This window comes from Mangifera indica, chromosome 17, assembly GCF_011075055.1.
Source record: "Mangifera indica cultivar Alphonso chromosome 17, CATAS_Mindica_2.1, whole genome shotgun sequence".
Taxonomy (NCBI): domain Eukaryota; kingdom Viridiplantae; phylum Streptophyta; class Magnoliopsida; order Sapindales; family Anacardiaceae; genus Mangifera; species Mangifera indica.
In genome coordinates this window covers 7,717,693-7,789,781 of record NC_058153.1, presented here as the reverse complement: position 1 = coordinate 7,789,781, position 72,089 = coordinate 7,717,693, and the positions used below count along the sequence as shown (strand labels likewise).

General features: G+C 32.3%; 3 protein-coding genes across 4 annotated transcripts; 2 read left to right on the top strand and 1 right to left on the bottom strand.

Moving 5' to 3' along the window:
• The first annotated feature begins 9,085 nt into the window (after positions 1-9,085).
• On the top strand, positions 9,086-11,338 carry LOC123200033. Of its 2 annotated transcripts, none has more exons than XM_044615116.1 (3): positions 9,086-9,566; positions 10,493-10,647; positions 11,012-11,338. In XM_044615116.1, exons 1-2 carry the CDS (start codon positions 9,137-9,139, stop codon positions 10,609-10,611), a joined length of 549 nt encoding a protein of 182 aa, XP_044471051.1. In that variant the 5' UTR covers positions 9,086-9,136; the 3' UTR covers positions 10,612-10,647; positions 11,012-11,338. The 2 variants fall into 2 exon arrangements, with proteins under 2 accessions (XP_044471051.1, XP_044471052.1); XM_044615117.1 differs by having other exon boundaries at positions 9,089-9,536.
• Positions 11,339-40,988: 29,650 nt separating this feature from the next.
• LOC123200536 lies at positions 40,989-45,881 on the top strand. Its single transcript, XM_044615739.1, has 5 exons — positions 40,989-41,143; positions 41,669-41,874; positions 43,794-44,033; positions 44,488-44,639; positions 45,556-45,881. Exons 1-5 carry the CDS (start codon positions 41,030-41,032, stop codon positions 45,714-45,716), a joined length of 873 nt encoding a protein of 290 aa, XP_044471674.1. The 5' UTR covers positions 40,989-41,029; the 3' UTR covers positions 45,717-45,881.
• A 3,867-nt stretch (positions 45,882-49,748) lies between these two features.
• LOC123200535 lies at positions 49,749-54,953 on the bottom strand. Its single transcript, XM_044615738.1, has 5 exons — positions 54,468-54,953; positions 53,807-53,910; positions 53,153-53,329; positions 50,216-52,086; positions 49,749-49,997 (listed from the first exon to the last, which is right to left on the bottom strand). Exons 1-5 carry the CDS (start codon positions 54,653-54,655, stop codon positions 49,848-49,850), a joined length of 2,490 nt encoding a protein of 829 aa, XP_044471673.1. The 5' UTR covers positions 54,656-54,953; the 3' UTR covers positions 49,749-49,847.
• Positions 54,954-72,089: the final 17,136 nt, after the last annotated feature.

Genomic DNA, 72,089 nt, shown 5'->3' with positions numbered 1-72,089 from the left:
GTTTCCCCCTAGGGTTTCATTTTCAAATCTTTGACACCATCTCCAACTCCATTATCGGTGGCCTCTCCCTCTCAAAGCTTTTTTTCCCTTCAGTGGTCTCTTTCCTCCTATTTGGATGTCCGATTGACGTCGGAGGAGTCATAGAAGACGAAAAGCTTTGTTCGAGAAGATGAAACTTTTCATTTTCCCCAACGAAGACGAAGCTCTTTGTTTTTTATCTAGGAGGACGAAGAGCTTCGTCTTTCTCGATGAATTTTTTCATCTTTCACAACTCTTTCGACGTCGATCGGACATCCAAATGGGTAGAGAAAGATAGTTGAAGGGAGAGAAAGCTTCAAGAGGGAGAAGCCACTGGTAATAGAGCCGGAGATCTGAAAACGAAATCCTAGGGGGAAACTATTATTTTTTAAAACTTAGGTTGGGGAAAACTTTTAGTTTTTAAAGTTTAGGAGGGCAAAAAGAGATAAAATTTTAAGGGGTTAGAATTTCGTTAATTTTAACTACTCATTGGTGGGTATTTGGGATTTTCAAAGTTAAAAGGGGGAAATTGGGAATGCAACATACCTTGGGTGGGAAATAATCATTTGGCCTTTGTAAAATTTAGAAACCTTGAGTTACCTTTGAGGGGAGTTAGGTGATAAAAGAAATGCACCAAAATAATATAGGAGGTAGGACACACAGGTCATAATTTACATAAATATAAACATGTTTTTCCCCAAAAGAAATAATAACGTCCATAGGTCTTTTGTTGTATACTGGACACCATGCATATACATCCATACATATATTTATAATCAAACTTAAATTAAAGTAATTTTAATTATTCTCCAAAGTCAAATTACATTTTACCTCTTCAAATTTTAAATAATTGCAATTTAACCCAAATTTCAAAAATTACAATTTGGTCCCTATATGAGTGACTAGGTTAAAATTGTAATTTTTGTCTTAAGTAGACATGTAAGGTGTCTGGACTAATCATTCATTGCTTAGTATATGAAATTTAATGAAATTTTAGATTTTTCAATGAGAAGACAAACAAAGAAATGCACGAGGGCATTTTCGACTAATGGATGGGTGTTCATCGAGGATGAATGAGCGTCCATCTACAAATAAGCTGATGGATAAGAGATTTCATGGCTATCACAACTGTGGAATGTATTGATGAATGATCATTCACCATTATGTAAACGCTTGTTCAGAAAGCCTTTTCCAAATTTTGTTGTCAAATAGTCACAAAAAAACCTTTCCAAATCTAGCATGCCTTCACTGAGATGAGAAAACACGATATGTAAACCTGTCTCACACTAGTAATAACTCTCGAAATGTGCAACAACACGAATGGTAGCCAATTTCATGTAACAACTCAAAATCATTGGTAATTGACCGAATTATAAGCCTATACTTTCAACTATTTTTACAAGTAAAATCAAAGAGATAAAAATCAACAATTGAACACTCAATTTACACTACCATAATTATAACAATCATGCTTCAACATGCTGCAAATATTAATTATACAATTAATAACAATTTAATCAAAATACATATATCAACTTATACAATTCATCAATCGAAAACAGGTATAATTTTCATGAAAATATCCCTAAATCTCATTCTGATACCATTGTAAGGAATTTTCAAGTCATCAAAAACCGATAAAAGCAATGGAATACAACAAAAATTATAGAACGACCTAAAAATCCCTTTTCTTGGATCACGTTTAAGAAGATATTTTACATGAATCATGACAAACCAAGCATAGGGTGTTTCAAAACATAATACCTATGTTTGATGACTCCTTTAGTCTTTTCGTGGCAATAGGCTTGCTATCCAAGCCATGGTAGAGAGGCACCTTGGTGTCCATACAGAACAGGATGGAAGGAGCTTGAAACATGTGCAAAAGTCTTCTAAAACTCAATGCATGAGGAGAAAGTGTAAGTTGAACAGATGTTTAACTATATAATATTTGCAAAAGATACAAAATTATGAAATCGCATATTTATTTATAGGATGTCATGAAACCATTCATCTTCGATCTTTATCCTATACGATCTAAGATTTATTCGAATCTTTGGGTTGGATTTTGTTAAAGTTTATACTAATTTATCTCACCGTGTGCGACCATTCATGGCATGAATGGTCGTTCACGGTAAAAAAAAAGTCAAACTAGGCTTATTCAATCTTATTGGACAAGCCCAGTCCATTTTCATTTTTGCCTAAACTCAAACACTTTAAGATTATCTTCAAATAACCCTATATCTCTACAGTCTAAATTGACTCTTGTATGTGTGTGACCCATAAACTCTCTATTGGACTAGTAGTATCATAATTTAGGTTGAATCCAAATACATAACAAGATTTGCCTCTAGTAAGTCATCATGGCTACTCAGTCAACAAAGTGTCAATAAACAACTTTTTAGCCTTGTCAACTTCATAGTTACATACAATTCAATCCCTTCATCAATTAATATCTCTTGAGGTCGAGACACAAATAAACATTTATCTCAATAACTCTTTGATATGAACTATGTATTTCAATGATCAAATGATTCAAATCGAGCTCTAATCGATCCATTGTGGCCACATATTTGAGTGGTCATCAATGTCTTTCAATATTCTCATTTGAGATATTTTCTATCATGCTTAAAAGTGATGAATCCTCTATTCATCCATCATAACTTCTATATAGATTTTGGTATGGTTACTCACCACTTTTATGGTTACCACTATTATGGTGGCATGTTAGGTGACATCAAACCATATCGATTCTTGTATAAGATATTTAGTGAAAATCCTTAGGTTAGGTCAATCTGGTGAACAAATTTACAACGTATACTTACGTGTTGAACCAAGCTATCAACTAACAACTTTGACAACTGAGAATTGCACCACCTTTCGGTGTTATCACTAACACTATAGTAATCTCATCTTCATTACTTATGCTTTTATCGAGATTATGAATGTTTCTAGAATAGCTACTAAATGTGTTCATAAGGTTCTTATGATAAATCATCTGATCCCTCATCATAGTTCTACCATTTTGAAGACATATTATTTTTTTAATGAATATATTAGATATACATTAATGTGAATAAATAATACAAACATTTTATTAATAAATGAGTTAATTATAATATTCTCAAGTAAAAATTGATTTATTCTAGGACACTTCGCTAACACGTTCATTAGTCACCATGTCAGTATATTGGAGATAAAAGTCACATAAAAAATTTGTAAACGAGGTTCATGGTCATGCACAAGGATAGTGCATGCTTATGCAACCTGTTGTGGGAAATGCCTTTATATTAGGTATGATTATATGCAAATAGGATCAATATCTCATAAGTTAAGTTCCTATTGGTACAAAAAAGAGAAAAGAATGAGGAAAATAATATTAAATAGTCCAACTCTGACGACCAAATAAGTAGGATGTGTAACACTCGTCTTTAGATATATATATATATATATATATATATATATATATATATATATATATATATATATATATATATAGATACCCTTAGACGAAATATGATCCGAAAAGACATATACAACTTAACTTCTTAAATAGTACAACATAAATAATGAGCATGTAATAAGACGCTTAACTTATACGCGTGCAAAAGATGTAACAAATAAAAGTCCTCGATTTATAAATAGTCATAATAAAACCTCATAAATGTAAATCCATCATTAATAAAAAATGATATGTCTAAAGAATATATAAATCCCCAAAATAAGTGCATAACATAAGCAATTGTCTAAAATAAAATTTGTAATCCATAAAACATGAAAATCACAATCTTACCTCTTTACCTCATGCAAGGAACTGAGTTGGACCATTAGTTCCCCCACGTGTCTCACTACTTACCTCTACTTATAAAATTATAAAAAAAGAATGTATGAGTGAAAACACTCAGAAGTAAATGACCTTTCGACACTTAGCAAAAGTGTAACTAAAACTAGTGTTCTATTGCTAAAGAATATATGTGGTCACAACTTGACACCCTAATGCCTTAACATAGGGTATCTCTTGCAATCTAATAAGGCCTAAGATGAACTCAACATATCTGATGCCTTGTGAAAATAATTAACACCTCATGTCTACTAATTATGTATTGTGCCTCATGCATATACTGGCTAGATTGTCGAGTGAACTAACTATGATGATACCCTAATCACACATAAAACTAATTATAGTCTATCCCTTACCACATACACATAGCTACATAACCGTTAACTAAAAACCACCTTTCGGTTGGCCCCTACCTTGGGCATGTATGTGATACATCTTACTAATCATGTGAGGAACTAAGTATAAGGCCACTCTTTTACCATGCACCCTTGAACTAAACTATATGGTTAATACGCCTTGGCATTAAGTGTATAATGAATCTCATGGGTATCTATCCCTCACATAACCCTATTGCTTTCACAAAATTGTCCACTTATGCACACAATCGGTTGCCATCTAGGTATATCTCTCTTTTCTAAACTTTTACTATTTTTTACTTGAATTTGACTCAAACAAGGTCTAGTGTTGTCTTTTGCATAATCCAACACTTTTAATTGGCTAATTATCCCTTTTCTTTCTTTCATAGACTTTTAAAGCTTTTTCTAGTTTAAATCCCCATAACGCATTTCGCTTAAGGTAAAAGGGCAATTTTGTTTACCTCAAATGACACTAGGTGCCTTGCCTCGTTTGCTACCACAAGCAAATGCTCGTCCCATATCAAATATTCGCTCACTTTAAAAATTTAAGTGAATATCTCATATTTAAAACTGATGAAGTCGTCTCACGACGTACCCTATGAGAGCTTGTTGGAGTCCCCAAGAAATGAAATTTCACACCCTAAACTTAGCTCATGCTTATTGGAATTTTACAGTCAAAAGAACAGTACTTACCATCTCACATAACTCTCGGCTCCACCATGCAAATTTCCCAATAAAAAAGAGATCTCACAACATGCATCTACGAATTCCTTTATGCAAACCACCCTAAACCTTTATCACATGCATGGAAATCTTGGTGCTTCGATAAAAGATTTTCAAGAATTTCTTTCTTGGTTGGTTGTTAGACTGAAAGTGGAGAAAAAATAGGTTGTAATGGTCCCTCACAACAAGTTTAATGTCCGTCAATCTCAATCTAAGCCATTCCTATTGCATTAGCAACTTTATAGGTTCAATAATGCAATTCCTTGAACATAGGAATTTTACAAGTTTCCAACCATAAAGAAAATGATTAAAACAGTCTAAAAACCATTCAAGAACACATACAAGATTCAAAAATAACAAATTAACAATAATCTTATAACAAATATTTAAAAAAAAAAAAATCTATCAAGTTGCAATAACTTGAGGGAAGAAGTCTCCTCCACTTACCTAAATTTTCAGCCACATTTCAACACAGATAAAAGGTTACTAGAGAAACAAAACAAGATCTCTACTATTTAGAATGACAAAAACTGAGCCTTTTACTAACAATCCATAAATTAGAGTGATCCAATGATGGAACTGAGAGAACATAAAAATCTCTTACGGATACACATTGAAAATCTAGGCATAACATTTTTCTCCTTTCTTCCTTTGTTTCTTTTTTTCTTTGGCTACTGATTCTTGCTTCTTTTGAGTGGCAGTTTTGCATCTTTTTTTCTCTCTGCTTTATCTTTTCTTTTCTCTCTTAATGTGACTGGCAAAAGAACCTTGAAGTTTGGGTTAAAAGTGGCTTATATAAGCCACTAACCTTAGGGTATTTAGGACTCCTAACTAATGAAGTCTCTAATGCCTTTTAATTAAAGAAAAAAATCCATCACTTGTGATTAATTTATATGGACCAACCATTAGGCCTAAACAGGACTTCCATATTTAATTTTAGCCCAATAAAAAAAATAATCCCTGAGTTTAACCTAGTTCAGAGTTTAAACTTTTAGAAAAATATAATAATACTCCTATGGTTTACTTGTGAGAATTATAGGATGATTCTCTTTGATGATTCTTATAGAATTCTATTTAGATATTTTCGTAATGTGTTTTGTCCCTTTGTAGTTTTTGGTGGGATATGATGATTGTTGTGGTGTTGCTTTATAAAATGAGACTAAGGTTACTTTATTATGTTTTGCTTGTTATGGTTTTGATTGAGCAATTGTAGGCATTTGAGTTGTGTTAAATGAATATATGAATGCTTATTGCATTGGTGGTGACAATATTTGAATGAAATTTTGATGTAATGAGGTTATGTTATGAGTAGAAGAACATTGAATCATATTTTCATGATCTATGATGTCTTAAGACTTATTTTTATTGCACTTAATTAGGGTGTAAACAGTTGTAGATTAGGTGTATAAAATAATAAAAAGTAGTAAATGTGAGAAATATGAATTTCACTCAAAACTTAGGTTTCTAGACAAGTATGCATGATTGTTCCTAAAACAGACACAACTATGACATGTCTAGAATCCATGATTTGTACATCATAAATGGTTGTGCGCATGACCATGCACACTTGTGCATGGTTTAGCTTTAGGTTTTATCGTGATCAATGGAAGAAAGTGCAAAGCTCACATACAACCATTTGTATTCCATATATCAGGATATGGTGAATGATCATGCATCAAGTTGTACAACCATTCATAGGCCAAAATTACAAGATTACTCTTAGGTCTCAAGTACAATTGTGAAAAAAGAAGAATGGTTATGTATAAGAGAGGATGTATGCTTATGCACATGATCGTGTGTGCCTACACATGGTGCAATAAACATGTATGAATGTAAAAATAGAAGTCATGCATAGAGAAAAACATGTACGACCATGCACCTCATAGTGTATGACTATACATTGAAGAAAATAAAGTTTAAGATAAGTTTCCTATTTATTAAGTAATTATCACTCCACCTCTATCTTCTTGTCTTGCAAGTGACAAGTGATTATGATGTTGTAACACCTGAAGGTCAGCTAGCTTGAATAGTTGTAAGGGGCATTATTGTCATTTGCTGTAATTCATTTTTTATTATGCATTTGGACATTCAACTTTGTATTTATGGTTTTGTTACTTTTATGGATTTGGGATTGTAATTTTATTATTATAATGACATCCTTTGGCATGCTTTTGTTAGTTTATTATCTATAAAGTTATGACTAAGTTTCATTAATTCAAATATTGTATGTATATGTGAGAATTCTTAAGTGAATGCAAGCTCAAATAGTCAAAGTAATGGCACTTCCCTACAAAGGGAAACATTATGGAGGGAGTGTTACAAATTTGTATAAGAGCATGATTTTGATACCCAAAGAATATATTAAAAAGTGTGTAGTTAAGGAAGTTAGGCTATTTTAAACCCTTCATGCTACGCTAACCGCACACATGACTGATCAGTATAAGTTATAAGTTTAAATTTAAAATTCCCCTGCTAAAGTAGGATTTGTGAGTCATAAATATGGGTTTTTCAATATTCAAATTGAGTAGATTCAAATGTTTGAAAATGTTCAGGTATGCCCTTACAAATTCTTGAGCCTTTTTATCCTTTATTCTTTATTTTATCGTTATTGCTTGTGTGATTTCAATTTGTATTAAGTTTTAAATAATTATATTTACCGTATAATAGCCATTAGGGTGATTTCAGTTATAAAAAGAATTTTATAAATGAGACACTTTATCACAATTTTAAGGGATTTTTCATTAAAATTTATTTAATTAGTCTTTATCTTCATTTGTGATATTTGAGAGAGAGACTCTTATCTATCGAGAGTCATTTTCAATGATTGGTAAGTTTTCTGATGACCATCAAGTTTATTAAAGTCACCACAAACTCCTTAGCGGTGACCAAGTAGGTAGAGAGATTCCATATCAAAGTTTATGTTATATTTATGATGATTATATTTAGTTGTTTTTGGTGTTTTTTTGATGATGCAGTTGTATGGCTATGCGGTTATGTTTATGCACACACACACCCCTTAATGATACCTCTCTCTTTCTCTCTCTCTCATGCTTGATCTACTGTGTGGACTTTTATTTTCATACACTTAGAGTGTAGAGACATGTTAAAATAGGTATGAAAATGTTAGAGACACCTAGGTGCGAATTCAAATGTCATATAGACAGAAAATAGGGTTCCAGACATATATGCACAATTGTACCAAGAATAGTATGATCATGGTATGCCTAAAACATTACAAAATTTATATCATGTATGATTTTATATGCCCGTACGCATGACACTTCAAGTTTCTTCGATGACTAACGAACAATTGTGTAGAAGACAGTCCATTACCCATAGATTAGATTGTGGTGAGCACCCGTATAGAAGAGATGTATGATTAATTCAAGTTTTAATTTCTCTGGTTGATTAATTTGGGTAATTTGGGTTTTAATGATTATAATTATTACTTAGGACAATAATGAATGAAGTAACTACAAGGCCAAATTTGGTCAAAAAAAACAATTTGTAAGGACAAAGTCTTTAAGTTGCATGAAAAATTATTAGTTTTTTAAAAATAAAGATGAGAAATTATACATTTCTCATTTGGGTGGAAAAATTTTTTCTACCCACAAAATTTTACAAATGTATTTAAAACTCCTAAAAGTATTATAGTTAACTTTGAAGTTTAATTAATTATTTTGTTTTTCATCTATTAGTTTGGAAAAAAATAGTGCTAAACAAAGAATATATTGGGATCAAATTTTCATCTCTATTCATGCATTGTCAATATCTTCTGAATTATATGTTGATACTTGAATCAGTTAATTAAATAATATTACTTTTTTAATTTACAAATGTTATTTTCTTATCAATTTTAAAAAATTGTTTTATTTTCTCTTTTGTAACACATTATTTATTTTGAAATTATGAAAACATATAATTAAATATATTTACTTTACAAAAATTTAAAAAAGAAAAAGGTGTGTGTTTTTTATTTTTTCCAATTTTCTAAATAACATAGACCTATCAACTAACAATAGAACATAAATCGCCTTCAGTTGCTCCAACAATCACGTGACACTGTTGTCACCGCCCTTCAGACCACGTGCTCCGTCATCCATACAGTACAGAATTTCATTTCAAACACTATAAATACGAACACGCGAACTCTCCAACGCTTGGTTAAAATTAAATCTAATCGTTTAACTTATTAAGAGCAATGGCTAGGATTATTTCTCAGTCTGTACAGCGACATCTATACGTCAAATCGCCGCCGTTAATTCTTCTCCCCCATACTCGCCACCGTTCATTCAAGGCCCAGGTCATCGAAATTGACCTCGAATCATCCTCGTCGTCCCCCACCTCGTCTGGCGGCGATAGCGAAGCAGATAGATTGGCTATCAAGAAGCTAGAGGAGATAGTCCAGAGTATAATCGTGCAGAAGGCTACGCCAGATTGGCTTCCGTTTATGCCAGGATGGTCGTTTTGGGTGCCGCCGCCGCGGCGGCCGAATACGATAGTTGATTGGATGAGTAAGTTATCGAATCAGTTGACTGAAGAAGAGATGCTTTCGCTCACGACTGTTCGTGGCTGGCCGTGCTCCTCCTTTTTGCTCGAAGGTATAAATGACATTTTGATTAAAAGAGTAGGTATGTTTGAAAAATTCTCTTTATATTTGGATTGAATTTGAATTGTGATAATGGTGTGTTATTATAAAACTTGTGATCTAATGGATTGAAGAATCATGGACGATTCACAATAATTGCACCCAGCACCCGTTATGATTTTATGTATTTGTTCACATTTGTAATGCGGCACTAAATCCATATTTTGTTTTACAGAAGTTCAGAGTTTTATAAGCTGAAAATACCCATGATTTAATCATAAAATCGGGATAATAATGTGTAAATGGATGGAAACTGCTGAAAAACAAAATATTTATATTATGTGTCCTAAAAAAAAAAAAAACCAATTTTTAGGGGTTTGCTTTTTTTTTTTTTTTAAGTTAAGGGATTTGATTTTCGTTACTTTTGTTTCAAAATTTGTTTTTGGGTTTTGATAAGCATGATGGAAATTAGGATTTCCTTCAATTTTGTGTGGGATAAGTGTCATTTGGGCAGTAAAAATTCAATCAAAATATTGCATTAGCTTTCTTGGTGACTTTATGAACGGTTCATTTTTTAACCCTTAGCAATTTCCTATCTGATTGCTCATTTTTATTGGATATTGGTGCTTAACAGAGTCTTGCAATTTAATGGGCCACCCCTATGGTGAGGTGATTATCTGCTTAACCTAAAGCATTAGGTCTCAGTCCTGAATAACGTAGCATGTTATATCCCATCTACTTCAAGGAAACCAGTTCTGGTGATTAGGAATATTACATTAAGTATATATTAATCTTCAGAATTCTTAACAGAAGAACAATTTGTACACTTCTTTGCGGTACCAAATAGTTAGTAATTTGCATTGATACGTCTCAAGGTTGTTATTCAGTTGTCTTATCAGACAGAAAATAAAAAAGATTGTTTTATTTTGTTGTAATTTATGATTTCAAGCCATTGCCTTGTGCCTGCAGATGTGGTAAAGATGGATGCAAAGGTTGAAATGCTGAAAGAGGATGGGGTGCATATAGAGGTGAAGGTGGAGGTGTTGCCAGATTCTGAAGGCACATCTCAATCTAAAGATGAGGACTGATGAGCTGCATCCTCTTTGACAGGATCAGTTGCCATTGTAAGTGCTTTCTTTTACAATTTTGATGCATTTGTCTTGAATTTCTGCAAAATTCTTGGAGAAGGGACTCGGTCATATACTTGAGGCTGGTACTTCTATTCTACTCTACAGCCCGTATATTGGACCTAACTAGATATGCTGCAATTGTTTCATTAACAAATTCCAAATCAGAGGTTTTTTGACTGCTCAACTCTGATAGAATCCAATGGAAGTATTTGAATTTTTAAAGTTTGACAGTAACATAGCAGCTTTGTAACATTACCTGACCGATGTAATTGTTCTCATTCTTTTGATAAGTTTATGAAACATGTTCCGAAGGATGATCCATTTTCTTTTGTAATGTTTCTGTTGTTCGTGTTCGCAGGCTCACTCACCCTTCTAGGTCCCTGGTGATTAGAGTGAAAGAAATGGCTGGGTGACACAAAATTGAGCAAGCGCAATGATGTACATATGCAAACCATGAATAGTTGGGGTGATGAATTGGGTAATATTAATTATTTTGTTTGGTCAAACTCACCCCCTACTCGACAAGGAATTTCATACATACTGTTGCGTTTATTCCAATTGATACTTATGTCAAAAAACTTTCTTGTTACTTTATGACTTAGAAACGGCTAATCATATTTCATATTTAGGTTGTGATACATTGTTTAATTACTAATTTACTCCATATTGAGGAAGTTAATTTCAAGATCACCTTGTATCTGATGTTATGTTGTAGCTATCCTCTACCTATATGGCCACATATTTTCTTTAAATTGAGACCTCTTTGTTCAGCCATCTTTTATCTATCAAAGCAACTCTTGTTCATCTTGTGAAAATGTGTGTTGTAGGACACTATTTGTAATGGGGGTTAAAATATTAAACGATGACATAGGAATAATAGAATAATATTCACTTGAATATATGATCAAATTAAGAGGATTAAGCACGAAAATACGTCAAAGGGTGCTTGGATTAACATATCAACGTGGGTGGCTTCTTTGTGGATGATTTTTGTGGAATCTTTTTTGTTTATACATAGAAAGACGTATGAGACATACATGATGGATCTTATAGCAGAGGTGTATAGGATCTGATTCATTTTATAATCTCTTTTTTATGTTTTAGGACATATCTCTAGAGAGATACATGTAATGTGACAAAAACAAATCATGTTTTAGACTTTTTATGCTGAATTTCTTCATCACCTTGTCTACATGTACCCTAACTTAGGTCAATATCACTTTATCGAAATAACGAAAATGTCTTCATGTCTGTCTATGCTAACTGACCTTTTTGCATTGTAGTTGACATAATCATTTGTCATCTGTAAGATATAAATATGAGAGTACACCTTTGAATTCATACTTGGATGACGGAGATCTAATTACTTATACACTTTAACTTGAGAGTCTTTGCCCTTTTAAACCTTTCTCGAGAAACCCTAACATCTTGTACTATCATATGGGATTCTCTTGAGATTCTAAACTTGAACGATTCACTAAATCTCAATATATATGTGCAAGTTTATGACTTAATTGTAACCATAATCTTTGTATCAATTGGACTAGGTCCAGACAATGATTTGACACCTTGCTCAAAAAAGTTTAAATACAATGTAGTTCTTTTCTCTACACTCACTTTAGGATTGTGTGTTCAAGACTTAAGCCTACTACGACCATTACACCCTATTGCGAGTGGCTAGGTCTTACTACAAGCTATTGTGCCTTACTGTGGGAGATTCCTTACAACAACCGATGCCTTACTATGGCATGTATAGAAAATATCTCATAAGTGTATACTTATAATGACTTTCATGACACATATAGGCTTACTACAATTGATGTCTTACTACGAACTTATGAGCAAAATTGGTGTCATGGCCAAACTAGCTAAGGTATAATCATAAATATGCATGCATGCAACTCAGTCATCTAACTAGAGGCTCTTAAGCAATTTTCACCAATTTAAACTTACTCTCATACTTTTATATTGGTTAAGCTTTTTAGGCAGGGTTTTAATATCGTGGTATACCTTATATGTCCTTACTATCCTTCAAGACTACCTTATTAACATTTCATCTCAATACTTAGTTTACTTCTTTTTATTTTCTTAAGTATATGGGCGTGCATTATTGAGTGCATGGTTTTGCCTTCTTCCTTATATGCACGATTTGACTCTTCATAGGCAACCTTGGTCATGACTCGTTGCATGGGTTTGCACTTTTAGGTGCACAGTCATGTGTCCTTCTTCTTGTGCGAGGTTAGCCCCTCACAAGCATTCTTAGGCATGACATGGTATATGAGTGTGCACAATCGAGTGCATGAGCATACATCCTTTATCCATGCTTGACCATCGCCACCCCATAAAGGTTATGCCAAGTCTTAGGGGTAAATTCATAATTTCACCTTATGAACAGTTGTACAACTATTTGGTATTATCATTCATCGCATCCTGATCTATGTGGCACAAACTATCATATGTGTCCTTTACAACTGCATCTATTGATCGTCGGGAAACTTGATACTAGCGGGCATGTGTGTGCAAATCTTTATGCATGATTGTACATGGTGTACAGATCATATAATTATTGATATATCATTGTCATGCCTATCCTTGGGATGACCATGCATACCTATTGTAACCTTATTTCCACTCTATTCTAGATCTGATTTTGCACTTATTTGCTTCTCACTTATTTTAGTAAGTTTCTAAAGTCCTAAGTGAAGAAAAGTAAGGTTTCATGCATACATACCATCATCAAGTGTTTATCTCTTATCTTTTATACTAAAACTTATCAATCACATATATGATACCATCATTCATGAACTCTTTAACAAATTGATTCACCTAAATTTCTTAACCACTAGGCAATCTTTGTAAGATTTGACATACATACCTATCAATATATGTATATCAACACATACATTCTTATGTAAATTTGTAGAATCTATGCCCCAATACACATGTGCACACACACTTACATTTTGTAGTCACCAAACTCTCTCTCTTTCTCTCTCTCTCTTGAAGAAGATAAAGATGTAATAGAAATTATATGATAACCCTCAATCTCTCGATAATGTGCATTTTATAAATTTTTTTCCAACTGTAACCAAGTGCATACATATGCATCATAAGCATGCACAAATGTGCAACCTTTTAAAATCTTGTACATGACACATTACCCTTTTAGTTGATGTTGAAGGATCGAATGACCTAAGAGGAAGGTGAATTAAGTAATTTAAAACAATCATTACCAAATTGAAGAATTAAAACAATTTATTCAAATCAATGAATATTACCTAATTTTTAATTCAATTTATGAGAATAATAAAAATATTTTAAATAATCAATACAATTAAAATGACAAAATATAAAGTATGAGTTTAAGGGAAGAGAAAATCAAACACTTGATATATAGTAGTTTGACTTAACTCGGCTTATGTCCACTCCTCCAAGCTTTCTCCCTTAGAGTATTCCACTAATCTTTGGTTGACCAAAAACTCAACCACCTTTTCTTTACAACAAAATAGCTTCCAAGGTGCTATTAACCTTTATAAGTGTTAAAACTCAATTTCTCTCACTAGAAATTGAGTGAACCTCACTATTTTATAATACAAATTTTAGTATAAATTCGAAGTATTGATCTCTCTCAAAGAGTGTATATGAAAAATTAAGCTTAGTACAACCCAATACAAAATGAAATTACAAAGTATATGAGCAAGAATTTTAATTAGAGAAGAGAATTTGCAAGTGAATAGCTCAAAACTAATTTACTCTCAAATATGTGAAAGTTTTTAGTGGCTAAAGTTCTTTTGGAATGAATTTGATTGGGTTTATATAAGAAAAAATGAGGAAAGTTACCGTTGTGTACAAAAAGTAGTCGTTTTAATTTTCCAAAAAATGTACAATTCGATCAATCGGATGTAATTCGGTCAACCAGATGTGACGTGACACTCTCATGGTGTTTACGTGGCATTAGCCATTAGAAAGTTCAAACCAAAATTCGATCGATCAAATTTAATTCGGTCAATCGAATTTCTGAAAGCAAAAATACATGACTTTAGATAATTTGAAAGCTGTCATCAAAGAATTCGATCGGTGAAATTCGGTCGACCGAATTTAATAATATGTTAACCCCTGAATTTTTAAAAATCACAATTTGACCCCAAAAACTTTAAAAAGTGACAATTTAACCTATTTTGAAAATTCTTTCAAAACCAACTTTAAGATATGAAAATGTAGTTTACAAAACTTCATCATTTTAAATGAATTAATAAATTTTAGTGAAAAAATTGGCTTAACCCAATACGCTTGAAAAATGACATTTTAACCCAAAATGTGAAAGATATGAAAATGAGTTTTTAGGTGAACTATCTCATGCAAATAAATATTCTAATCAAAACGAATGCTCCAAATTATAAATATATCTACCTAAGATTTGAGTTTTTCTTCAAATCTTCAAGAATTGTTTAGTCGAGTCTTCTTTTTCATTTTCATCTTAAAACTCCTTCAAGTGCATTAGATAAATTCTTGTAATCTAAGCTCACACTCAAGTAAAATCATTAGTTAATATTTTTAAAGACATATTAGTTTGTTATCATCAAAATAAAAGCATAATGACTCATTGAGTCAACAAATATGACGTCGGATGAATGAGGGTGTAACGTTTGTCAACTTAAATTTTAATTAAAATAATAATTTTTAAGCCCTTAACATATGTCACTTCATATACCATCAAAATATCAATGAAAAGACCTTTTCATTCTTAGGATGTACCTATAGGTACTTTTTCTCTATTTCAATCGGCCTAAGTTGAGATATGGATTTGACCACTTGACTATATGAGTTATGTATTGCGCAATCTCATTTTTCTACACACTGTTAGACTGTTATGTCATGATTATGCTCTACTACACGCATGTGTAAAAAGAATTTTACGAGCGCTCCCTTGCGAAACATGTTTTCATTGGTGTTCTGTATTGAAAAACTGTGACTAAGGAATATGTTCCACACATATCTGCAAATATATTAAGTCCTCATGTGTCCTATAGGATTAGGTTCCACATATGTTTTGTGGATCGTTAGTTAACTATGTGTCATATGAGATCAATTCCAAACATAAGTAAACCTTATTTGTGTGAAAACATACATATAGAAAACTTGTCTCATGCAAATAAAACTGGTTGTGGTATGTTTTCATGTAAAACATGCATGCACTTAAACTCTCTATCATAACTTAGGCTCATAACTAGATTTCACATTAATTTGGCCACTTTCAAGTCCTAACTTGTAAGTGCACTCTCTTGTTATGTGTAGTACAACTACTTACCATATACTTCTCTACAATCTTTTTGGACATTACTATGAACAGTTGGATGTAAAACTTTAACTTTCATTTATATTATGTGTAAGGTTTTAGAGCCCCATTAACTGACAACACAATATAATTAAAAAATTAAAAAAATATCAAATATCTGAAAACCCATCCAAGATATCTGTTGTAATACATAGATTTATGAATGTGTTAAACACATATAAGGGTTTTAGAAATTATACTTGTATTGTTTGCTCGTCCAAGACTTCACATGGTTATGTAAAGATTGTTATCTAATCCTCTTGAGGTGATGCCTTGGTACCCATGTAGAGCATGAATGAGAGGTGATTCAGAAAGAATGTTATAAAGGCTTTTATTGACTAGATCTTGAAAATTAGATCATGACAATGAAAGCTTGTGTCAACAAGATTCTAGACATAGAAATATGTGTTTAGGATGTATACGTTTACGATTGTTGTGTTAAAAAATTTGACTCAAACTAAACACCTTTACTTATAAGGTGTGTATGAATTCTAAGTTAGTTAAGACTCTAATAACTCAGGTGAGAAGATGTCCAAAAGTTCTTATTAAACACATATAAGGTGTTTAGAAATTATTCTTGTGTTGTTTGCTCCTCCAAAACTTCACATGACTATGCAAAGATCGTTATCCAACCTTCTTGTGGTGACGCCTTGGTATCCATGCAAAGCACGAATGAGAGGCGATCCAGAAAGAATGTTGTTAGGGCTTCTGTCGATTAGATCTTGAAAATTAAATCATGACAGTGGAAGCTTGCATCAACCATATTCTAGGCGTAGAGATGTGTGTTTAAGATTGTTTTGTTAAAAAATTTGATTCAAACTAAACACTTTTATTTATAAGATGTATATGAATTTTAAATTAGTTAGGACTTTAACTACTTAGGTGATAAGGTATCCAAGAGTTTTTATTAAATTAAGACTCTTAATTTATTAAAATTTTAAGGCAGAGAAATGCTAATTAAATTAGATTTCAATTCAATTTAAACTTTTTATCAAAAAAAAAGATTATGAATTTATTGAAAGTTTTAATGCATATGAAATCCTAAATTAAGATTCCAACTTAACTCAAACTTTCAATCAAATGAGACCTTTAAAGAATCATTGTTTAACTAAAACATTTTACCCGCAAGTTAACTCAACCAGTTGATTCACATACATTATTTGGCCTTGCTTGGTTAGACTTCTTAAGAAACCATATAATGCATTTGCATGATGTCACATGGCACCATGCACATCAAATTGAGTCCAGTTAAAACACATCCATATATTTCTCTTTTTCTCTGATCTTAAGATTGTTGTCAAAAGATGCTTGTCTCTTGGTTCATTTCAACCCTTTAATGTGTGTGATCTATAAATTTTCTATCGAATCAATAATGTCTAACTTCAGATCGAATTTAGATACATATCAAGATTGGCCTCTAGTAAAGTTTCATAGGCATCCGGATAACAATGTCAACGAATATCTTTATAAGCTTTTACAATATTATAGTTACGTGCAATTCAATCATTTATTCAATTGATATATCTCGAAGTTGAGACATAGAAGTTGTTTATCTTAGTAGTTCTTCGATATAAGCTAATACACATTAATGACTTACACGAATTAAACTATAATCTCATCCCATTATGTCGTAGATTCAAGCAGTCATGAATGTCTTTCAACATTCGTATATTAGATATCTTCTCTTGTACTTAGGAGTGACGAATCTTTTACTGACTAACAATAACCTTCATGTATCTCACGATTTGCTTATTTACTATCTTTATGATACCCTTATTATGACGATACATTGGATAGCGTCAAATTATATCAATCCTTACACAAGACGATCTGGTAATCTCAAATCAAAAGATTACATGCACTTATATTGTTCAAAGAATTTATGTCATAAACATTACAACAATTCTCCATACGGATATTATTTGGTGGAGTTAATCTGATGAACACATATGTTGCGCTAAGCTGTCAATAAAAAACTTTAACATATAAGAACTATTGTCATCTTTTGGTAGGATCGCTCAATATTATGATAATTTTGTCATCGTTACATGTGTCTTTGGTCATTATAATGTTAGAATTATGTGTATTTCTAGAATGACCATCTAATATGTATAAGATTTCTATGATCAGTCGTGTGATCCTCTTCTTATAATTCTACCATTTTAAAGGTATGTTATTTGCACAATTATATAATAGACAAACATATGAACTGAATAATTATAAATTTTTTTATTAATTAATAAGATAAATTACAATTACAAATATCAAATTAACTGGCTTTAGCGTATCTATCCTAACATTATGTTTGATTATACAATTGTGCATCATAACTTAATAGGCATGCATCCTTTCCTTATATGCATGTTTCTCATTCACGGGCAAACCTAATCATGACATAATGGATGGTCTTGCATGTCCTATGCATGATCATGCACTATCATCTCGTGGATGGCTTACTCGCTCACATGCACATTAAATTGTGACTGTATGTACGAGTGTGCATGTCTTCTATACGGGTGTACATCTTTTGTCATGAGTGACTTCCTTTTCCTTCATGTTTGCACTAGATTCTAGAGGCAAAATTACCTTTTTACATTGTGAGTGACCATATACCTTTTTCACATGGTTATCTATCATGACACATCTTATATGTCATGAAAAATTGTATGTGTCCTTCGTATAGTTGTTCATTGGTTATTATCATTTCTAACTATCAGGAACGCATGGTCTTGCACATGGTTGTACATTACAAATGGAAATTAGATTTTTCATTTGTCATGATTATGTTTGCCTTTAGAATAGTCATGTGTACGCATATATAAAGCTATATTTTGCGTATAACCTAATTTCCACACTAAAACAAAATGAGTATATTCCTTGTAGTTGAAAACACATCTCTGACAAGATAACTAGACCTAGAGTTCATGTCATTGGGTTATGTTTGAATATTCAAGTTTTGGATTAGAGATCCTTAACTCTATCCCAACTTAAATTAGAATTGTGTCAACATTTTTTACCTCTAACTAAATCAAATCTATGTTCAAATTGGAAATACAATTATATGTAATATGTAAAGATTTTAACTATGTACAAATACCCTAATCCCTATTACCTTTCCCTGTCTTTGCCCCACCCTCAATAAGGTTATGATTGGGTATCATCATGCCTTCCCCATGGGAAAAGTTTCTCTCACCTTCTCTTTCTTATCTCAGTTAGAAAAATAATAACATTTATAACATGTGAAAACATATTTGTAATAATTCAAAACTTTAAAGGGTATATAATAATTCAAAACTTTAAAGGGTATATAATATTTAAAAATTTAAGGGATATATAAAGGAGAAGACAAACCAGGAAAATAATAGGTTAGGAGGGGACAAGCCATGAATATATCTATCCTCATTCCCATATTGTCCTCAATTATAAGAATTTTAGCGATCTTCATCCATATTCTATTTCTATTGTGAAATCCTCTCCTTAAATCTAGTTTGATAAACCGAATTGACATATCTAATTTTAACTATTGTTGATACTTGTCCTTTATCATTTCTTTAATTTGTCTTTAACAATATTCTACTAAAGTAACATTTCTTTAAGTATTTAAGTTAGTTCATTAATTCAAGTTACTTTTATGTCAACTTTAACACTAATCGATTTAGTTTTGAGTTGTGTTACGTTACTCGAATTCAATTTTGTGTTTAAAAAGCTTAACTGTAATTTAATTTTTTTGTATTGGGTTGTCAAAACACTCAAGGTAACCACATTTCAAATCTTTACATGAATTTTTAAAATGAAGATGCCAATATCAGCAATGCATGTCAAAGTGTACCCCCGTGTCAAAACCATCCGTCTGAGTCATGATGAAATATATTCCCAGTTAAATTTCTTATACGTGGATTTGCACTATTTGAGTGTATGAATTTGATATTTATGTCTTAGTAACTAGGAAGGAAAGTGTATGCACATGTGTCGTTAAATCTTAACATCTTTACCACATCATGTAATTTTTTTTTTCAAAGTGAAACCACATGTACAGGTATACACTTTGTCATGCATGACCATGCATTGTTTTAAAATCTCATACGTGACACGTTATCCATCTATCTGATGTGAAATCAAATAAATGGGCATGCACCCTTTAAGCACAACTGGACATCATCTTAAAATTTCAATTTTTATATTTTAACAATTCACAACTTTTGTCATATTCCATAATAACCGTAAATACATTTGAACACACTTGAGATAAACTTGTAGATGCTATATTGGGATTGATGAGGATTATTGAATTAGTAATAAATCATTCATTTTTTATTATAAATATTTTGTGATTATTTACTTCGTTTTTGTATGATTTGTTTTCCTTCATAGAGATCATGTATCAGGTATAAATTGTGACCCCATTAAGGAAATAATGATTTGCCAAAGTTAGCACATGAGAGAAAGATTGAGTTCAACATTAAGTTAGCTTTCGAGATAACGCTTATTTTCAAAACACCATATAGAAGGGTCTTAACTGAACTTCAGGAATCAAAGAAGCAATTATAGGAGTTTCTAGATAATGATTTCATCAGATCGAGTCATTTACCTTGAGATGTATTGATTATAAAGAATTGAATAAGATAATGGTAAAAAAAATAAGTATGCGCTACCATGGATTAATTACTTCTTTGATCAGTTGAAAAACGCTTCAGTGTTTTCTAAAATTGATGGGTATCATCAACTTTTGGTGGTTAAGAAAGACATTCCAAAAACTATTTTCAAGACAAGGTATGGACACCATGAGTTTGTAGTGATGTCCTTTGGTTTGACTAATGTTTCGATAGTTTTCATGGATATGATGAATAAGGTAATTGTCTTGATAAATTCATCTTGGTGCATATTATTGGCATATTGATGTATTCCAAGACTCAACAGAAGCATGAGCAACATTTGATATTCGTATTGTAGAGACTATAAGATAAATAATTGTATGTTAAGTTCTCTAAGTGTGAGTTATCACTGGACTGTGTGACATTTCTGGGACATATTGTATCAATTGATGGTATCTCGGTAAATCCAAGTAAGGTTGAAATTATGTTAGAATGGCAAAGACCCAAGACAACTAAGGAGATCTAGAGTTTTATAGGGTTAACAAGTTACTGCAAATGATTTGTGATGGGTTTTGCTAAGTTATCTTGACTATTGACTGAGTTGACCAAAAGTAATTTTTTTTTTAGATGGGTTGATTCTTATGAGAGGAGTTTCTAAACCCTAAAGAGGAAATTGACTTCAGCATCGATTTTAGCATTTTCAATAGAGAGTGAGGAATATGACTTATATATAAATATTTCTTACCATAGTTTGAGAGTTGTATTGATACAAAGGGGTAAAGTAATTGTATATGCCTTTAACAATTTAAGAATTATGAGACTCGATACCCTATTCATGATTTAGAGTTGTTAGTAGTGGTGTTTGTTTTAAAAATCTAGTGGCATTATTTGTACAAAGTAAAATGTAATATGTACACAAATAATAAGAGTTCAAAATATTTTTTCCCCCAAAAAAAGTTAAATATGAGATAAAGGAGATGGTTAGAATTGGTGAAGGACTACAATTGTAATATCATATACCACCTAGATAAAACCAATGTTGTAACAGATGTTTTAAGTAGAAAGGTAAAATTTTCTTAGATCATTGTTTGCTGAGAGTTGTAGTATGAGTTGGTGAGAGCGCAAATAAAGTTGGTTATTGGTTTGATGGTTGGATTATAGATTAAGTTAACTCTTTTTGATGAGATCCATATGGTAGAAAGTTACCAAAGGCATTAAGGGAGAGTTTAATATGATTGGCAATGTGTTGAGGCTCTATGACAAGTTTGTGTTATCTGTGATGTTAATTTAAAAAGTAAGATCATCACAAAGGCTTATAGTTCCCTTTACAATGCTCACTCTGGGAGTGAAAACATGTATCAGGATTTGAAAAGGTCGTTTTGGTGGTTTAACATGAAAACATATTTAACTAATTTTATTGCTTAGTGTTTAATGTGTTAATAGGTTAAAGCTGAGCACCAGAGACCGTATGGTTTATTATAACTTTAGAGCATTGTTAAATGGAAATAATAGTATATTTCTATGGATTTTGTAGTTGGATTACCAAGGGTCAAGAATGGATTTAATGCCTTATAGATCGTAGTGGACCATTTGACCAATTCAACATACTTCATCCTAGTTAAAAAAAGTAATAGTATTGATTAATTGGGTCATATATATGTCAAAAAATTGTAAGACTATGGTGTGTTTAAGACAATTGTGTTAGACAAAGACATGAGATTTGTTTTAACATTATGACAAAGTTTACAAAGCTCTATGGTTATAAGATTGACATTTAGTATCACTTATCATCCTCAAACTAATAGAAAGACTGAAAGAGTAAATTAGGTGATCAACGACATGTTGAAAGTATGTTGTTTAGATTAGTGATTGAGTTAGATTGATGTGTTACCATTTATAGAGTTTGCGTAAAATAATAGTTATCATATGACCATCTGGATGGCTTCGTATAATGCATTTTATAGGTGAAGGTATAGATCACCACTTAATTGGGATTAGATAGTGAGAGGGTTGTTTTGGCATAAACTTTAGGGTCCAAGGTAACTTAGAAAATGATTAAGAATATGAGACTAATCAAAAAGAGATTGATACAAACTTAGGATCGTCAAAAGAGTTATGTAAATTAATGGATACGAGACTTGAAGTTTGATATAGGTGATATGATTTTTATAAGAGCAGGCCTTTACTGTTAAGTGATGAGGTTTTGATAGAAAAATAAATTGGCTTTGAGATTTGGGCAACCCTTTGAGGTTTTAGAGCGTGTAAGTAAGGTTATCTACTAACATGCATTGCCAACAAACATAGATCGGATTCAATGTATTCCATGTGTCATTATTGTGTAAGTATATTAGTGACTCAAGTCATGTGTTAAAAGCGGACAATGTGGAGGTTGAGAATAATCTAGTCTATAAAAAGTAACCAGTTTAGATTTTAGATACATGGTTAAACGACTTAAAAACAAGCAGATTCTACTGATTAAGGGTTTTTGGAGAAACCATCAAGTCGAAGAGGCCACTTGAGAGGTGGAGCAAAATATGACGCAAAGGTTTTCACAACTATTTGAATGAATTTCAAAGATGAAATTCTTATAAACGAGGAGAAATCTAACATTTATAAGTATGCCCAATGGTACTTTTGTCTTTTGACCTCTTTGAACATGTTTATTTTTTTGTATTTGTGTGACTTTTTTGTTGCACGACCATGTGGGAATACCACATGCTTGTGTGTGTGATAACAGGGTAAAATTGTCTTTTCTTGTGTGATGCATGAAATTTAGGTAAGTATAGGAGATATAAACGCCCATGTATACTACTGTTAATGTGTTTGAATTTTTAGATAAAGATACGTTTCACAGTGATTTCAGAAACTATCATTAATAGTTAATAGTATAAACCTCTGTGTATGAAGGGCACACGAACATGTATCATTATTTTCTGTTAAAAATAAAAAGAGGTCCAAACTCGTTTAACAGAGTTGCTCTTCATTATATTCACAAAAAATGAAGAATTAAGAGGGATTTTTGGAGCTTTTGATGTAAGAAAACGCAAGGAACTTCCAAAAATTTTTCTTGCCATGTAAAGAATAGCATATTCGTTAGAAAAAAGGTAAGTAGCATCATTTGTATTCATTCTGTTTAGGTGATTCTAATGTCCTTGGGATTATATATGCATATGGTGAATAACTCATCATAAATACTCATACATGAAATAGAGTTGATTGAATTGATGCATAATCATCTTATCATTGATGATATAAGATCATAGTTTTTTTCTATATTGTGTAGTATGAGTGTATGGTAGGATTTTGGGCCATGCAATATGAGCTTTTTTGGATTTGTGGTAGTGTTTGAAAGACTGGAAAACGCATAAAAATAAAAATTCACAGTTTTGGAAAAAGACATTACACGTCTTTGTATAAAGAATACGCACCTATGTAATTTTGGGAATGAACAGTCTCGTGTAAAAGAAATATATAGATGTATTAATTTAGGCTTAGGTACACACTTGTGTGGTATAAGACACACGACATGTATCATGTCTTAGGTTGCATGCTCGTGTCTATTAGATGCATGTTTATGTAGGTTAAGTAATATACTCTTATACATGCGAGGAAATTTAGAAGTAAAGGTGCATGAATTTACTAATGTTAGGTTGAAATTTCCATGCTCATATGCGAGTATAAAAATACCCATTTTACCCTTATAATGGATGATTATGAGAAGAATCAATGGTAAAGTGATAACGAAGGCAGTATGAGGGGGAATTTGTATAAAATGTTTGACGATGTGGACAGTGATATAGACCTAGACCGGAGTGATTTCAAGTCAAAAATACGAATGATGTATTACCTTATTCTCACCACCAAGGCACTATAAGCTTATGTAATGTGGACACGTCACTGAGTTGTATGTAGTGTGATCTACTACTAAGCTATATGCAGTGTGGTCTTATCACCGAGCTATGCGCAATGTGGTTGTGGAAGCATCGAGACTAGTTTGTGTGACCGTTTATGTGACCTTAGCCTAAAGATCAGCCAGTATGTGTACAAGGTTACATCTAGAATGTCTTATGCTTTCACTAGACATTTGAGATGTCGATTTATATCAGTTGGTATTAGTTATCGAGGATGGCACAAACATTCGAATTTAGGCGTAGGTGTCGATATATTTGTTTAAGCATCTGGGTTATTGAGAAAATATCCAAAATACCATAACTAACTTAGATATGGAACATTTTGGAGTATAGCATTGCTTTATTATTGTGTGCATGGTGTTGAGAGATCACTTATTTACTGAATGTGTTTTACTTACTGTGTTCTTTGTGATTTTATAGGTAAGATTTTGGAGTAGAAAGTGGACAACAAAGCTAGCAAGTCAACTCAAAACGTTGCATGAGTGAAAGGCATTTATGTCATTTGCACTTTTGGATTTTATTTATATTTATCTATGTATTGATTTTGGATTTAGACTATTATACACTTGGGTTTTGTAAACTTGGATTTTAGACATATGATTTGAATTAGATTATTTATCGGTATTTGATTTTTAAACTTTTGGGATTGTGGGATTTAATATTTAATACCATTCATTTATTATATTAATGTGTGTGTTTGAAAGCCTTAACACATTTCTTTGAATGCATATTTTGGGTAGGAATATATGTCTAGAGAGACGTGTTACAATACTCCCTAACAATCATCTGCATTTGTCTCAAATTAACAAAATCCCAAGTTTGGATATACAACACATTAGTAGACATGTACTCTTTCTTAAAAGCCCATAAAAAAATCTACTTAAATCATCTCAACAAATTGGTAAGTGTCATATAACATCTACCAGTTTGTCATCTCAAATAAACCTATAACATTCTTAACAGCCTCCAACCATTCCTCAAGTGGTACTTATCCAATCCTTAAGCCACCTTTAAATTCTGGAAATTGACGTTTTCTAACCAAATTATACATGAGTAGAGTTGTCCTTTGTCACCACCCACAACAATTGTCTTTTATACCTCATCGTCCACTCTATCTTGTTAGGTGACTAACTAACTATTGTGCATGCTTAATAATGGGAGGGATCTCAATTGGATGTCCCACACTTTCATATGCCTCAAGATTCTCCAAGAAAACCTTTTAAACAATCTACCATATAATCGAGTTATCAATTTGTGACACTACAACTACATTGAAGGCTTATTTCCGAGTCTCTCACTGATTACCCTTTGAGGTAGGGACATCTTGATCATTACCCATAAGCCTTCTCCTTATCCTAAAATTAACATTCACGCTGAAACATCTAAAGCACAATTCAAATACAAGTTAAAATAATACTTACAACAATTGACACGTAGGAGTGGTTAGTGTTACATGAAAGGTCACTTAACAAACTTATGCGTATTCAAACACTTAACACCTTTTTAGGTTTCTAAACCAAGCTCCAATACCACAAATTTAATACCTTTCTCTAGATATATACCCTTGCCTAGAATTTACACTTGAAAAAATGTGTTAACTTAAAACTTTTCCTCTAACATTATACAGTGGATATTAAATATATTGTAAACACTTAATTATGGAATACCATGTAAAAATGTGGATTATATCAATTATTGAACACATCCATAAATCAAATTATCAATTATCAATTACCATTCAACACCACATTTATAGTTAACTAACAAGTAAGCGTAGAGATCAATTTATACATAATTCTCCAAGATGTATCATATTCAAAATACAAGTTCAATAGTTCAAGACACTTACTCATCATGTCATGATCTCAAGCACATCAATTCACAGATTAACATGTTTCCAAAAATGATCAACTATATGATAAGGAATTGAAAGGCCATGTTATCTACCTCTCCTCTGATGATAAGTTTGGTCTTCACGTGACAAAACTGGATTTCCTAGCAATTCTTGTGTCTTGGCTTTATCCAAAAATCTTCTTCTCTTTTAAACCTCTCTATGTTTTTTTTGAAAATATGATCAAATGTGTCAACCAAATGACCTAGCATTTTTTTATTTTAACCAATTTCCACAACACAATTGTGTACCACCCTTCACATATGCGTGAAAGTTATTACCCAATAATGATAGTTTTTCAAAATCACCACAAAACTGATCATTATCTAGAATTCAAATTATTGTTATCTACAATAAAAAATGTTACCTCTTAGTACACAGGCAGTTTTTCTAAAATTAGTTATTTTCACTCACCTTATAAGAAATAACCATTTTGCTTTTGCTAACCCACGCACAAGCACGTGAACTTCCCTGCATGGTGATGCACATAAAAATCATATACACAAAAAAACACAAGCATAACTAAATAGGTAAAAGACAAGAATATCCTTAGGCAAGCTTGTGGGATTTACAATTTGTCGTAAGGTCTTATTATCCTAGGTTGCCCACTGGATTAGTTTTATGATTAAACAATTTTTTTATGCTCCAACTAATTCTAGAAATTTAATTTTTATGTCTGTTTTAGACAAAAAAGGATATTCATTTTTTATTGTTGATGTATTTTTGGCATTGTAGACTAGACTATATCGGACCAAAATATATATCAAAACTTTTTAAAGAAGGAGTTTTATAATCATTTAACTTTCAGTCATGATGAATGCGTCTCATGTCTATTATGTAATATGCCTAGTCATGATAAATGCGCCTCATGTCTATTATGTAAGATGCCCAAGGCATCCTTCACTAGACACAGTGAAAGGATAATTGAACTATTAGTGTGAGCTAATGACAGTGCATGACAATATGAGAAATCTTACTTTGTCACATTTACTAATGAGTTCAATAGATAAAACTATATGTTTTTTATGAAACAAAAGTTTGAATGCTTTGAAAAATTTTAAAAATTCAAGAACAAAATAAAAAAACAACTTGAGAAACATATTAAAATCCTCTGAAGCGATCGAAAAGGTGAATACATAAGTGCTAAATTCAGAGAATACCTGAAATAAAATATATATTATTATAACTCACTTCTCTCGTCAACACAATGGTATATTTGAACGAAAGAATATGACTTTGATGGAAATTACCAGTATAATGAGTTTTACGAACTATTTTAGTTTTTTTTAGGCTGTGCATTAGAAATAGTTGTTTATCGATTGGACCATGTCTCGTCTAAATCTATTGACAAAACTCAATACAAGTTATGGACTAGGCAAAACTCTAATCTAGATTACTTGAGAATTTTGGATTGTAAAGCTTATGTTAAAAAATTGACTTTGAACAAGCGAAACATTAAATCTAAAAAGTGTATCAATGGGTTACCCAAAGGAAACTAAAGGTTATTGCCTCTATCACCCAAAAAATAAAAAGTTTTTGTTGCTCAAACTGATGTTTTCTTAGGAAGAGAATTTATTCTCAAAAAGACTAGTGAGAGAAAGGTATAACTTGATGAAGTTCTAATACCACAAGATACCATTATAGATGGTTAATAATAATAAGGAGGTTAACAAAGGAAGCTATTTGGATCAAGAAGTTCATTAAAAAACTTGAAGTGGTTCCTATCATTGTCAAGTCAATTGAGCTTTATTGCGACAACAATAAAGCCATTATTAGGCAAAGGAACTAAACTCATGCTAGAGGTCTAAACACATACTTAGACGATATCATTTGATTCAAGAAATCATTCAATATGGATACATACAGATTGTGAGGGTTGAAATAGATGACAATTTAGCAGACCTGTTGACTAAGCCTCTATCACAACAAAAACAAGTTAAACATGTAATCGTATATGACATTAAACATATAGTATAGGTGAGTGATTATTAAGATGGTACCCTTGTATCACCATCAAGGGCAAAATAGTCATTTTGTATGTGTTTATTGATATGTAACGAAATTAAATTGAACTCAATGTTAAACTGTGATTTTTAAGGGATACACAATCATGCATGAAAAGGTTATGCTTTTGTGTTGATTGTCGTGTCAACTAGATAAGGTGTATTCGCACGAAATTGAATTAAACAATACAAGGTTGTATGTGGCATTAAGTAAATTCAATTTATATTCGACATTTTTACTATGTTTTAGGAATTTTTATCCTTATCCAAATGCATGCGTTTTTCTAAAAGTAAGAGAGAGAATTAAAGTTTAAGAGTTGGTGATTCATGCAGAACCTCTGGTGATCAGCTTCTAACAATATGGTAAGTAAAAAGGTAAAAAGAAGAAGAGTAATTGATCATCCTTAACCTGTTATTCTGGAAATAGGTAAGTAGGGCTTCTTATCCCTTTTGATTTAGGTACAATCTTAATGTGGATTAAAGATTGATTTTCTACTAATATGGATATTAATTATGCAAGTATGAATAAAGTTTTGAGATTGATTATTAACTTTTGTTATGATTGAATATTACATGTTGATAGTAATGATAATGTTATGTCATGTTTTTTATTGTCAAGAGAGAATAGTGATGTTGTATCAGTGTTATAATGCCAATAGATGTTGTTTGAAACAGTGTATTTTATGAAGGGTTGGTAAGTTAATGTATACCACAGTAGAATATATGAATTATATGATGACAGAGAATTGTGTTAATGACCATTCTCATGTTGAATTACAATAGAACTTGTATGAGTCAATTCGATTGTGATGCGCAAGTGTAAATATCATATTAAAGTACAAATTAGGTTTGTTTGTCATTTTCTGGATTCGACACACAGTCGTGTGATATAAGACATATACTAATGTGCATAAAACCCAGAATTGAACCTAAGTTTTCTGACAATCTAATAACCCTAAGACGTTGTTAACTATTAAGCAATCAACTAGAGTTATGAAGTTTACTCATATATATCTTCTGCATGATCATGTGTAGGGTGAAATGACTAAAATGCCTCTGAAAAGTAAAGTGATTGAGATAAGTTAAGGGAAAAAGATAGTAAGTAGAGAAAAGGGCCACACATGTGTCTGGAGACACACAACCTCATGTATGTATAATTTTATTTACGTAGGGAAAGGCCATGAAGAAAGAAGGTCATGTATGACACAGAAGCATAACACGCATGTGTTCAAGAGGTAACACGCTCGTGTATAAAGGACAAAATAAAGAATGGAAAAGAGAACTAAGCTAAATGTTTATAGGTTGTTCCAAGGGACAATATAAGGATTTTAAGTACGTAGTAATACCTTATATGCATAAAAGATGAAAATTTAAAAGGGCACAAGATATGATTATGGTGAAAACTAAGATGAGCCTAAGGTAATCTAAGGCTTGAGATACATGCATGCTAGATATCTCAAGGTCATTACAATAAGGCACTGTGAATAAAAACTCCCTACACCACTTGTAATAGGGAACGTCTATAGTAGGACATCATACCTACAGTAGAGTACTAACTCATAATAGAGCCTAATCAAAATGATGTTTGACATACCAATTATAGTGTAGGTAAGTGGACTGTATAATGAATGCTTACATGACCAAAGTGTCGAATCCTTACATTCGATCTAATTCGACTGACTTAGCATATAACTATAGGACATAACTTTCAGATGATGATGTTTTTGCCAAAAGATATTATGGGCATACCAGTAAGACCTCATGAAGTGGTTTCTACTGACAAAGCAAAACATAATTAACCATAGTGATGATATAGTCATACTAGTTAAGAATTTAAGAAGTAGTTTATTAGTGATTAAGCAGGTCATAGTTCAATCTGAGAGTTATAATACCTAGCCTGGAGATTCCTGAGAGAAATATGAGTTGCAAGACCCATCATCATCCTAATGAGAGTTTAGTGGCAGACTTTAGATGACAGAGATACATGGGTTGAGATAAAGGTATTTGGGGGATTAAGTAAAAGTTAGTAGTAGAGTGTCTTACTTACTGAATGTTTTAACATTTACTCCCCTACTTTCATATGTGCATGTATAAGTGATCATAATGGCTGTGACGTAAGCGATGGTTAACGACCATAAAAAGGTGGAAGGCATTTCTATCATTTCATGATTTTACCAATTTATGTATTCAATTTATCTTTATGTTTTAAAGACATACAGACTATATTGATATTGCTATTTTTTTATGTTAAAGATATTTTTTGTGCACTTTTGACTATTATGTTTTTGAAAAGGGTATTTGTGTAATTCATTTGGTTTCTAAAAAATGTTTTATTAAAAGTTTTACATGATTTATTTATGGTTTAAAAATACATGCATGCTTAAATAGTCTGATTAACGACATCTTCCTCTGAAAGGCAATACTTTTATAAGGGGTGTTACAACCTTACAACCAATCGATTTATACATTTGTAATATTGTAATTTGACTATGTATTAATAGAGCTATTTTATTATTCACCATATTAATGTTTCGTATAATATGATTGTATGAATAATATGCGTTTAGAATGACAGACGTATGACAAGAGGATCGAACAACTGATCATCAAAACCTTATGAACACATCATATGGTCATTCTATTGTAACACCCCTCTCTAGATACATACTTTTGATGAGAATACCAAAAGGGACATGCATAATTGGACTATTTAAAAACTTTAATACATAATCATAATTATAAAGTTTGCAAAAAGGTGATGTAATAAAAATAATTGTTTTATTAATTAAACTCATAAAACAACAAATATCTAAAATCTCTATTAAAAATAATGACTATATAAATCTTAGGTAAACCAATGTGTTTGAAGATAATAATGATAATAATAAAAATACTAAATATATATGTTTGGTAAAGCTAAAATGATATAAATGCCCATCTCTTCATGCATCTGTTCACTAGATTATTGGATCCCCGACTATCCTACTACTCACTTCTACCTGTAAAACATGTAAAAAAAAAACACATGAGTAAAACTCGATAGGTGGAGACCTTTCAACATCCTTAGATATTATATTATCTGGTAGTAAAACTCACGTTTCATTTTTAAGCTAAATGTTGTCATAGTATGACACCTCAATGTCTTGACATAGATTATCCATGAAAATTGTAAAAAACCTAAACTGGAGTTGGCATTTTTGATGCTCTAGTGAAAGCTGTTATGATGCTTCGCATATTTGCCAAATGGCCTATCGGGGTATCTAACTATGACACCCTGATTACACAAAAAAACTCTAATAGCAGCTTCTTTCTTGACAACATAAATTTATTGAAATTGTTAACTAACCAATCAAAGATGACCCCTACCTCAAGTATATATATGGTGCATCTTACTGATCATGTGAAGAATATTTGAAAACCATATCCTTACCATGTACACTTGAACTGAACTAGGTGACTATGCGCCTTGATGCTAAACGCATGATTTATCTCATTGGTATCTAACCCTATTGATCTAACAAATATCATCACTGATGTACATAACTAGTGACTATCTAATTGTATGACATTAAATGTAAAGTTGCTAATTTTTCAACTTAAATTCGACTCAGTCTGAGTTTATGTCATCATTCATATAGTTAAACACCTTATTTTATGTCTCTTGAATTTTATATCCTCTTTTAACTCATTATATTACTTATATAACTTTCACCCCTCTTTTACACATAGCCTAGGGGCATAATCATCTTTTAATTTTGTCTAGGGGTATATGGTCATGTGTTTCTTAACCCATGCCTATGTGCCTTTTGAACCATATACATGGGCGTATGACATTTAACACTCGGTCGTGTATAAGATAGATGCACATAGGGAGTTAACCTGGACATACTTCATGTACTCAGATCCACGTATATAAGCCATATGTCTTTTGGCGTATATCGTCAACTTTTGGAAAGTCATACATAGGTGTGTGTCATATATTACATAAATATCTATTTCTGCCTTTAAAACAAGCATGGGATCTTAGAGTTTTCAAAACTCTAGAATGACACATAGACATGTAGGGGACCATACATAATTATGTGTTGCAATTTAGAAATTGAACCTTAGGGTTTCTATATTGTTCTAGTCATGCAAACAATCAATCAAACACATATTCAAACCAATATAAAAAATCTTTAAGTCTTCTAGGTAGTTTATTTTTATTGAAAGTCATGTCATACAATCAACATACACATAACATCCATGCCCTTAATCATCTATCAAACCAACATACACAATATTCATACAATCAAGGGACTAAGCATTCATACGATTTCTCATAATCAAATATATACTCACAAACATTATAAAACACATTTCGTTCATGTTTAATTAACTTTGGTTTATGGATAGAACATATAACTTTATAGATTTCATAATTAAGGAAGAAATTTCGCTCTACTTACTTAGATTCAAATGAAAATGTCTCTCCTACATAACTATGATGACTCTGATGATTGGCAATAACTCCTTTACGTAACCACAAACTCTTCTCTTATACTCTTTCATTTTTTGAGCAACTGGGAATGCAAAAGAATATGTGAGAATTAAGGTTGATCACATTTTATTTTTATCTCTAGGACACAATACATGAGCATGTGTCTACTTGCATAACTAAGGTAACTTCTTGTTTCACTGCAATCACAATCTAATCATCTTATTAACTTCTGTTGATCATAAACGATTATGTATGCCTCCATACAAGGCTTATACTTCTAAATTCATTAATTGTCATAATTAAAAACTAAAAAATAATCTAAATGCCCTTGCACTTACTTGTGGATGCTACAATCCTTCCTCTTAATATAATTTTTTTCCTTGAAATTCACTCGAATAGGTATGGGAATATCTATCGCATATGCTATTTAATATCTCATGTAGCCTTCTTAACTCGATGATTCCTTCAAAAAACTTTTACTAGGGAAATCTATTTATGTCTGAGCTCCTTAACTCACCTGTCTAGTATCTGAACTGGCCACTTCTCGTGGACAAAATTATCCACAAGCTTGACATCTTTTACATTAAGCACATGGGTAGGATCATTGAAATACTTATGTAATAGCGATACATGGAACGCGTTATGAATACGATCCGTGCTTGTTAGTAGTGCAAGCTGGTAGGTAACCTTACCTATGCACTCAAATACCTTAAAGGATCCTACAAATGTCATAGTTAACTTGTTTTTCCTATTAAATTTCATAACATGCTTATAAGAGGCAACTCTAATAAATACCTTCTTACCCATTTGAAACTCAAGAACATACCTTCATTGATCTAGGTAACTCTTCTAACAGTCTTGGACTTGTTTTATCTTCTCTTTAATCATCCTCACATCCTCAATCATCCTCTGGGTTAGCTCAGGTCCTAATGGTTGAGCTAAGACATCTCTCTCTCCTATCTCATCCTAGTGCAACAATGATCTACATCTCTTACCATACATTACCTGTTAACTATAATTGTAAGTAAACTCTATCAATGACAACACATCCATCCAATTTGTTCCTCTGTTTAGGCAATAAGCCCTTAATATGCCCTCAATCATTTGGTTAACTTAATATGTCTGTCCATCATTTTGGGAATGATATGTTGTGTTTAATGTCAATCTTATCCCCAAGGACTTTTGCATACTCTGCCAAAATGTTGAGACAAGTCTAATGTCTCAATCTGATATTATCATCCTAAGTACTCTATGGAGTCTAACAATCTCCCTCATATAGATCTAATCTAGCTGATCTGTACTCGTGGTGTCTCTCACATCTATGAAATGTGCTAACTTGGTCAACTGATCAACTATAACTTATAATGCATTATAACCACTCGATAATCTAACTATAAAATCTATTGATATGTGTTCCTACTTCCACTCAAGGATACTAAGAGACTGTAAAAGTCTGAATGGCCTCTAATGTTCAGCCTTAATCTGTTGACATACAAGACACTTAGTTACAAAGTCTGTAATGTCTTTCTTCATTCTTGACCACCAAAACATCTTCCTTAGATCTTAATACATCTTTATGCTTATATGGTACGTCATGTAAAGGAAACTGTACACCTTAAATAAGATTTTATCTCTTAAACTCTACTCTCAAGGAATACATATCCTCTTTTGGAACCTTAGGATGTTCTCTACCATACTGAACTCAGTCACAACATTTGTAGTCATCTTCTACCTAACCTATAGACATTTTTCATCTAAAGTTTGTACTACATAGATATCATCCAAAATGATCGATTGGATCTAGAGACTTGCCAACTATCTAGTAATAACTTCATATTTAGAGAACCTTACTAACAACTACCTCTCTTTCAGTCTCTTAAACACAAATCTCAAGTACTACTCATGTTTCTCTCAAGTTTTGGAGTATATCAGGGTATCATCAATGAACACCACCAAAAACTTATCTAAGCAATCATGGAATACCCTGTTCATGAGGTCTATAAATATTGTTGAGGCATTGATCAATCCGAAGTGCATGACCATAAACTTATAATACGTATATTTAGTTCTAAAAGGAGTCTTAGGTATATCCTACTTTGCTACTTTGACTTGGTAATACCCTAACGTCAAATCTATCTTAGAAAACATTGAAGCACCCTTGAGCTAGTCAAACAAATCATCAATTCTTAGGAATGGATACTTATTCTTTACTGTCGTCTTATTCAACTCTATATAGTTAATGCATATCCTCATTAATCCATCATTCTTCTTTACAAAAGGGATTGATGAACTTTATGGTGAGTGGCTCGATTTGATGAAATAAAAAAATAATAATTTATGATACCAGAGTTAATTAAAGTATATAAAAGACAAGTATGAAATAGTAAATGACCCGTTGTAGTTGTAGGGCTAGTATCCGTTTGTGTCTGAGTAGTTGTGAATACGTAGGCTTGTCTTCCTTTAATTATCTACTTTATTGGGGTTATGCACTACCTAGCAAAGTGTCTTGGCTGCTTACATCTATAACACACCTTCTACCCAACTAAGCACTTGTTGGTGTGCCTCAGACCATATTTATGACATGTAGGGCAATCATCATATCTAGGCTGCTTCTCTTTTCTCTATTTTTTACACCTTTAATTTTTCTTATTCTTAGGCTAGAAAAGTCTTTTGCCTTTACTGTTTCTGTCAGGATTATCTCTGCTACTTCTCATTCAGTTGTCACTAAAAGTTAGCTAACTTTGCCTTTACATCTGGTATGGTGGTTTAGCCTCATTTGATAACTCTTTATCCCTGACCATGCACTACTCATGGCCTTAGATCTTAGGGCTTTACTAAAGGCCTTTGAAAAAGTCTTAGGAGTATTATCTTCCATCATGAAATCCTTGGTTATATCCGACTTCAATCCTCCCATGAACACATCTAACTGACCTTTCTTTAAATTAGCCACACCAAGGGCATACTTGGCCAATGAGTTTAGCTTGGTTGAAAACTCTTTGATCGACATGTTCCTCTACCTCAGATAAAGGAACTCATGGGCTTTCATTGTATGACATCAGTTGACACATACTTTAACTTGAAGACTTATCTGAAATCTGCCTATAACATTTTTAAAATTTGACTGGTCTCATATAACATTTGTCACCAAACCTTAGCATCATCCTTTAGTAGGAGACCAACATACTAGATCTTATCAATATCTATTATCAAGTAGATCTTATGATATCCTTAACTGCCTTTAGCCACTCTTTAATTGGCAGTTCCCCTAACACTACATTACTTTTGAAATGTGAGGGTTAATGATGACTAAACAAGTTATAAATAGGATGTTCATGTCCTATGTTACTACCTTCAATCTCAACTTGAGGTGTTTTTGCACTCCCCCTACTTTATCGAGAGGGCACATTTATATCTGACTATTGCTTTAGCAGTAGTAGGGTCTAGGCTAGATGCCCACATTTGTTGACACCTCTCTGTGCTGCCTTAAAACCCCCTTCATAATCTAGCGAATAATAACACTATTAATGGAAGACACAACTAGTGCATTGAATGTCTATCCCTAAGCCTTATTTTATCTCATCTCTTAACTAAGGACATCTCTGATCAATCTTCTGAATCTCGTCATCCTAAAATCACAACAATTTTTAGACATATATTACTTTTAATCTGAAAGTAGGTCTATAATACTTACAATAGTAGGCATGCAAAGACGGTCAATGTTGTGCATGGGGTTATTTTCTTACTTAACTTTATATGCATTTATCAAACACATAAAACTTTTCATCTTTTTGGGTGTCAATATCATGCTTTGATACTATAAATGTAACACCTCTCTCTAGATACATACCCTTGATGGAAATATATCAAAAAAGACTTGTACAACTAGACTATTTAAAAACTTTAATGCATAATCATAATTATAAAGTATGTAAAAAGGTGATGTGAAAAAAATAATTGTTTTATTAATCAAACTCATAAAACGACAAGTATTTGAAATTGTTTTTAAAAAGAATAACTATACAAATCTTGGGTAAACCAATATGTTTTAAGATAATAATGATAATAATAAAAATGTTAAATATATATCTGATAAATCTGACATAAACACGTTTCTCCTTGTGTTGTTGTTTACTAGACTGTTGATCCTCGCTTGTCTCTCTACTCACCTCTACCTATAAAATATACAAACGAAAATATGTACGTAAAACTCAGTAAGTGAAGACCTTTCGACATCCCTGGATATTACATTATCTAACAGTAAAGCTTGCGTTCCTTTTGTAAGTTAAATATTATCACACTATGACCACTCGACGCCTTGACATAAATCATCCATGAAAATTACAAAGACCCAAACTAGAGTCAACATATCTGATGCCTTAGTGAAAACAACTTTAATGTCTCGTGCACTTACCAGACAGCCTAACTGACTATCTAACTGGGATACCCTAATCATATTGAAAAATCTCTTATAACAATTCACTCTTTTACCACATAAGCTAATCGAAACTATCGACTAACTATCTAAAAATAGCCCTTACCTTGGGTACATATATGGTGCATCTTGTTAATCATTTGAAGAATATCTGAAACTCATATCCTTACTATGCACACCTAAATTGAACTTGGTAGCTATGCACTTTTGCACTAAGTACATAATACATCTCATAAGTATCTAACCTTATTGTTTTCACAAATATCATCACTTACGTACATAGTTGGTGACTATTTAATTTTATGCCATTAGTCTTAAGGTTGTTGTTTTTTTACTAAAATTTAACTCGATCTAAGTTTATGTCATCATCCATATATTCGCGCATCTCATTTGTCTCTCTTGAATTCTATATCCTCTATTAGTTTATTATTCTACTCATATAACTCTCACCCCTCTTTTGCACATACCTATGGGTATAATCATCTTATGATTTTGTCTAAAAGTATATGATCATGTGCTTCTCAATCTATATTTGTGTGCCTCTTGAATCATATACACAGATGTGTGACACTCAACACACAGTCATGTATAAGGCAAATGCACATAGAGAGTTACCCTAGACATACTCCCATGTACTCGGATCTATGTGTACGACTCATATGTCTTCTGACACATGTCATCTATCTTTGGAAAACTATACACAGGTGTGTGTCCCATATCATACAACCATGCATTTTTTCCCTCAAAATGAGAGTAGGATCTTTGGGTTTTCAAAACTCTAGAATGATACACGAGCGTGAAAAGAACCATACACAGTCGTGTGTCACGATTTGGAATCACACCCTAAGGTTTTTATATTGTTCTAGTGGGACAACCAATCAATTAAACATATATTTAAACGAATACAAAGAATCCTTAAGTCCCCAAGGTAGTTTATTTACTGAAATTCATGTCACACAATCAACATACACATAAAATCCATGACCTTATTGATCAATCAAACCAACATACATAATATTCATACAATAAAGGGACTAAGCATACTTATGATTATAGAAAACATTTTATTCATGCGTAATTAACTCTGGTTCATCGATAGAATGGATAACTTCATGGATTTCATAATTGAGGAAGGAATTTAGCCCCACTTACTTGGATTTTGATGAAAACGTCTCTCTTGCACAACTATGATAACTTTAATGATCGACAACGACTCCCTTAGGCAACCACAAACTTCTCTCTCACACTCTTTCATTTTTTAAGCAGTTGGGAATGCAAAAGAATGTGTGAGAATTATACACGGCCATGTGTTTAGTTACACAACTACGACAACTTTTTGTTTGATCACAATCATAATCTGATTCACTTATTGACTTCTACTGATCATACATGGTTGTGTATACCTTCATACACGGGTGTGTACCATTGAATTCATTAAGTGCCATAATTAAAACTAAGAAAAGACTAAAATGCCCTTAGACTTATCTATGAGTGCTACATCTACAACGTTTGTAATCTTGATATTACTTTGACTAAGGGCACAAGTAATGGTGATGAGACTATTATAGTGTTAAACGACCTTACTGAAAAAGTGGTAATGACTCTCATGTAGCAAAATTTTTAGTTGACAATTTGATCTAATATATAAGTGCACATTGTAGACATGTTTACCAGATTGACCTAACAAGAGGATTTCTATATAGATGGTTGTTTTAATGTTTATGAAATAAATCTTTTAACTTACAAGTACATGTGATCTTTAGACTAAGGTCACTTGACCACCTTATATAAGGATCGACATGGTTTGATACCACCTAGCATGCCACCATAATTTAAGATTATCATAAAGGTGATGATTAGCCAAATCGAGATATATATAGAGACTATGGTATATCAATAAATGATTTATCACTTATTGAGTATGAGAGGTAATATCTTGCATGAGAATTCTGAAAGACATTATAACCACTTGAATTTATAGCCACAATAAGATTAGGTTAAAGCTTGATCAAAGTCATTTGGTTATTAATGTGTATCAGTTCATATCGACAAGTTACTAAGATAGACATACATTCATGTCTTAACCTCGAGAGATATCGATTGATAAAGAGATCAAATTATACATAACTGTGTAGTTGACAAAACTTGGAGTTGTTTACTAACACTATGTTAGCTAGGTGGTTATGATATCTTGCTAAAGGCCAAATTTGGTTTATGTTTGTATTCAACCCAAATTTAGATATTGTCACTTTGATAAAGAGTTTATAAGTCACACACATATAAAAGTTTATTTAAACTTTGGAGATATAACGTTATTTAGGGATAATCCTGGTGTGTTTAGATTAGGTTGAAATTGCAACTCAATTTGGCTTGTCCAATATAGTTAAATCAATCCAGATTGACTTTTTCTTGATTACAAACGCTTGTTCATCATGAGTCAAATTAGGATAAAATTTTATTGAAATCAACGCTTGAGAATTCGGATAAATCCCATATCGTATCAAGGATGAACGATTGTTCATGTTGCATGAACAGTCGTTCATCATGCTCTTTATGGATAAGAATGTGTTTCATGATTTTAGAAGCTTTTTGCAAACCCTAGTTAATGAACGCATATTCCCACACATAAACAACCCTGTTCACAAAGCCATAACAGCCTTTAGTGAATGGTTTTAGCCTCTTCCTATTAGTGTTTCACATGGATACCAAAATATTGCCTCATTATGGGTTGGACAACGTTCACATAGTCATGTAAAAAGTGAATGAGTCATCTAATGCAGGTGTAAGATTATCAAACACCTCATGTATTGTGTTTGTCATGTTCATAAATTTACTCACCTAAAATGTGATCCTCAATAGGTTTTTTCGGAGCTATTTGAATTTTTAATTGTCTATTTCGCTACCTAGCCAGTTTTCAAAAACCTGAAAATCCCAACAATGATGTGGTTATATTTATCAGTGAAATTATATACATTTAATTTCGAATACACAATTAGGTACTATATTATATGTCATCATGTAATTGAGTTTTACATGATGACACATCATTTGAGTATTGAGTTAGATACTTAAATTTGGATGTATATATAGGATTGAATTCAAACCAAATCAAGCTCGAGTTTGACCTAACTCAAGCTCAATTGGGCTTAAGGGAAATTGAACTTAAGATCATCAAACTCACTTTAAAGTTGTTTGTGCTTCGTTTAGTTAAAGAGAGTCAAGTTTGAGTTTGACTATAATGTCGAGTTGAACTGAGCCTTGGTACTATAGCTAAGCAAAAACAAAACTAAAATGATGTTATTTTAATACGTATATATCAAAATAACGTCGTTTTAATCAATTTATATGAAAATTTTTTAGACTTACAAACATGATGAATTAAACACCTCTCAATTTCAAACTCAATCTTGAGTTTAAAAATTCAACTCTCAGACTCAAGCTTAAATTTGCTTGAATCGAATTTTTTTTGAACTAGTTTGAATTAAATTCAAACAAACTCGGATCAAATTCAATCATTCATTATATCACAATGTTCTATTTTTATAGACCCATAATTTATAATTATTTTAATTAATTATCCTAGTTTAATTCCACATCATTCATTTATTCTTACGTGGCATCTCCCTATTGGGCTCACTGTCAAAATGCACGTATTTGACGAATCTTCCGAAAAATTGAATGAATATAAGCTTAAACGATTTCATCTCTTTCAAGCCCAATAAAATATTTGAAATGGAACAAGGATCTGAAACGACGTCATCTTCTTTGTCGTCTGCGGCTACAAGCTCGAATCAACAACCTCCTTCCACATCATCGCCGCCCGAACTCAATCTGAAGCAACCGCAGGTTTACAATTAAACTTTAATTTCGATTTGATTTACTAGTTCTTTTTTTTTTTTTAATGGTTTAATAACTCTAGCTTTTCATCGCAGTTGAATAAATTTTCCATTTCCTTTTTGGTTCCAGAAACATGTATCCTTTAGGACTCTAATTTCGTGTTATCTGTTTACATTGAAGGGAATGCTTAATTTTGGTAATGTTACCGGAACAGGGACTTTCGCTAACATGGAATTATGCTGTGAAAACAATTGTTATATTCAATACTGAGCTTGTAATTGAAAAAAAAATGAGAATTGAAAAAATTTTGGTAATGTTTTCTGCGGTAATAAGGTTTTTTGACACCGGTTTTGAATTTTGTCGACCTTTAGTTAAGGTTAAGCAAATCTTTACTAGGGATGGTAATTTTTCTTCACTAATGGACCATTTTAGCCCAGTATCATCAGTCATATATGTTTTAAGAATTAGAAAAATAGTTTCTGAAAGTGATTTATTTGCTTAAGATGTTTGTTTGATTAATTTTGGTTATGTCAGGTTCCAGGATTCACCGGTTTCCTGGGTTTTGGCAATGGTGATGTAGATATACCTCCAGTAATGTACCCTGCAGTAGTAGGCGGGTTAAATCCGTGGGAAAATCAACAACAGATGAATTATGGGGCCGGCATTTATGCTGTCCCTGTTCTGCCGTGTACTGGAATTTTTTCAAACACTCTTATACCACTTACCTACAACATTCCCACGTAAGTAAATCTGTGCCAAACCACTGATTCAACTTTTCTATTGTCTTTATATAAATTTCTTTTCACTCACTAATCTTTTCTTCCTTCTGGAATTTTTGTGAATATTTGAATTTATCAAGCACTTGAGATCTGTTATTCTCAATTGCATTCTCACTGAATGATGTATTTGAAAGTAGACTATTTTCTTCTTTCTCATTCTATATCCGATGCCTTTTTCATGTCCTTAAATCTGCTAAATGTAATGCAGTGATGTCTGTCCACTATTCTACCTCAGTTAGTTCTTAAAGAATGAAGTAAATGAATTACATTGAAATAGATGTATGAATATATATATATATATTTTTTTTCTCTGCCTCAGAAAGGAAAAAATTAGGGTCTCAGGGGTTGGAAACTTTTATTAATTAATATACCATATATTGAAAAGAAAGGACAAGAGGACAAGAAATGGACAACTTAATGATTGTGTAAAACCACGTAGCCATTGATGTGCTGCACATGTAACCAACTATCAACCCTAGAAAATAACAATCGCAATCTTTCAGTGAGTGCATCAACAGAGGTTTAATTTCATTTAAATTGTCAATATACAGAGGTAAGTTTAGCTGAAGAGCTGGTTATACAAGATGTGTTCAGTTGGAATTTGGAATTAAGCCTTGGTAGGTTGAATATGGTGATGATAATGTTGGAATATAGCTTTATTTATTAGTGGAAACATCCTCAACACTTTGGGGGTTTTACATGTGAGGTGATAAGTGAAAGGTTTTTGCTTGCTACTTAATATATTGAAATTCTATGATTGACTTGTGGTAATCCCCTGGCTGTTATTCACTTTAGAATAATTGATCCAAGCATGGACTCATTATGAATCAGAATGCTGTTTTTATTGTCATAAGTATCAAACTCCACTGTGATATAGGTAAAGAGAACACATACTCTATAAAGAAACAAGAGGAATTGAAGAGTACACTATGGTTTAGTGTAACTATGTGAGAAGAATACTGTGGAGCTTTAAGGCCTTGCTCATCAGGAGTTATAATCCGGTTCGGGATTATAATTATCCCGTTATAACAACTTAAAAAGCAATTTTGTGTGTTTCTTTCTGTTTCTATTGAAAAAAGGATGTCCCATTGTTGCGTACCTTTTCAGCCTGTAATCTTCCTTGCTCAAGCTTCAATTTCTTCTAACCAAAACAAGTGAAAGAATCAAATTCTGTAGAATTCCAGACCTCAACATCCAGCAGTCAGTTTATATATTAAGGACTCAATCAAATAAAATCACTCAGACAATGGGATAGAAAAGTGCAGTCCATCCCATTCATTCATTAACCAAGGCAGAGTTTACACCAAGTGCATTACAACTTAATTTGGAGCCACTAAACTGAAATGAAATGGACATTATCAAAGGAAATAGACACTGCTAATTCTGGAATTCGAGAGCCAGACCCCTCCTTCTCAGACCAACTTCAGTACATCCTTCAAGAAAAACAAAAGCTGCCTCCCTCTTTTTCCTGCTGCCATATAAAATGATGAATTTCCCTAACCGAATTCTTCCCTCTGCCCACTCATAAGCTGCCAAGTGTTTCAACTGAATGGCCAGGATCACTCTGTTTCAGATCAGCTTCTGTAATCCCCAGATTGCCCTCCATCTTGTTAATCCTTGAATCCTCAGCTGAGAGTTTCATCCTTCCTTCCTTTTTTGGGCCTGCTTCCTCTTTGCTCTTCTTGGGCCTGCGGAAATATACTTTGGTAATTAGGCCTCTATCACCCATGTTCTTCATGAAAGTATGGTGCTCCACCTTTGAAATGTTATAGAAAACCTACTCCTCTCCTCCTTGGCTCTTTTTGCTTGCATAATTATTTTGTTAATATGTTGTATAAATTATTAATTTCTCTAATTGGGTTGCACATGGCCATCTGTAGTACTAGAGCAAGTACTGAGGGTGGGTTGGCTGGCACAGAGCATGGACAAGGGGAGCAAGATCAACAAAATCAACACCAACAGCCTGCTCATCAACGACGAGTTGTAAGGAGATTTCAAATTGCATTTCAGCTTGATTTGTTGCTGATTTTAAAGCTGGCAGCTGTAATATTTGTGTTCAACCAAGATGGATCAAAACTGAGGCTAATTGTCCTTGTGCTTTTTGCTTCACTTATCTACTTGTAAGCATCTAAAGTATTCTTCTTTTTTCAAAATTGAGAAATTTCTGCGTGTCTTCTGCAATCAATTTTCTCAGAGTTGTTCTCCATTCAATTTCTTAACTGAATTGGTTGGTGATGAAGCAAATCTCTTCTTACATTTAAACAACCAAACCACCTTGTATCTAATTTAATAAATAAAAAGAAGAAACTTGAAAAGGTAATAGAGTAGAAAAAACATACCAACAATTTTTTAAATGTCAACCACAACATCGAATAATTTTTCCTGCATAAAGCATCACTACATGAACTGTATTTTAGATGTCCATGCATTGAGTTTCTTGTTGAATTTTTTTATGTACTGCTCTTTTCCCTTTTTCTTGGTTTGATAATTTGATTTTTATTTCTATTGAATTTTAAACGCATATCAATGTCAGTTTATTCAAATGACTGAAATTTGTAAGCCTATTTGTGACAGATATCAAACTGGAGCTCTGACACCATTATTCAGGTGGCTTTCACAAAGCATGCACAGGGCAGCACAACCACCCCATCCACCTAGGCCTCCTGTAAGAGCTGAAAATGCTCCTGGCGCTGCAAGGCAGGGTAATGAAAATGCTGCTTTGGCAGGTACTTTCTAAACATTGTATATCTCTGAAATAATTGTCTTTCATTTCCTGACTGAAATCATAATTATCATTATAACACAATAATTAGACCTCTCAAGTTAGAGTTGGCTCTGTCTATTGCCAAATTGAACCATAGCTGTCCTGAAGCCATGACAATCTCACTTCAATATGGTTATATGCAATCTACCAGTGTTAATTATTTATTTATTTATATTTCTTGTCATGTTTGATATTAACAGATTAAAAACTGGGTTAACAAGTTTATGTGGGTAAAATTTTGTGTCAACTGATTCTGTTAATTGGAATTTACCTTTTTTGTTCATGAGTTAAGAGGAAGTGCCATCTTACCTGCCAGATATATGTAGCTCATAATCATTTTTGTGATTCGAAATAATTAAATTAGGTGTTGGATTTGATTGTATCTGCATATCCCTACATTAAGAAAACCAAAATTTTACTAATTAAGACATATAGCTTCCCTTGACGTTTATTTTGTTTCAGCTACTTTCATGTGAAACATATGTATGTAATGATTTCTTAAACAATTTCCGCATGACATCCCAAGCTGACCCAGTACTAGTGTAAAACTTGAGGCTTGAAAGACATGCAGTGTAGAGCGGATGGTATTCTTTGAATTCTTTCTTATGAATGGCTATTTTAAAGGAGTAATGTTGTATATACATTTTTTAGTACATAATTGAGTATGCAGAGCATGATCAGACATCATTTTTATACTCAATTGTAAGGTATTTGCAAATAGTTTTATTGAATTTCAAAGTATATTAGAGTGGTTATTTATATAATGGATGATTTGTTTAAAACAGTACACTGTCTCATTTGTTTTATTAGAATGAAATAGTTACTTATATAAAGAAGTGTCAACTTATGGTTAATGGCGACATAATGACTTTCTGCAGAGGGACAAGCTGGAGCTGTGGATCAGAACCAGCCTCTGAATGGAGCAGCTGAGAATGAGAATGTGGGCGGTAACCAGTGGTGGGGAATTGTGAAGGAGATCCAGATGATAGTGTTTGGCTTCATCACCTCCCTCCTTCCAGGCGTTCGTAATATAGATTAGTTCTGGATGAAACCAATGCCTCCTAAGTCGAAGAAATACATGTATTAACGACAACAGCAATAATAACATCGGCAATAGTAGGCCCAGCAGCCTCCTTCCAAGCGTTCGTAACATTGTAATTCTGACTGAAACCAATGCCTAAGTAGAAGTTTATCTGCTTTTATATATATATATATATATACACGCGCGCGCGCGTGCATGCGCACACACTCTTTGAAATGAATGTTAACAACAACAACAGCAACAACTTCTAACGGTGTGGAGGTTAAGACGTAAACTCTAATAACGGGGGAGAACATAATTTGTCCTGTTGCAAAAGCAAAGAGGAATTGATTTATGATTATAAGCGTTAAGTCGTGGGATGTTTTATTTATGGTGAAGACAAATTGAACTATTGTTATCTTGATTGTGTGCCATGAAAAATAAGAGAACAAAAATAGTGATTTGGCAACATTTAATATGATTTGTTAACTCAATATAACTAATCCGAAAGTTGATAACACTAATACGGAATTATTATTATCATTATTATTAGTATCATTGTTACCGACAATTGGTCTTCAAAGTTAATCTTTAGAGATTGATTATTTGATCAAATTGATAACTTTATTACTGAATTATTATTATTATTATTATTATTATTATAATAGTTTCAAATATAATTTATATGGTTTTAAATATATTCCCAATTTGAACACTAGATGGTTTTTAAATGAGTGGGTAATATAATAATAGTAGATTTTTTAATATTCGTGTATTATATTATGTATCAAAAATCTATTCTTCGTGTTATATATCATGTATCATATTGCAGAGTATGTCTTCTTAAAAAAAATTAAAAAATTATAATTATCATATCATCCTATTAGAAAAACTTATAAAAACCTTATAAAATTTTAAAAATTCTCAAATATACTTATATTATATCATCATTTTTCAAAAAAAGTGTATCGATTTATATCAGTAACATATATCGAATTGTATAATATTTAAATTGTATTATATCATAAAATACATACCATGTATTGTAAAAATACTAATAACCTTGGATGTAATTATAACTTCTTGAACCTCGTTTTCCTTTTCTATCAAATAACCCTTAACTTTTACATTTTTCAAAAGTTATTTTTGTTCTTTAAAACACATCAAAGATATTTATTTATTATGTCAAACCTTTGGGGGTCTAGTTAACTCTAAAAAGAATGATATATATTTTATTTTATGTACCTTTGTTGGACTCATAAGGGTTTTAGTGATGATAAAAACTCAAGTTAGAATATCTAATAATGTCTAAGAAATGTGTCAACTGATTATAAGTTGTGGAGAGTTATAGAAAATGGTGATCTTATGTCTTGGGACGTATAACAAACTTGCCTATAAATGAAAAAAACTATAATGAGGAAGATGAAAAATCAATAAGTTTAAATGTAAGAATTATAAATATGTTGTTTTGTGCTTTAAACTTAATTGAATTTAATCATGTTTCCTCATGTGAATTAGCTCAAGAAATGTGAACTATCCCTCAAACACTTATAAAATAATCAATCAAGTAAAGAAGTTCCAAATCGAGCTCATTTTTTGGGAATATGATTTATTCGAAATAAAGTTGGAGAAAAACATAACCAACATGTACAAAAGGTTTTCAAACTTAGTTAATGATCCGAAAGGACTTGGGAAGAAGTTTGAGACTATTGAGCTTCTTAAGAAGATTATTCGATTATTGTTGGAATCATGGAATATGAACATAACCACTATTGAAGAATCAAAGGATCTCAACAAAATTGGCATGGATGAGCTAATTGAAAGCCAATTAACTTTTGAAATAAAGATAAAGTCCAAACAGAAGGAGATCAAGCCTAAGAAGAACATAGATTTGAAAGTGGAGAATGAAGAGGGTAATTTCTCAACGGATGAGGAAGACATGAGTCTTCTTACAAAGAATTTCAACAAGTTCCTTTCAAAAAGCAAAGAAAAGAACTCTATGAAACAAGGTATGAATCATATGCTATGAATGCAAGAAACTCGGTCACATCCGATAAGATTATCCTCAACTTATGAAGAAAAAGAAAGACAAGAAGTTAAAAAAGAAGGTGTTTGCAGTCACATGGAGCAGAAACGACAATTCAAGTTATAAAAGTGAGTTAGAGCATGAGAGCATTAATCTATGTTTTATGACCATGAGCAAATCAGAGGAAGATATTAGCAATTTTAACTTTTACTCATTTAATAAATTACAAGAATCATTTGATTGCCTAATGGATGAATATAAATACATGTGTACTAAAAATAAATTTATAAATTTGTCTAAAATCAACTTGCTTTAACACCAAAACTTGGTAAATATATTTTTTAAAATGTGTTAAAGTAAGGGAAAGCACATAAACATTTAAGTAAGGGGAAGAATATTTTATTTTGGTGTTGTTTAACCTTATATATATATAATCAAATGAAAATTCGAGCATCATATTTCCTTCCAAATTTCTTTTTATTAATGAGGGATAGATAAGTTGAATTAAAATTTAGGCCAAAAGACTTGTTTCCATCTAAAGTATAGTAAAAACTCAAAGTCTTACCCTTTAATTTTCAGAAACCTTAACACCTACTCATGAACAATTTTCTGTCAAAAATCTCAATTAAAGTTAGAGGATTTAACAAAAAAATTTAAAAAGACTAAACTTTTATAACATTTTACCCCCTCAATTTTAAAATCTCAAAAATTCCCCCCAAATTTTCCTTTAAAGTTTGAAATCTCATAATTTTCCCTTTGGTTTTTCTCCTTTGGTGACTCACTTGTCCCTACCATTGGCCAACCTTCTCTCTTTCTTCTCCTTCACTAGTCGGCTTTTCTTGCTCTCATTTTGCCTTCATCGAAGATGAAGACAATCGTCTCCATCTCGGACGAAGATGAAGGTCTTCGCCTAAGACAAGACAAACTTTTTTGTCTTAGATGAAGACCTTCGTCTTCATCTTCATTTGAGATAGAGACGACGATCTCCATCTTTGACAAAGGATGAAATAAGGCAACTGACCAAGGGAGAAGAATAAGGGAAGTTCAGCCAACAGTTGAAAAGAAATCGTCACTAGAGAAGAAAAAATTTAAGGGGAAAATAGCTATTTTTCAAACTTTGAAGAGAATTTGAGGGAGAAATTATCAAATTTTCGAATTAAGGGGGAAAAATTGTGATAAATGTTTAGTTTTTTAAATGTTGTATCAAATGACGATTTTATCCTTAACTCTAACTGATATTTTTAACAGTATGAGTAGGCATTTGAGTTTTTAAAAGTTAGAGGATAACATTTTAGGATTTTACTATATTTTGGGTGGGAACAAGTCTTTTGGCCTAAAATTTATTTGTTAAAAAGGCTCAAAGAAAGGGGGAGTTAATAATAAAATTTTGGGGCTTAAAAACTTGACAAGCATTTTGGCAAAGTTAGCAAAAACTTGATAATGTAAGGGGGAGTATTTTCAGCTGCATTTTCAACTGTATTTTTCTTTAAATTTTGATTCAAACTTGTTTTTTTCATCAATAAAAAGAGAGAAATTGTTGATCTTTCAAGTATTTTGATGATGATAAGAACTCAAGTTAGAATGTTTAACAATGTCTAAAGAATGTGTTAAAAACATTACTAAATAGACACAATTTGAAAAATACAAAAACAGGATATGCATGCCCAAGTGCCTTGCTTTTTACAAGTCACACACGTGGGAAAAGTTCCCATGCTTTCATCATGTTCAAGTTAAATTGTGAATAAGTTAAGGAGCAAGATCTTTCAATATTGAATAAACCTGTCAAATATGCATTTCTTTACGAATTGGTCATTCCTTTGTTATAATTAGTGAATGATTGATTAACTGAAATCAAAAACCGAAAAATAAAATCCAAACCGGAATCGATGGACTGTTCAATTAGTTTTCTCAGTTCAGTTTCAACGGTCTCAGACATTTTTTTTTTATTTTAAAAAAAAAAGAAAGATTACATCAGAAGCTCCATATTTACAAGCCAAAATTTGGATTATTCGAAAGAGGGTACGGAAAAAAGAACACAAATTCTTAATTTTTTCTCACTAAAAAAGGTAATAATTACAAAATGTATATATACACAGGTACCCATCAGTAAAAGCAAAGCTACATTACATCTCTGATAAAAGATTGCTGATTTTCCGAAGCTCTTTGAGGGCTGTCATGGCTGTGGCTTGACCTTTGCCAACTATAACATTTTTGGACAAGTTTTCCAGTGGCCCTGCCTGACCCCGATCTTGCTGGAACACTGACTCGATTACCTGCATGGAAGAAATTGTCTTCTATAAAAGATGACCCTCATACATTTTTCTTTATCTAAGAAATTCCAGTTGCATAATTTCACTCTACTAAGAATGGCCTCACAGAGCTCATAACATAAAGGTTAATTAGAATTAAATATTGCCATAGCTCTAAATCAATCACTGAAATTTTTAAATACTTACAACAACAAGAATGGATTGCAAAAGTAGAATTTAACCTGAATTTGCTCAAGCATAGACTGCCCAAGATTCTTCAACGTCCCCATCACGTTTTGGTCCACAGTATCTAGTCTGCTGCTAGCCGATGACTTAAAAGACACTTCAGAATCTGAAGAGTCTGTTGCACTGCTCTGATGACCTTCAACATCAGCCGATTTCTTAGTCTCAACAGCACCTCCTCGTTTCTCAGATGACTCCTCTCTGCCACCAGCATTCCGTCCAAATTTCCAAATCCATTGGAATTTACCAAGGAGCTTTCGCTCTTTGGGACCTATCACTGATTTTTCTGTAGATTCATTGTCCATTCGAGAATTTTGAGAACCATCATCAGGGTTATGGGAAACAGGGAGAAATGAACCATCTCTGACAGTCTGGGGAAGACCATCATTTTCATCAACAGAAGAATTTGATGCAACACTACTTTTTTCGAAGTTATTTTCATTGTCATGAGCACCGCTAGATGAACTTGCTGGATCTGAGAATAAAGAGGGGTTTCCCTCAGTGCCAGCACTTCCACTCAAACATCTCTCATCAGATATGCAAGTAAAGTCCCTACCGACACCATCTTGTCCCTCAACCTCAACTTCATCTGTGGGTGTCTCCTTCGAGGTAGACACTTCACAACCATTGGCTTTCTCAATATCTTCGTCCAAACCTAGTTCCTTTGACAAATCTTCTAGCAAACTTCGCCTTAAAGATGACTTCACATCCTTTTTGCCATTGCCAATGCTTGCTGGAGATGGGTCAGACTCTGTTCTAGACAGGCTTAGTTTTACTCTTTCAGACCATCCTCTTTTCTTTGTTGGGTTTTGTTTTCTGGGACTACCTTGTTTTCTTTCTTCTTGCTTATGCAGAACTCTCCACTTCTCTTCCCAGTAGCTATCAGGTACAACACTTAAAGGAGTTCTTGGAGAAATAGAGTCAGATGAAAAGTTAAGTCCTCTAACCACTGCTGATTTACACCGGTTATAAGTCCCAGCAAATGAAGAATGTGATGATGAAATACTACTATCCAATGCAAGAGCCTGTAAAAGTTTTGCCTTGACTATAAGTTTGCCTAGATCTACATTTTCAGGGAAATTTAATAGTCTCTGGAGGCAGGAAGTTGCATTTTCAGTGGCTAGCAGAGATGATCTCCGATAAAGCATCATGGAAACTGCAATAGCTGCAATTAATGCCCCCCGTGGTGTACTTAGAATTTTAAAGCTGGAGTCTTCATCATTTTCAACACTTTTGTTTAGTTTACCATTGTCTGACACAAATATCTCATCCCATATTATCAACAGATCTCCAAGTGAAAACTCTCGCCCAAATAAGACACGTAACCAGCGTAATCCAAAATACTGCGGTTCAACACCAAGCTCAACAAGATGGCTGTGTAAAGATGAATCAACAATAGACAACAAATGATACAATGCAGCAGAAGCTTCAATCACAGGAGGTAAGCTAGTGAGGGGCTCATCTACAAGGGAGGGAGCAAAAAAATCTGCCATGGAAACTGAACCATGGGTGCCGCTCATTAAAGCATCAAACATACAGTAAGCATCATGTTCCATAAATTTCTCAGACAAGACAATACCCAATTCACCTTCAGCCCCATACGCATCACTAAGCAGTACAATCGCCTGTATCTCAGGATCAAGCTCATTAAGGCTCTTAATTTTCGCTGAATTTCCATGGGATCCAATCTCATCTTCCATGGAATCTATAAACTTTTTGAAATCAAAGTTATATGTAAGATCATTTTCATGAAATGATAAACCATCAAATTTGTCAGTGAAGTGGTCTTCATACTCCTTTCGCACTTGACAAAGACGATCCACATCAACATGAAGAACAAATAATAAAGGAGCCAAAAGTTCATGCATTCCTGTTAAAAGAAGAGAAAGTGAGCAAGAAACAAGTAATTCAAATAAAATAAAAAAGACATGTTTAAGTAGAACTGAGGAACTGAAATTTAGTAAAGTAGAATCACGTTTAACAACAATAGGTTTCAAATATATTGTAGAATGTCAGAACCTCAAACAGTCACAGTGACATAAGCCTAATCTCATTGCATTTCTATTATGTAAAATTTCAGGATCAAGTCCCAATAGACCATTGAAAAGTCTCCATACTTTTCCTCTGTTTTCTGATGGGATTGCAAAAGCACATTCAGTAAACTTTGGCATTGACTAAAGGAAGAAAATAAAAGGGATAATAGGGCAACTGGTACAAGTACTGGATTTGTGAAGTTAATATATCTTATCACTTTATTTCTTTGTTAGACTGAAAATATGAAAACTTCTGCTCTACCAAGAAGTATGGATAGCAGGTGATCATACCACTGAATTAGGATGAAGTTCGAACAAAATAAAGTAATCCTTATCCAATGGTCTCAAACCTCTCATGTATGATACCAACTCAAATATCATCACTGAACCTTTTGATAGGGCTAGTAACAGTAACAATTCAAATACAGCTTCCTGTATTCCAGATTGAGAAGACAGGAGATTTACATATATAAGATTAGAGATTAAACAATATTGTTGAATAAATACTGATTAACTTAAGCCCTTGAGTTAAATGATTATTTAACACAGTACCAACACCAAAATGACCAAGTGGTCTAGTGTTCAAATCCCCTATTATCTCACTTCAACTATTATAACTTGGGTTTCTGCAGTTTGTTAGTTGTTATGGCTGAGGATGCATTTGGTTGCAAGAGCATGATGCACAAGAGAGTGAATTAGAGCTTTAATACTGTTGTGGCACATCTATAATCTTGAACTTTTGAATTGAGTGGACATTTAACACATATAAAACGTACAAGGTATCAGGCAAACATAGACTGCTGAGAAGACTACCGACATATAACAAGAGAATGAAAAAAGAAAATAATGAAGGTTATATTTCAATAGCATATTGATTGTTGTCATATGAACAATACAACTTACCTTGTCTATAACTATATTCTGGATGTCTAAGGGACCACAATAACAAGATCCGTCTTAACATGCCTTGGCACCCAGGTGTCTGAAAGTAACTTCCACGTTCGGGATATAAACGTGATAAGTCCTGGTCAACCATTTTTTCCAGCTCAGCATTCCTAAAGAAGCGACCCCATGTGCTATCTGTATGGTAAATTCATAAGGTAAGTCATATAGAGCAGATACGCATCATCTATTGAGAACTTAGTATCTCTCCTTTTGTAGCATATAAGGAAATTCTGCCACAAAAAGGCTAACTCTTATTTGTTAAATCTTTATTCACTCATCAGCATCTCATAGATTAACCATTAATCACACTGCTATGTACAGACATAGTCTAAATGAATGACAGTCCAAGTCTCATTTACAAAGAATTCCAACTAAGCAACGAATGCGCAAACCTTTGATACAAGCAATTGAACAGCAAATACTGCCTAGATAAATCTAACTATGAGGAATTTAAAAACTTATGTAAGATGAAGTAATGATTAAAATAGTGCACAGGCAAGATAAGCAAGGAAATTAAATTATCAACAAAGGCATTTAATAACAGATACCCCATTAAAAATACTAAATACATAAAGATTTGCAAGGTTAACCCAACAAAACAGGAAATATTACCTGGATTTTGTGAAAGTGGATTGTCCATGACAGGATCAGGCGAATTACCTACATCCTTGGGCAAATGTGGATCAACAAGCAGGCGCCTTCTTAAGCCTGCATATCTGACAAAATGCGGATCCTTAAGTTCTAAAGCACTCTTAGATCACAAGTAAAGCAGTCGGTATATAATTTACAATGTGGAGTGGCATCAAAAAGGCATCTTTCTAGAATATAAGATGGCTTCTGAATCACATAATAACCATAGTGATGATCAACACTACAATTATCAGTTTCAGCCGTGATTGATAACCTAACTGACATTAAATTTTACATAGAGCTATACAAACTCCATAAATCCAGGTAGCGTGATTATTTAAAGATGCCAACAGGTAAACACCCAACTTAAAACAACCAAAAATTCTGAGACCAGTTAGTTCTCCATATATCTAAATAAATTATAAGATTCTATTAACAATAGCCTATAAGGAAGATTTTTCACGAATCTATGAAAGAAATTTCCTCATATTAAAAATAAAATAAAATCCACACATAAGCATATGAAAATGAAAAGAGACCAACCAGAATTGACGAAACCTATAAAATAAGAAATAAAGCCAAAAAATCATCAAAGCTTGGATATTTGAACGTTTATAAAGCAATCTACTCGAGGTAAAGTTACCTTCTTCGAGAATCAGCCGTGACTCTACGAAGATCATCGATTGAAGAAGATGACGAAGAGGGTAAAATCCCAAGATTAACGCGCCATTGAATGCTTCTAAGGTTTGCAAAAGCACCGGCTCTCTCCGATACGGCACCGTTTGTTGATGATTCCTCTTGATAATGCTGAACCATGGAAGGAGGCATCATCGCTTAAAAAATCAAATTTTTTTCTCAATTCCAACACAAACCCATAAAAATTCAAACACCAATCCAGTTGCTGGATGGTTCTGAATTGCCCAAAAAAAAAAAAAAAGCTCAGTTCTTTCACAAATTCGACACAAACCCAGTTGCGGAATGGTTCTGAATTGTTAAAACCTAAAACCTCCAAATCAGCTCTTTCACAAAATAAACACCAGTTGGGGAAATGAAAGAAGAACCCAACAATTCTGTGTGGGATTGGAAGACGGAAATTGAGAAGTGTTAGGGAAAAAAAAAAGGGGTGAACCGAATAGACAAGTCAGATAATCTTAAAATGAATAAAGAGTTAGGTTGGGGCCCCATGGCTTTGGCTTGACTCAGACCCCTGTTGGGCTGTCATCTTCTATTTACATTTTTTATTTTTATTATTAATTGTTTTCTAAAATTCATAATTGCTTTTACCCCACCGACGCTCCATTATTTTACTCCACCATTCCATTCATATTTTAAATATAATTTTTGATATTATGTAAATTAGACTTCATTTATAATTAAAATCTAAAATTTAATAACTCAAATTCACAAATATATAAATAAAAATAACGGAAATATAAATTAATTTAATTGGGATTTAAATAAAAGTATTGTCTTATTTTTGGTCAAAATTTGTTGAAATTCTTTATGGGAATAAGAGTATTCTATTTTGAAGGGCTAAGATTTACTTGGGTATTAAATCAATGTTTTCATCTATATTTATATAATTATAGAGTGTAGGTTATAATCCTGTGACCTCTTCCAAATTAACTAATTTAATTAAGACCAAAGGATTTATTCACAACCCAAGAATACTTTACACATAAGTTTTCTTTCTTTTAGCTTTTAAATTTTTTTTTATCCACTCATGTCGCGTTAAGATTAGCTAAATCCATTAGTTTTAGAATTGTTTATTATTTTCTCCCTTTAAACCCTAAAAAATAATAATTTTTTCTTAATCTAAGTTTTAAAAAATAATATTTTCTCTATTATTGTTTATTCTTCAATCTTCGACAACTCCTCCTATACTATCTTCGATGGTCTCTCTCTCCCCCTGATCAACTATGCAATGTCTCTATAGTGATTTGTTTAGGAAGATGATTGTTTTCTTAGAAAAAAACTAGATTTTTATTTTCATCGTCTTCCCAAACAAACATTGTGGGGACGTCACACAACGGATTAAAGGGAGAGATCGTCAGAGATGATGCCAGAGTAATGATCAAAAATTGAAAAATAAACCCTAGGAGGGAAAATATTATTTTTTAAAACTTGATTTAGAAAAATTATTACTTTTAAAGGCTTAAAGGAAAAAAGAAGATAAAATTTTTGTTCATTTTTAATATTATAAATAAATAATAATTTTATATTTAAAATTAACAAACTTAATAATATATAAATGAATAAAAAAGTTATTAAAAGTTAAAAGATGAAAACTTAAAAAAATAATGCTCTTATAGAGAGAATAAGAATTTTCACTTTTAATTAATTATTCATAATTTTAATAATTTAAATATTTATCTGGTCATTCATTTCTTTTTAGAAATAATTACAAAATAAAAATTTTCGTCTAATTTTAAATAATAATAATAATTTTTTACATTAAACAAAAGGATACGTCCTTGACAAAGATCACCACCAACCCACCTCTCTCTCTACATATTAGCAGTCACAGCTTTTCTTCTCCACAGATTAACCGTTCTCTGACTTTACCAGAAGCCTTAACAACCTATCCATTCTCTTATTCCACCCGTCCCGGCCACTCTGCTTGTCAGCTCTCCATTCTGTTGACTACTCTTAAGAGAATGGCACCTAATCGGTTCACCTAAATGGTTAGCCTGTCAACTTACTCCCTTTTCGCTCGAACTTTCCTGCTCAAGTAATTCAATTAAGGATGCGGTTGATTCAGCATGTCCTTTTTTCTTTTAATAGGTGACGTCTATATGCAACAAGTTCAACCTCAACAAATTCCTCTTTAGCCTTAAGACATTGTGTTTCAGCCTCCAGTTTCTCTTCCAGTGTTTAAAGCTCAAGACCAATGCCTTATCCTTGAGCGAGTTATTCTCTCACTCAAGGGTATCTCCCTTTACAAAAGTTAGATGTGTCTTACTGGATAGGCGAGCAACATGCTTAGGGACTGTGAGTACAATAAAGCAAAGATAGTAATCAAGTCAACCCTCAGAATATAATCAAATGAAAGCAAAAGAGGAATTAATACAAAACATGTTACTCCGATGCCCTCATAAACAAGGCTTTGTAGTTATACAAGTGTCTCCATTCGTTGAAACTTCGCCCACACTTCCTTTAAGATGCACTCCCTTACCAAGGAACTCACGGGGGTGAAACTGGGAAGCGACTTAGTGTTACCCTCAATCTCCTAAGATTGAGAGAAGTAAGAAAGAAGAGGAGGACAATCCTTATCCACGCCATCGGTAGCCCATAAGATTGCACTCAATTACTATGGAAAGACACTCTTCATCACATAATCTCTTTTCAGAGGTCCTATTGACCATTTTCCCTTATCAATGTCCCACGGACATTTCTTGCCCACCAACCACCGACTCAATATTGATGTGCTCACAAGAGTGTCCTTGGAAGGACTAGAATTGGATTCCCTAAACAAAAAGTCAAAATATGAGCTTTTAGAGCAATTGAATGAATTTCTTCACAGATGACCTCATATCTACAACAAAAAATATTTTTGGTAGTATAAAATGTTTGAATAGGTGATCATATTTAATATTTGTAATTGTAATTTTATATTAATTATTAAATAAAAGATTTATTATTATTTAATTAATATATATGTCAATAATATGATTGTATGAATAATATGTTTTTATAATAGTAGAACTGCAATGAGGGGATCAAACAACTAATTGTGCAAACTTTATGCATACATTAAATAGTTATTATAAAAACGTTTGTAATCTGGACATTATAATAACTAAGGGTATTAGTAATGATTATGAGATTATCATAGTATTGAGTGACTCTATTGAAAAGTGATGACAATTTTTATGTGTCGAAGTTGTTTATAAATAGCTTAGTGTAACACATACGTGCATATTGTAGACATGTTTATTAGATTAACCCGACCAAAGGATATCTATATAGATGGTTGCTCCAGTGTCTATGAAATAAATTTTCTAAACACCACATGTGCATGTGATCTTTTAACTTGAAATCGTCAAACTGTCTCGTGTAAGGATTGGTATGGTTAACTATTATCCAACATATTGTCATAACTAGGGTATAACGTTCTTCTCTATCCATGTAAAGAACGAAGGAGTCGTTTAATGTAGGTATAAATAATCTTATTGACACCCAATGTATGCTAATGCATAAAAAAGAGAGTTAAATCTATTTATTTATTTATTATTGTTAAAATATAAATTGAGAGAATTATCTCAGATTTGAATTATAAAATCAATTATTTTTTAATGATTTTTAAAATCTTAAATTGGTAAATTGAGAGAATTAAATATTTTTTATATATAAAAACAAAATGCTTATGTAGATAGAAATACCACATTTATTGCTTCTTGTCAAACGAAAGAGTGTTTTTAGAGTTACGACAGAACTATTTCCTTTATTTACTAATGTAAAAAAATGGTAGAAAATAGAAATTTAAATGGTAATAATATAATTGAAAAATATATCATTTTATGTCATAAATAAATGAAATAATTGATAATGCTAGCATGAGGCAACAAAATTAAAACATTTAGATTATGTTGCTTAAAAAAGAGATGCAAGGAATTGTTGTGGGCCTTCGTCTTCAAAATGCCTAATCAGTCAGTCAATGGAACCAAAAAATGCATATTCTTTGTAAGCTTATAAGAGACAATTACAGTAATATTTTCGACCTTACATCGATTTGCAAAGTTTATCTAGATGAAAAATTTGTTCATTAAACTATCAAGTCTAAATTTGAAGAGGTTGTTCAAGTCCAACATCCGATTAAGCACAAAATATTTGTTAATTTATATTAATGTCAAATTTATATGATGTTTGTTAATTTGTTTCATGTTTGAAATAAAATAAATTTGAATTAAATTCAAATATTACATACATAGGTTGTAACACTCATAGGTATGTTTTAAGAGTAGTTCAAATATTTTTTTATATTTATAGATCCAAAATTTTATATTTGAACCAAACGTATCGGTATTCAATACAATTTTGTAAAAAGCATTATTACAAAAAAGGAAATGAAAGTATAATATATTTTTACACATCATATTATTGTTGATCCTTTGACCAAATATATTTCGAAAGATGTATATATTACATACGTTAAATCTTTGCTTAGATTGTAATTGATATATCGTTGAATTTATATATTATACTTGTGACATAACATTAAAAATTATGAATTCAAGTTTATTTTATTTTTGAATTTACATCCCAAAATTTTTGTCGTCTCACTATATACACATCTTTTTTTTTTTTGCAGCTCAATGTTACACAAGTTCTAGATTTTTGTGCTGAGAGTGTGAGCAAAGACAAGATATATTTCTTTAAAAAAAGAATTGTTAAAGTTTAAATGTCACATTGATGATTAGTCAAGATAAAGTCATTGATAAATATATTTGACAATGACTGTTATGGATTTCCCACATCTAAATAGCTTGTAAACACTGGATATGAGTTCTTAATTAATATATGTAAGTTCGAAGATATTTAATAACTCAAGTTAGGTGATGGATATAGCGATTGATTATGTATGACATATATAAAGTATATATATAGCAATTGATTATGTATGACATATATAAAGTATATACACTGTAGCACATATTTCATACTATGTGTGTATAGTCAACAATAAAAATAGTGAGTGAATGAATCTCTACTTCATCACTGTATGAAACTTTTTTAGGCTTATCTTACATTGGTACCTTTATAATTTTTATTGTCATTCAATATTTATTCTTAGTGTTTCACCATCTTAGCTTGTTACTTATGACAATGTATGATTTGGTCTATGAAACATGAGTAGAAAAAAACCAAGTTTAAATTGAAAATTTTGAGTTGAAGAGAAAGCCTTATTTATTACATATATTCATTAGTCGATTGATCTTGTCAATGATATGTGAAACATGACTTAATCATAAAGACATGAGGAGATAACATAATTTTTTTAAGGGATTAGAGAGGTTGGTGTTATGAAGTAAATCTAGTGTACAATGAGACTAACAATAAATTATTATATTTTTGCATTAAAACGACTATGTTATTATTAATAGATGTACAATAATAAGCTCTCAAGTGTAGGTTGCTCGCAAGATTACACAATATATTTACAAATATAAAATATATTGTTATATGAGATTTTTATGTTTAAGTATTTGGTTTGAATTTTTTGTCATGTGTGAGTGAAAGATGTTGGGTTTGGGTCTACCCATATGGGTCAACCTAAACCAAGTTGCAATAAACTACCCTTGGTAGTTGAGGTAGTTGGGCACATGTATAATGTCCCAAAAACTACCGCATTTTTGTTTGGAAATGCAAAAATACTTAAGAACACAAATACAGAAGCCTCCAAAACCAAAACGCAAGTTTTTGCACAGAATAAAACCAATATAGTTTAGTAAAGTGTGTTATAAAAATTCATAACACTTCGAATCACTTCAAATGAGAGACAATCCGGGTATGTAACCTTTGATTTAATTTACGGAATTGGGATTTTCTATCGTAAATAAAGTTCTAAGATTAATTACAATAATTAAATTTTAATTTCTTATAATATATTTTTTTATCATTCCTAACACCACATAACTATAAAGTATATTATAATGAGCAATACTACGTATACCCACTCTAGGTACACAAATATATACACACTCATATGTGTCATCATATGATTGGTTATTGTTTTATTCTTAATTCAAAATAATTCAATCACATGATGACACATATAAATGTGTATATATTTGTATACCCAAAATGGGTACACATAGTTTTATTGTATTATAATATATATCAATAGAAAAATATTTAAAAAGAGATGTTTTCATTTATGTTAAACTCTTTATTAACAAAAAGATCACAAAGGTAAATCTAGTTTTCTTGATTTTTTGTTTCTTCTTATCGATTTTATAATGTTTATGCTTTATAAAAATTTTCCTTGAATTTTGATATGTAAACCACTTGAAACCATTTGATAATCATCAAAATGGGTGTCCCTCTCTATCAAAATGGGATTACATAGTTTGTAATATACTTTGAAACGTATGCTCCATTTTTTGGAATGACACTTTAGACTATAGATTAGTGATTCTCCTATTGAACAATTGTAATACCTTTCTTTAGAACATTAATACTCTTAAAATTAGTCTAACTCCAATCATAATACATCTTCTTAATTTATAAATCATTAATAAACTTTCGATTTATTTAACCTTAGAACATATTTAAGGATATTACACTAAAAAGGGAGTGTTGGTTGATGTGTGGTTTTTTTTTTCATATATAAAGTAGTTTTTGTCGTTTAAGTGGTTTATATTGATATTTGAGTTTATTTTATTTTTGTTGGCGATATAGCATTTACTAAGGAGGGGCTTTTTGCTTATATTTGAGCAATTCTGTTTTTGCTCATGAGATGGTATTGTTGTTCTAATGTTTTCCAAAAAGCATTTTTCTTGATAAAGATTTTTCAAATTTTTGTTGATGGATCAATTGATGAAGATTTGTATGCAATAATATTATAAATAATTAATTATGTATTATTTAATTGATTTTAAATTAATAATAAAATAATATTTAATCACATAATAATATATTAAATAATCTATTTATATATTAAAATAATATATACTTATAATATTATTTATCATTATATTGCATGTCCTAATCCAATGTTAATAATATGCTTTGATTAAATCATAGATTGCGTGATAGGCTAACATGTTTGATTGATAATAAATTCTCGAGTTTTGACCCACCAATATTATGATTTTTGTTAATCAAATAAATATAACAAATACATCACTATCTAAGAGGTGTCTTCCTCTTCTCCCGTCAGTCTCTCTGATACATACAAGTTATTTGTTAATTCTAAGGGTGCGTTTGGTTGATGGTTTTTAAGTTTACTTTGGTAATCTATCTTTTATTCTCTTGTTTGATTGATCAGTAATAAAATATTACAGTAATTTTCTATTACCAATGCTGACATGACAGGTAATATAGGTGTTAATCTGATTACCACATTCACCTTAAGTATTTAAAGATTATTAGGATAATCTTGAGTTTATTATAGAAAAAATATTATTTATTAATTTTTTGAGATAAAAATAAATTTATTTTTAATTAATATAACAAATAATATAAAAAATATTTAAAAATAATTATATTTAAAGGTATTTAAGCAAAATAATTTACTAGTAATCTTTTATTACCTTTAACCAAACACAATAATTATTTATATCTATCAAATTTTATCAAACATAGTAATCATTTATACCCAGTAATCTTATAAGTAATCTATCTTCAAGGTAATCTTTCTATTTTAGTAATCAAACATTACCCAAACCAAACGCCCTCTAAAGTGCATCCATCCACCATCCAATGCTAGCCAATCAAAGCCATCCAATTTGACTTCACAGTTTTAAATAAATAATCACTTATAATTTTACTTTAAAATATTATATCTATAATTAATTTAATACACCAATATTAATGCTATATATAATTAATTTATTATTTATTAGGAAATATACCATTTAAAAAAACAATTGATGAGAAAGGAGGATTTTATATACTAACTTACCAACTTATTTTAAACACTATGACATGACTTCACTAATTAACATTGTTTTTAAAACTGAATCAGATCATTCTATTTAATCAGTTAAATCATAAATTAATTTATAATTTAAATTGATCTATATATAAATATTGATTAGTTTAAAATTTAGTTAAATTCATTAAACTAAAAAAATGATTTAAAATCAACAAAACCAAGTTTATATAATATTATATAGTTTTTGTCTTATTATAACTTAGAAGAGTTAAAACTTATAAGATTTTAATTGAATTAATGATAAAATTTATAATTGATTTTTCTTTAATAAAGTGATTGAGTGTCAATTGTTTAATTATCGTATTTGAAATTATTTTTTACTTTTTCTAAGTTTTTTTATTTTATTAAATTAAAATTTATGATTTAATGTTATTTATAATTATATAAAAAATTGCTTCTAAATTTTTTTTTATGTTTTATATTTAAAAAATGACATAAATATTTGATATTATTAAAATATATATAATAATTTGAGAATATATAAAATTGATTGGTTAAACCGATTAAATCGATCAAACTGTGAACTTGTAAAATAATCGATTTAATTATCAATCTGATTTTAAAAACATTACTAATAAATAATTAGTGGCAAATTAATTGTGATTTTTTTTTAAATACATATAGTTTCATTCATTGAAAACTATAGAACTAAATTTGTTCTAAATGTTTGTATGATAAAATATTAAATAAATAAAGCAAGCGATAAGAGTCCCCACATGTAGCTATTGGTCAATTTTGATGGAAATGAGAAGACAAAATAGGACATGGAGACAACCATGCCCTGCCCTGTCCTTTTTATTTCTTTTAAATATATAATGGAAATCGAAGCATACCTTCCAACAACCAAATTATTCTTTGCTTCGTCATTATTTTCAATCTCATTGTGCCGTGTTTCTTTCACTTTTAACTCATTATTTCTTTTGTCCATCACTTTATTTCCTCTAATTTTGTATTCTTTACGATTTAAATATAAATAAATAATGGGATGGATATGATTCTGACCTTCCTCATTTTGTCTCTTGGTTTATGATTTTTTTTTTTTTTAATCAACATGGTTATTCGGGATACATAAAAAGTTGTGGTGCCAATTGCAAGCTACACAAATGTTTGTAGTGCCAAGTGGTGCATATTTTTCGGTTTAATGGTTCCTTATAATATTAATGCAAGCCAAATTCTACTTTAAAAGACGAATAAAAAGATATTAGATGTGGCTAAAATGACACTTGAAAATGGGACTAGGAATGGGCATTCTAAGGTTAATGGGCAATAAGATTGATTGGCTAGCGTATTCTTGAGTATATATGCATAAGAATGCTAGCTAATGAAATCTCAAGTATTTTTATAAGGCCAAAGGACTATTTCCCCCCAAGTTTAAGTATTATCTCAAAGTCATACCTGTGAGATTTAAAAATCCAAATGTCTCATTCATTTGTTAAAAATCTCAGTTATAGTAATGGGCAAAATTGTTATTTAATAAAAAATTTTAAAAATCTAAAGCTTTATTACGTTTGTCTTCCTCAACTTGAAAATCTCATAATTCTCCCCTACCTGAAGTTTCAAAAATCAAAATCCCCCCCTCAGGTTTTGCAAACCATCACCAGAGATGGTTGTCTCCAGTGGCATTGGCTCTTTCTTTCAGCTTAACTCTCTTTGCCAATCACTTTTCAGCCACTGATAAAGCCCATCTCCTCTGATGAAGACAAAATTTTCTTCGTCAGAGAGTCTTAGTCTCAGATGATCTCCTCTGATGAAAATGAAATTTTCTCCATTTGAGAGTCTTCGTCTCTGACAAAAGTGATTTTGTCTTCGTCCGAGACTAAGACAATTGTTGAAGGTCTCAAACAAAGATGACGTGGCTATCTGAGACCTCCGATAGTCGTCTTCATCTCGGATAAAGACAATCTGATGAAGACGATTTCATCTGCGTTGGAGGAGATGGGCTACTCCAATGGTTGGAAAGTGATCAGCAATGAGAGTTAAACTAAGAAAGAGAGCCAACACCACTGGAGATAACGAAGTTCACCGTCTCTGACAACGATTTGCAAATCCTAGGGGAGAATTTTTGATTTTTCAAACTTCAGGTAAGGGGAAATTGTGAGATTTTCAAACTTAGGGGTAAATATAATAAAACTTTAGTTTTTTGTTAAATAACAGTTTTACCCTTAACCCTAACTAAGATTTTTAATAGATAGGTGAGACTTTTGGATTTTTAAACCTCATGGATGTGACTTTGAAAACACACTTAAAATTGGATAGAAAATAGACCTTTGGCCATTTTTATCACGGACAATGATTAAGCAAATCCATGTATTTAGACAAGGATATATGCGTGAATCCTGAACTTCAAGTATGGAAACATCTATAAAGTTGTTAAGTAGATATGTTTAAGGAAATTGATTGAAGCCTCAAACAAATCAATAATCTATATATATTTTAGAGTCTACCTCTCTCACCTCACTTTTTATGGATTATAATGATGACATATTTGACGAAAAGTCTTCCAATACAGAATATCAACATCATGTCGAGTATAGAGGTATTGTTGGTAACCAAATGTTTGATATTAAACAAGTCTCAAAAGGTTTGAAGGTGCCCTTTATGTCCCTAAAGGTGTCATAGTGCGTTTGATTTCTTTACAACAAATAGGCATGGGGATATTGTTGGAAATGTGGCGATAAGAAAAGTTTTGCAAAAGATGACACAAACAATATCGTAGCAACTGGGTAAATAAACTTTCAAATATAAAAAGTGAAAATTTGTTGGTTCATCAAAGTTTTGGTGGTAAATAGTCATTCAACCTATCGAAAAATATCAAATAAAAGCAAGGAACACATAAGGCCTAGCCAAACCCCACATCAAATCAAAGTCAAATTAAGCCTTCCATATACTCGAAAAGCACTTTTTGTAGGGATATTAATTAAAATAGGCAGCCGTTTTCCCGCCTAAACGTTTTTCGGCAGCAATTCATATGTTTTACCTTTTTAAGCAAATTGAATTTTTCATTCCAAAAATACCCTCGTTTAATTTCTCAATGTTTACTTTAGTATTTTATCGATTAATTACTTACGTTTCACTATACGCATTAAGATTAATTTATCTGTAATGAATAAAATCTATAGATTGAAAAACAGATATACTACAGATTGAATAAAATCTACAGATTGAAAATATAAATCTATGAATAAAATTGAAAAAAAGATTGAAAATCTATAAATTTTATAAAATCTATAAATTTATAATTGATTGTTATTTATGAAAAATAATGGATATATCAAAAATAGTACATTTTTCTCAAAACGGTACGTTTTCTCAAAAGGAGTGCGGGAAAGTGTTAATGGGTGTGTTAAGGGGCGCGGGTGCGGGATTTTGGAAAGGGGTACGGGTGTGGGTGCGTGAAAGGGTGCGGCAAAGCATTGTGGGTGCGTGGAAGGGTGCGGCCATTTCTGAAAGGGTACGGCAAGCATTACGGGTGTGTGGAAGGGGGCGACCATTTTTGAAAGGGTGCGACAAGCATTACGGGTGCATGGAAGGGTACGGACATTTGAAAGGGTACAACAAGCATTGCGGGTGCGTGGAAGGGTGCGGCCATTTCTGAAAGGGTGCGGGTGCGTGAAAGGGTGCGACAACTAACTGCAGCGCACGTGACGCGCTGCATTGAGTGAGAAAATTACTAATAACTGTTTGACATGCAAATCAAAACGTCAACCAAACCACGAAGATCGACAGCCTCGCCAAAACCAAAATTACTCACACTCGATTCACTATCAGGAAACCATCGTCAGAAAACTACGACAATGTCGTCCGAGTCATCTAAGTCATCTCAGGTACATATTTATTAGTTAAAATTGATTCGGTTTTGGGACATTGGATGAGATTTAGGTTTTATTTTCCTTTAATGTATGGATGTCGATTGGTTGATTAAAGTTCAAATTATATAATTGATTTTGTCGGTTTGCTTATGTTGGTTCGTCGTTATAGGAGGACGACATGTTATTTTGGCCGCGCCGATTTCCTTTTGCACACCGTTAACACATTCACGCACACATTCACACTTACAAGCCACCATTGACACCTTCATACGTTCACGCATCCCTTAACATTTTCTCGCACCCACACTTTCCCGCACCTTTTCACATATGGACGCACCCCTTAGCACTTCCACGCTGTAACACCCCTCTCCAGAAGTACTATCCACAGAAGGAGAAATGTTACAAATTAATATTCGTAGCGTCTATTTTTTTTTAAATACTTTAAAATAAACGCATTATTAAAAGTGTTTAGGAAATATTCCAAGAAAACTGAAAATCTGGAAGCGAACAAAAGATGTATATACTCATATGAAAACTCTTCTGAAAGCATCTGAAAACAAGGAGTAATCATATGTAACTGTACCATAATCTCAAAAAGTCAAAAGTCGACAAGAACATGCCACTATATGCATGTAATATAAACCAGAGATAACCTGCTCTAACCGGATCTACCTACGCTGACCTGACCCTGCCTCGCAGCTACCTCGATCACCTGTACCTGCAATCATGAAAGAAAAGGAAGTGAGTGATAAGAACACTCAGTAAGGGGAAAGAATCAAATAAACTATCTCATTTCCTGTTTTGTCTCACTCTCAGGACTCAACCTCACATCACAACCTCTATAAGAGATTGAAGGGGTAATCTAGTTCATTCTTTACTATTTGGGTCATACTTTGTCCCATCTGGTGTCTATTTGATACTTTCTGGAAGCTAACTATAGGGATTTGACACTTTTCTAAACTCGAGCTCTCTTTCTTTCATTACACTATTTCTGAATCTGAATTAAGCTCTACTACGAGTATACTCTACTGCGAGCAGACCCTATTAGGGGTCTATGTCCTACTACGGACGTGTCCTACTGTAGGCAGTGTAATGTAAAGTGCCCCCTCATAGTTTATAGCATGCATGCGAATCTTATATTTTACTAATTTTGCTTCCATCTAAATTTATTCATAACTCACTAGACATTACTCTTGGGACGACCCCTAAATCTTGAGCTCCAAATTTCTTTTCTTGCTTTTCTTTCTTTTTCTTTTCTTCTTTTATTTCCTTTCCTTTCCTTTCTTTCCTTTCTTTTCTTTCTTTCTTTCTTTCTTTCTTGCCCAGAACTACGAAATACTGTTCACAGAACAGTCATTTAGCAGGGTAGCCTTTTTTTTCATACAATTTAACAGCCCAAAAGATTTTTAATTCATACAAGTTATATATCGTTGAAAAGAGGAATCAAAGATCTTTCCAACAAGCTATAATAGCACTCATAATTCAATATATAAGGCAGTCAAAACGTGAGTTAAAATCAGTGGCAAAAACTGCCTCCTCTGTTTATTTGGTAAAACAGTCCTTGCGGTTCATGCAATATTTAACAATTAAAATGGTCTCTAATTCATACAAACTGTATATCATTGGAAAGAGGATTCAAAGAGATTTCCAAAAAGATATAATAACACTCATAATCCCATATATAAGGTAGTCAAAACGTGAGATAAACTTAGTGACAAAACTGCCTCCTCTGTTTATTTAGTAAAACAGTCCTTTTAGTTCATACACTATTTAACAGTCTAAATGATCTCTAATTCATACAAGCTATATATCAGTGGAAAGAGGATTCAAGGAGCTTTCCAACAAGATATAATAGCACTCATAATTCATTAGATAAGATAGCCAAAACATGGGACGAACTCAGTGGCAAAAACTGTAAATATCATACAACTTTCTGCCATGAACAAAATAACACACATAGACATCCCAAATGGCAAAACAACATTCCTCAACTTCAAAATCATCATTTATAACATAGATCCAAGGAACCAAAAGCCTAAAACATGTAACATATCAAGGATGATTCCCCTTACCTTGTTTCAAGCCAAATCTTTGCAAGTTGACTTCTTTCTCTTTGTTTTACTTCTTTTATCACCAAACTCACCTTAAATTAACACCAAAACATACTAATATATTCATATAACATACATCCAATATATATATAAACATAGGAAAAGGAAAAAGAAGAGATATTTTAGTTGCTAAGGCTCCCAAAGTGTTTCCTCTTATTTTCCTTCCTTATTTATCTTCCAAAATCCTCCCAAAATCACTCACTGTTCTTAAAAATACAGCAAAGAAAGGAAGAAGGCTGCTGTCTTCTAGAAGAGACGCGAGAAGGATGGAACAAACTGGAAGAGACGAGAGAATGATGGAAAATAAAAGGAAAGCAAAATCTTTTTCCTTTATTGACTTTTCTCCTCCATATTTTTCAATATATTATTATTATATTTGTTGTTTTTTTTTTCTTTTATATATATATATATATATATACCTAAAAACACACATACAATTGAAAATATCTCCAAACAAGGTCAAAAGACATAATTGCCCCTGAAACATATCTGAGGGTATTATAACTCTTCCCCCCTTACAAGAATTTCGTCCTCGAAATTCATAAAAACAACTTTGGATACTTCTCCTTCATGGTTTGCTCCATTTCCCAGGTGGCCTTCTCTACCTTTTGGTTTCTCCATAAGACCTTTACTAGAGGAATCTGTCGATTCCTTAGTTGTTTAATTCTCCCGTCGAGTATCTGAATCAGTTTTTCTTCATAACTAAGGTCTTCTGATAACTTAATATCTTCTATATTCACAACCTGGGAATGATCACCAAGACATTTTCTTAACGATGAGACATGAAATACATCATGAATCCAGTCCATACTCGCTGGTAAGGCCAATCTGTAAGCCACTTTACCAACTCTCTCAATTATCTCATATGGACCAATAAATCTAGGAGCTAGTTTTCCCTTCTTTTCGAATCTCATCAAATGCTTGAATGGAGCAACCTTTACAAATACAAATTCACCTACATTGAATTCCAAGTCTCGACGTCGACAATCTGCGTAGCTTTTCTGTCGATCTTGGGCCTGTTTTATTCTATGCCTGATCAATTGGACATCATCAATCATTTTCTGGGTCAACTCAGGCCTAAGAGATCGGGATAACACCTCTTTCTCTCCTATCTCATCCCAATGGAGAGGAGAACGACACCTCCTACCATATAATGCCTCATAAGGTGCCATTTGAATAGTCGTCTGGTAGCTATTATTATAAGCAAACTCCACTAAGGGTAATATTTCTACCCATTTAGTTTTATGATCAAGACAACAAGCTCTCAACATGTCTTCCAAAATCTGATTAACCCTCTCTGTCTGACCATCCGTCTGAGGATGATAGGCTGTACTAAAGGCTAAATTAGTACCTAAGGATCTTTGAAGATTCTTCCAAAAAGCTAATACAAATCGTGTATCACGATTAGATACTATGGTCTTGGGTACCCCATGCAATCTAATAATCTCCCTAACATATAATTTCTCTAACTGATCTGTGGTAGTAGTATCTTTGATGGACAGAAAATGAGCTGACTTGGTTAATCTATCCACAATCACTTAGATAACATTGCATCCATTTTGTACTCTAGGGAGTCTACTAATGAAGTCCATAGAGATATGCCCCTATTTCCATTCTGGAATAGGCAGAGGCTGAAGCAACCCTGAAGGTCTCTGGTGTTCGGCCTTAATTTGTTAATAGATGAGACATCTGGTAACAAACTCGCCTATATCCTTTTTCATGTCTGACCACCAAATATATCTTTTTAAATCTTGATACATCTTTACACCCCTAGGATGGGCAGTGTAAAGAGAACTATGAGCCTCTGTAAGAATTCTGTGTCTCAATTCAGTCATTTGAGGAACATATACTCGATCTCTAAATTTGAGAATTTCATTCGATACTTGAAAATTTGTCTCAAGACCCTCTTGCACTTTTTGAATTTTCTGTTGACACCACTCATCTCTTGTTTGAGCTTCTCGAATCTTATCTATGAGAGTAGGTTGAATCTCTAACCTGGCGAGGGCTCCAATCACAAGCTCAATTTGCTCTTGGTCCATATCTCTTTGAATTTTTCTCTGGATCGTCAATTGTGATATCATTACATTTCTACTGAGGGCATCTGCAACTACATTAGCCTTACCTGGATGGTACTTAATATCACAGTCATAGTCTTGTACTAACTCGAGCTATTGCCTCTGTCTCATATTTAACCTTTCTGAGTGAAGAAATATCTAAGGCTCTTATGGTCAGTATAAATATTACATCTTACCCCATACAAATAGTGTCTCCAGATTTTCAAAGCAAAAATCACCGCTGCTAACTCCAAATCATGCGTAGGGTATCGGGTTTCAAATTCTTTCAATTATCTTGAGGCATATGCTATCACCTTGCCTCGTTGCATCAATACTACTCATAAACCACCATATGAGGCATCGGTGTATAAATCATACTCAACTCCCTCTTCTGGAAGTGCTAACACCGGAGCAGTAGTCAATCTTCTTTTCAATTCTTGGAAGCTTGCCTCGCAAGCATCTGACTACTGAAATGGCATTGCTTTCTTTGTGAGGGTTGTAAGAGGTCTAGCTAATTTGGCAAATCCCTCCATAAACCTCTTGTAATACCCTGCCAAACCCAGGAAACTATGAACCTCTTTAACTGTCTTTGGTCTCTGCCATTCAACTATTGCCTCAATCTTACTGGGATCCACAGATATACCTTTGCTGAAATCACATGCCCTAAAAAGGTAACTGTATCTAGCCAAAATTCACATTTTGAGAATATAGCATACAGTTGTGTCTCTCTCAATCTCTGGAGGGTAAACCTCAAGTGTTATTCATGCTCCTCTCAACTGTAAGAATATACTAAGATATCATCAATGAATATCACAATAAATTTATCCAGGCAGTCGTGGAATACCCTGTTCATCAAATCCATAAATACTGCAGGGGCATTTGTCAACCGAACGGTATCACTACAAACTCAAAGTGGTCATACCTTGTTCGAAAAGTTGTCTTAGGTATATCCTTCTCTGCCACTCTCACCCGGTGATAACCACATCTCAAATCTATCTTGGAGAAGACCACAGATCCCTTTTCTTTCTTGCCCAGAACTACGAAATACTGTTCACAAAACAGTCATTTAGCAGGGCAGTCTTCTTTTTCATATAATTTAACAGCCCAAAAGATTTCTAATTCATACAAGCTATATATCGTTGAAAAGAGAATTTAAAGATCTTTCCAACAAGCTATAATAGCACTCATAATTCAATATATAAGGTAGTCAAAACGTGAGCTAAATTCAGTGGCAAAAACTGTCTCCTCTGTTTATTTGGTAAAGCAGTCCTTGCGGTTCATGCAATATTTAACAATCCAAATGGTCTCTAATTCATATAAGCTGTATATTATTGGAAAGAGGATTCAAAGAGCTTTCCAAAAAGATATAATAGCACTCATAATTCCATAGATAAGGCAGTCAAAACGTGAGATAAACTCAGTGACAAAATTGCCTCCTCTATTTATTTAGTAAAACAGTCCTTTCGATTCATACAATATTTAACAGTCCAAATGATCTCTAATTCATACAAGCTATATATCATTGGAAAGAGGATGCAAGGAGATTTCAAAAAAAATATAATAGCACTCATAATTCATCAGATAAGACAGCCAAAACATGGGACGAACTCAGTGGCAAAAACTGTAAATATC

Bases quoted from the DNA above. Each gene is read 5' to 3' on its own strand.
- LOC123200033 (XM_044615116.1), top strand. From the start codon at position 9,137: ATGGCTAGGATTATTTCTCAGTCTGTACAGCGACATCTATACGTCAAA. The intron at 9,567-10,492 runs GTATGTTTGAAA...TTGTGCCTGCAG, and splicing joins CATTTTGATTAAAAGAGTAG to ATGTGGTAAAGATGGATGCA.
- LOC123200536 (XM_044615739.1), top strand. From the start codon at position 41,030: ATGGAACAAGGATCTGAAACGACGTCATCTTCTTTGTCGTCTGCGGCT. The intron at 41,875-43,793 runs GTAAGTAAATCT...GGCCATCTGTAG, and splicing joins CTTACCTACAACATTCCCAC to TACTAGAGCAAGTACTGAGG. The intron at 44,034-44,487 runs GTAAGCATCTAA...TATTTGTGACAG, and splicing joins TTTGCTTCACTTATCTACTT to ATATCAAACTGGAGCTCTGA.
- LOC123200535 (XM_044615738.1), bottom strand. From the start codon at position 54,655: ATGATGCCTCCTTCCATGGTTCAGCATTATCAAGAGGAATCATCAACA. The intron at 53,911-54,467 runs GTAACTTTACCT...GCATTTTGTCAG, and splicing joins ACGGCTGATTCTCGAAGAAG to ATATGCAGGCTTAAGAAGGC. The intron at 53,330-53,806 runs GTAATATTTCCT...TTTACCATACAG, and splicing joins TCCACTTTCACAAAATCCAG to ATAGCACATGGGGTCGCTTC.